Genomic DNA, 53,625 nt, shown 5'->3' with positions numbered 1-53,625 from the left:
AACTATCAGGGAAATGCAAATCAAAACTACAATGAGATATCATCTCACTCAGGTCAGAATGGCTGTAATTAACAAGGCAGGAAACAAGAAGCATTGGAAAGGATGTGGAGAGAAGGGAACCCCCATACACTGCTGGTGGGAGTGCAAACTGGTGCAGCCACTGTGGGAAACAGTATGGAGATTCCTCACAAAGTTAAGAATAGATCTACCATATGATCCAGCTATTCCACTGCTGGGTACTTATCCAAAGAACATGAAAACACGAGTGCATAAAGATATATGCACCCCTATGTTCATTGCAGCATTATTCACAATAGCCAAGATGTGGAAATAACCTAGGTGCCCATCAATGGACAAATGGATAAAGAAAATGTGGTATGTATACACAATGGAATATGACTCAGCCATAAGAAACGATGAAATCCAGCCATTTGTGTCAACATGGATGGACCTTGAGGGCATTATGCTAAGTGAAATAAGGCAGAGGGAGAAGGTCAAATACCGTATGATCTCACTAATAAGTAGAAGATATAAGCAACAACAATGACATAAAGACAGAGATTGGATTGGTGGTTAACAGAGGGGAATGGGGGAGGGAGGAGGTCGAAAAGGGTGTTTAGGCACATGTGTGTGGTGATGGATTGTAATCAGTCTTTGGTGGTGAACATGATGTAATCTACACAGAAATCAAAATATAATGATGTACACCTGAAGCTTATATAATGTTATAAACCAATGTTACTGCAATAATTAAAAAAAAGAATGGAAAATACTGGCCAATGGGGGAGGGCCAAGAATATAGTGTTTCTAGCCTGAAGGTGCAATACTAGTTGGAGCAATGCTATTTTGGGCTGAGGCTGTGTACATGTGCAGCTGAGACCAGAGTTGCCCCAAGCATAACACATTCCTCATCAACCCTGAGGCCACATGCATTTGCACAGGACACTGAAAAAGGCCTGATAAAGATTAAATCTGGGAAGATTTGAAAACAGCCTGAGGTTTGAATGGACTCCCCTACACATACCGACCCATCAGCAAAGGAGAAAGCCTCATTGGCTCAAGGCATTTGACCACGATCTCTGTCCAGTCTTTGACCACTCAGAGTAATACCTCCTGCTTCACTTCGACCTCCCAAATCTCTCTCAAGGTTTTCTGGCCTACAACCATACAGAGAAGGTGATCCTGGGAAGCATAGTTCCTAGCTTAAACTAAGTTGACAATAGCTAACCCTGAAATTGGAAACAACCCAAATGTCCATCAACAAAAGAATGAGGAAACAGATTGTGGCATATTTGTACAGTAAATCCTACAAAACAAACGGGGGGAAAAAAAACCTTGTTACAGGCAATAACACACATGAATCCCACAGATGTAGTGTTGAGTAACAGAAGTCAAACACAGAATATAAATAGTTTTATTCCATTTATGTGAAATTCAAAACAGGCAAAACAAAGCTATGGTGACAGAAGGTAGAAGAGTAACTACCTTGGGGGAGGAGGGTTTGACTGGGAGGCAGAAGGGAAGCGGTGAGTATTACTCTCTGAAGGACTTCCAGCACTGCGGTGCCAGAAACGTGTATACATACTTTTTATCTTATTTGGGTGGTGGTTGTGTGAGTTACGTATATGTAAAAAAAATGGAGTTTTTAAGATTGTGCATTTTAAGTTTAATTTTAAAAGTCCACAAACAAAATCAACAGAAAAAATATTTGCAACATAGAGGATGGCAGAGCATTAATATCAATAATATATAAATAGCTCTTACAAACTTATGAGAAGGTGACAAACAATTCAACAGAAAAATGGGCAAAGGAAATGAACAGGCAGCTCCTCAAATTATAAATACATATACTTTTGTCTCAACAATCTCACTTCTGGAAATTTATCCTACAGATACATGTCACTTATATGCAAGATGATTATTGCAGTATTATTTATAACAGCAAAAGACTCAAAACAACCTGAATATGCATCTTCTTGTTACTGATTTTTGGAGTTATTGATAAAGTCTGGACACAAATCCTTTGACAGATAGCTATAATATGAATATTTTCTCCCACTCTGTGAGTTTTTCCATTCTTTTTTTTTTTTTTTTTTTTGGAAGATTAACCCTGAGCTAACATCTGCCACCAATTCTCCTCTTTTTGCTTAGGAAGACTGGCCCTGAGCTAACATTGTGCCCATCTTCCTTTACTTTATATGTGGGACTCCTGCCACAGCATGGCTTGACAAGCAGTGCCGTGTCCACACCCGGGATCCGAACCAGCGAACCCTGGTCCACCAAAGTGGAACGTGGGAACTTAACCGCGCTGCACCACCAGGCCGGCCCCTCTTTTCATTCTTAATGGTGTCTTTTGGTGAACAAAAGTTATTAATTTTAATATTGTCCAACATATCAATTGTTTTTCTTTTATGGTTACCATATTTTATGTCTCATTTTAGAAATTATGGCTTACTCCACAGTCATAAAGATATTCTATGTTTCCCTCTAAAAGCTTTATTTTTTTTTTAACTTTAACACATCTGCAATCTATGTAGACTTGAATTTTATGTGTGGTGTAAGAAGAGGGCTAAAATAAATTTTTTTCCGTATGGATATCCAGATGGTGTTTATTTATTGAAAATACCATCATTTCCCCCACTGCACTGCAGTGTCACCTTTGTCACAAAAGATGCCTCAGCGTGTGTGGATCTTTTCCTGTACTCTGTTCTGTTCCATTGGTTGTCTTATCTGTCTTTAGGTTGATTCCACTCTGTTATAATTTTTATGGCTTTATAATAGGTCTTACATTGGGTAGTGCAAGTTCTCCACTGTTGTTCTTCAAGACTGCCTTTGTTATGCTTGGCTTTTGGCATTTCCATATGAATTTTAAAAATCAACTTATCATTTTCTACACTGACAAAACCAGCTGGGATTTTGTTTTGAAGCACAGGTTGATTTAGGGAACATTGACACCTTTACATTATGAGCTTTCCAAATCATGATCTTGGTATGTCTCTCTATTTATTTAGATATTCTTTAATTTCTTTTAATAACGTTTATGGTGTTTAGTGTTGAGGTCTTAAACATCTTTCAGTAGACTTATTCCTAGGTATTTTTTATGCAATTATAGTTGGTATCATTTTTAAAATTCCCTTTTCTATTTGTTTTTGCTGATATTTAAATACAATTTATTTCTGTGTGCTGATTTTATGTTTATACACCTTACTAAACACGTTCTCTTTTAATTTCATATTTACCTCTTCTCTCTGATTTTTTTTATCTATTTGTATATATCATTTTAGAACTTCAGTCTCCTTTCTGTATATGACTGTAAAATATCAATTTCTGCTGTCATAATCACTGAAGACACAAATACTTTTTACTCATACACTGATATTTTAGATTCTTCCACTTTTATCATCTATTTTGTCTCTGAAGAGTTTGTGCTCATTTCTATCTAGGAGTTGCTCTTCCATCTTTTCCCTTTCATCTTTTTATCTGATTTCAACTTAGCAAAAATGGTAAAGTATAAGAGGCATCTTTATGTGATAGAAAGGGTTCTAGAATAGGCCTTGGGAGTCCGGGTTCTTGTCCTTGCTCTGTCCCTTCTGAGAGCTTCCGTAATATTCTTCAGACTAGACTAGGAGAGGGATTTCAAACCAGTTTCAAACCCTGTCATAAGAACCACCAGAAGTGCTTGTTAAAAACACAGGTTCTTAGATCCCTACTTAGATCTATTGAATAAGCATTTTCAAGGGAAAGGCCTGTAAATTTATGTGTGTGTGTGAATTGCTCTGGAAATTTATTTATATATATATATATATACACATATGTATATACGTATGTATGTATGTCATCCCAGAGGAAGATTGACACAGATGTTAGCTCAGTGGCAACTTTCCTCAGGCGAAAAGAGGAGGATTGGCAACAGATGTTAGCATAGGGCCAATCTTCCTCACACACAAAAAAAGAAGAAGAGTTTCATCTAAACAAAAGAGTATCAGAGAACCAATGCCAATATGCTAAAGTTCAGTATTTGGGGTGCCTATGAGCACAAATGAACTGGTGCATTGCATGCAGCTGCTATTCCATCTGCTCTGCCAGATCAAATGCTATCCTACAGGTACGAGGCCAGAGTAAGGGTAGCCACTGACAATTAGATCTTCAAGCCAGGGGCTGGCCTGGTGGCACAGTGGTTAAGTTCACAAGTTCCACTTCCCGGCAGCCCAGGGTTTGCCGGTTCAGATTCCAGATGCGGACATGGCACCTCTTGGCAAAAGCCATGCTGTGGTAGGCGTCCCATGTATAACGTAAAGGAAGATGGGCATGGATGTTAGCTGAGAGCCAATCTTCCTCAACAAAAAGAGGAGGATTGGCAGTAGTTAGCTCAGAGCTAATCTTCCTCAAAAAAACCCAAAAACATTTAGATCTTCAAGCCATCTGTGCCTCTAGTGGTTAACTTGACTAGTAACTTTTGACTGTTCATTTGTTTTGCATCCAGAGTCGCTAACCAAACCGGATCAGAAAGGACACTACCTCCTGAAAGAATAACTACTGCTTAATCATTAATGTCACAGCCAGGAATGAAGCTGGACTCTTCTCTGGATAAAGGTTGGTGGGAGAGAGGGGGGCTGAGGAGTGTAACAGAAGCTGAGAAGACATGGTCAAAGTCTGAGGGAGAGTTTAGGGAAGAAAGGGTCGAGTTTATGCTGGCCTTATTTGTCAATAAATTACTCAAATAGGTAATGTAAGAATTTTGTGAGGGATAGAGTCGTACATTCTCTCTCATATTCTCAAATAAAATAATTCGTTCTCCTGTTTTCTGGCTTCCCTGTTTTAGTCCTCATTTTTCTACAGTTCTCTGGCCATCCTTTTCCTGTTTCTTCTGACTGACAACTAGAAGGGCACCATGCTCTTGTGTTCTTCTTTTGCCTCTTTGTCTCAGAGAAAACAGTACTGTATAAAATGCATCTGTCGTCGTCATGCGTATTCTCGTTCCTCCTCTGACAAAGGCTAGGTATACTTCTGGAGTCACTTGGGAGTGTATCCACTGAAAACTAAGGAAATGGATGTTTTCAATAGTACCTAGAAAGTAACTGGCTCATAATTTTTGTTCAAGTTAAATTTTATTTATTAATGAAATGATGGATTCATCTTGAAGTGAGAAAGTGAAAACACAGGGAATGAATTTATCAAAGGAGAAGAATGATTCTCGAATGTACATCACCAACTCTTTCTCTCATTTTCTTTACCCCAACCCCTTAATTGCTTATAACGTATTTCTAGCTGAACTTTATTATGTTGAAAACCAAAATTAACATCTTTTCTATCTCTCCAAATTAAATTTTGTGATGACTTTCCCTCTTCTATGCATTTCAATTCCCCTACATTCCTGCATTTCTCTTGCCATAGCCTCCATACCTGAATAATGACCATAGGCGTTACTGATACTAATCTCTCCCATCTGTTACAGCATAGCAAAAATTCCAGGTCTGCCATTTTCTGGCCATGTGACTTTGGACAATTTACTTAACCGCTTGGGACATTAGTTCCTGTAAAATGGGGATAGTAGGAAGAATTAGAACATATATACACACACACATATATATATACACACACACGTATATCTATACAGAGATATAATATATATGTAATGCATATATATTAACTTGCCCATAATAGGTGTTGAATAATTGGCTACAACTGTTACCCTGAAATTAATTTTTTAATCTATTCTCCAGGCATTATATTCTTAAATGGTCTCTGTTCATTTGCAGTCGTCCAGCATTGTGTGGTCCCATCTTGTGATGTGTCGTTCTCACTTCCCCATGCTCTACCTTTTACATAATCCTTCTTTTGAACTAGTCTCTAAGACCCAACCCTTTCTTTTCCTATAGCTTTCTGCTTTGCTCTGGGCTAGGCAGTTGCTGAAGCCTGACACCCACAGGGTTAAACCTAATTGCTGAAGCCACCCCCTCTTCCCCTCCCAGTCCCCCTTTTCACAGTAGGCTGGCAGCTGTCCCAACTGCCTACCGAAGCCAAATGCTTGAGGAGAGAGAGTAAGGAGCCAGCCATGAATCCCTTCCAGAAAAATGAGTCCAAGGAAACTCTTTTTTCACCTGTCTCCACTGAAGAGGTACCACCTCGACCCCCCAGCCTTCCAAAGAAACCACCTCCGGTGAGTCCTCAGGTTCAGTTCTGCCTCTGACAGTAACAGACTTGCTCTTTGGGTTCCCCTGCTTGGCCTCTGGAGCTTCAAGCTGTTCCGTATAAGGGTGTTAAAAACTATTCTTGCTTGGAGTTAGGATTAACCTGATAACCACATCTGAATAGAAGTTTCCTTTGCTTAGGAGAGGAAGCAACAGGAGGAGGCAGAATTCTTCCACTGGGATCCAGGACTTTGCTGCATTTCATTGTATATTCTGAGATTCTCTGGGGTAAAAGAAAAAGCAATTTGAATGTCCAGGGAAACTTGGCAAGCACTCCTGTCTGGAGAACTGTGTGCGATTGTTCCTTCTTTACCAATCTAAAAACTCAGCCCTTAGTTCTCCCTGTGTGCAGAGTCTTTGCTGGACACCAAGAGAAGTTTTAGAATAGATGCAGTCTCTGCTACTATGTGTCTAGTTTACAGTAGGAGACAGGACAGAGAAACAAAGTAATAATAATGTTTTATATTATATACTTGTTAAAACACTTGCAAATTCCTTATCTCATTCAATCTTCATGTCAAAATCCTGTAAGTGGAGAGGATATAGTAGTAATGGCCAGTCTTTACTGACTTCTTCCTATGGGCAAAGAGGTGGTAATATTCTGGAGAGAGTAGTTTCTTTGGAATAACAGAACTGAAGCATAAAGACAGGTGTAGTGACATGGCTCGGGTCAGTATGTTAACACAGCCAGTGATACTGTTACATAACTAGTCAAAGTGTGTTAACTAAACTCCAGGTTGCATAATTCTCAAGCTGTGAGCTGGGAAGGTAAAAAGCCCAGTTAATTGTGTCTTTCAAGCAAGTTTTTAACACATTAACATATATTAATATTTAGGAAGGTTGTTTATATATATCCATACTGGTAAAAGAATGAATACATTAATTTATTACTCTATTTCTTTGTCTGTCTGTTTATTTATATCTCTTCTGGTCCTGAAGAATTTAAGACAGCTTACAAAGATGTATATACTTCTTTTGAATGAGAGGCAATAAAAATCTCATGATAAGACTTGACTGTCCCAGGACAGACATCTCTCTCTCTCTCTTTCATGTTAGCTGGGCTATCGTAATGGGTAGAGATTTGAAATAAAATATGATATTCCTTATATTCTGACTGATATTGTTCATGAAATAGCATTGTCCTTTTAATGTCCAAGAGAATTAGCATGAAAATGTTATAGAATCTCTTTCATAGGAGCAGTGGACATTTAATTTTACAAGATTTAAGAACTCTCTGCCCAAGGTCAAGGTGATCAATTAGCTTCCCTTTAGGAGTCTGTACCAGGCTCTGTGCCTGGCTCCAGCAGCCTCTGAATGGGAAGCCTTCATATTGCCAGGATTCTTCCCAGCATGGTGAACAGGGCAGATGGGGACAAGAGAGGTTAGTCCCACACGGTGAAGCTAAGCAGGATGCTGGCATCTGAATGTGACTGCTTGGATATCAAATCCTCCAGAGGCCAACTCTTTGTTCTGTTCCCAGAAATAAGTATGCCTATTCTACCCAGAGCCCCAGGCTTTTCATTTAGTAGTTGTAGGAAGATGAGGAGGTCCTGGTGTCTCCAATCAAGGAATGTCTGAGCAGTTCCATGTTAAACAAATGAGGAACAAAGTAATATTAAAAATAGCTTCTATTATTCCTAAATCAGCATTGCAAGCACTTTTAGTGTGATCATAGCTGTTTCATGACAAATAGGTGCCATTGCTTCACATTATTTATCATCGTAATTTAAAGTGAATGGTTTTTTTCTGTTGTGGAGTGATCTACTAGTTTAAATAAGGGAAAAGAGCTCACGCTTGAACATTTTTGTTTCACAGAAAATCTGTGGCTCCAACTATCCCCTGAGCATTGCCTTCATTGTGGTGAATGAATTCTGTGAGCGCTTTTCCTATTATGGCATGAAAGGTAATTTTGTATCCCAGAGTCCTACTCTTCTCCACTCACCCTCATCCTGTGTTTGTAACAACCTGTTTACACTTACTTCCCTTACTCACTCTTTCTGCCTTCATTCAAATTGATCCTTTCCTTTGGCCAAGACTGCCAATAAATGCCTCATGGGATTTCACCTAGTAACTCATACAGGCCAAGAGCAGAAAGGCCTACCAGAAACCAGAACACAGCCTGTGAGAATATAAGTGGGAAAACTCTCATCACTTGAGTTCCATTCTTCATATCTCTTCCTCAGGTCTATGAACTATATTGTTGATGGGAAAGAGAAGGAAGGGATATTGGAAGCACCATGTTATCTTCATGATTGGGCTAAATGATGCTATGGGTACACATAGCCTAAGGGAAGAGTATTGCATTTGTACATTAAGCATAGCCCAATTCACTCCCACAATTCCCATGGGCCCTGCTTCTACTGCCCGGCAGCCACCCCTCAGTCACTTTGCTGATAGGAGAGTTGAAGGTCAAGATCACCTTGAAAGACCAGACATCAAATATACTTCTCCTCCATAAGTCATTTTCATGCATCGTCTTATTTTGTCTCCTTTTTTCTCCTCAGCTGTGCTGACCCTGTATTTCCTGTATTTCCTGCACTGGAATGCAGACACCTCCACATCCGTATACCATGCCTTCAGCAGCCTCTGTTATTTCACTCCTATCCTGGGAGCAACCATTGCTGACTCATGGTTGGGAAGATTCAAGTAAGGAAGATGGGAGGTCATATACGCAGAAGTTTCACAGAGTAATTGTGCAGAGGTTATCACTTCTAGCCTCTTGCTTCCAAGAAAGAACATACTTACTCATCCATGGCAAATAAGAATCTCTCTAAGACTGACAACACAGAAAGGTTATGTCTCTTCATCGTCAATTTTTCCTATATTTTTACATCCTTTTAAGTCAGGAGTTTTGGGGGTTTTTCCCCTTAAATCTAATTTTAATCTTCCATTCTGTAATTTAAGACCAATTCTTGTTCTAATCTCAGGGGCAATATATTGCTACCCACCAGAAGATTATAATTTTAGAGACCTCAGTGTAGTTGTTTGATATATTGTCCATCTCTTCTCCAGACTGAGTCATCCCAACTCCTTAAGTATCTTCTTGAGTTTCCCTTTTCAGCTCTTTTACCATCTCTGTTTCATTTCTCTAACCTCTTTCTCTGGTTTCCTTCTTAAGAATATCATAAATATTTTCATGAGTTAGATTAATGGTCTATCCAGTTCAGTATCTTTTAAGTCTCTGAAAATAACACCAAGAGACATTTATGGGATAATGTTATAGTTGTCCCCTATAACATTATTCTTAGAGGCCAGAGATGGATCTTGGATATTCATCACCCAATTATTTTCTACGGACTTGTCATCTATGAATTTGTCTAAACTAGCATTTCTCAGAGTGCATTCTGTTGAAAATCAGTTATATAGGATATAATGAATGTTATGTAGAAAGATAAAGCTCTCATGGTCAAATAAGTTTGGGAAATGCTCGACTGAACAAAGCTAAAAAGTTTTCTTTACTGCTTGGCTTTTTTTTTAGTTTGAATTTATTTATTGAGGCGACATTGATTTATAATATTGTATAAATTTCAGGAGTACATCATTATATTTCGCCTTCTGTATAGCCTACACCGTGTTCCCCAGCAAAAGCCTAGCTGCCATCTGTCACCATACACATGTGCCCCTTTACCCCTTTTGCTCTCCCCTCATCCTCCTTTCCCCCGGTAACCACCAATCTGTTTTCTGTATCTATGTGTTTGTTTATTTTCCACATATGAATGAAATTACGTAGTATTTGGCTTTCTCTGTATGACTTATTTCCCTTAGCATAATACCCTCAAGGTCCATGCAGGTTGTTGCAAATGGCAAGATTTCATCTTTTTTATGGGTAAATAGTATTCCAGTGTGTGTGTGTGTGTGTGTGTGTGTGTGTGTGTGTGTGTGTGTATTATCTTTATCCATTCATCCATCAATAAGCACTTAGGTTGTTTCCAAGTCTTGGTATGAATAATGCTGCAATGAACATAGGGGTGCATATATCTTTTTGAATTAGTGTTTTTGTGTTCTTTGGATAAATACCCAGAAGTGGAATTGCCAGATCATATGGTACTTCTATTTTTAATTTTTTGAGAAATCTCCTTACTATTTTCCATAGAGGCTGTACCAATTTACATTCCCATGAGCAGTGTACAAGTGTTCCCTTTTATCCACATCCTCTCCAACATTTGTTATTTCTTATCTTTTCAATAATAGCCATTCTGATGGGTGTGAAGTGATACCTCATTGTGGTTTTGATTTGCATTTCCCTAATAATTACTGATATTGAACATCTTTTCATGTACCTATTGACTGTCTGTATATCTTTTTTGGAAAAATGTCTGTTTAGATCCTCTTCCCTGTTTTTAATGGAGTTGTTTGTTTTTTTGTTGTTGAGTTGTATGAGTTCTTTATATATATTAGATATTAACCCCTTATCATATATATGATTTTCAGATATCTTCTCCCAATTGGCAGGTTGTCTTTTTGTTTTGCTGATGATTTCCTTTGCTGTACTATGCTTTTTAGTTTAATGTAATACCATTTGTTTCCCTTGCTTGAGGAGACACATTCAAAAGGATACTGCTAAGACTGATGTCAAAGAGCATACTGCCTGTGTTTTCTTCTAGGGGTTTTATGGTTTCAAGTCCTACATTCAAGTCTTTAATCCATTTTGAGTTAATTTTTGTGAATAGTGTAAGATAACGGTCTACTTTCATTCTTTTGCATTGGCTGTCCAGTTATCCCAGCATCATTTACTGAAGAGACTTTCCTTCCTCTAGTGTATGTTCTTGATTCCTTTGTGAAAAATGAGCTATCCGTAGATGTGTGCATTTATTTCTGGGCTCTCAATTCTGTTCCATTGATCTCTGTGTCTGTTTTTGTGTCAGTACCATGTTGTTTTGATCACTACAGCTTGTAGTATATTTTGAAGTCAGGGATTGTGATGCCTCCAGCTTTGTTCTTTTTTCTCAGGATTGCTTTGGCTATTTGGGGTCTTTTGTTGTTCCACACAAAATTTAGGATTCTTTGTTCTATTTCCATGAAAAATGTCACTGGGATTTCGATAGGGGTTGCATTGAATTTATAAATTGCTTTAGGTAATATGGACATTATAACTATGTTAATTCTTGAAATTGATGAGCATAGAATATATTTCCATTTCTTTGTGACTTCTTCTATTTCTTTCAACAATGTCTTATTGTTTTCAACATACAGATCTTTTACTTCTTTGGTTAAGTTTATTCCTAGGTATTTTACTCTTTTGTTGTGATTGTAAGTGGAGTCATATTCTTGATTTCTCTTTCTGCTATTTCACTATTAGAGTACACAAATGTGACTGATTTTTGCTTGTTGATTTTATACTCTGCAACTTTACTGTATTTTTTTATTATTTCTGATAGTTTTTTTGGTGGATTCTTTAGAGTTTTCTATATATATAAAATCATGTCGTCCATAAATAGTGACAGTTTTACTTCTTCCTTTCCAATTTAGACCCCTTTTATTTCTTTTTCTTGCCTAATTGCTCTGGCAAGGACCGTATATAAAAAGTATAAGCCATGGTCTTTTTCAGTTATAGAATAAAAGACTCACATACATGACAAGTACTTTCATTTATTTTTTAAATGACTTTCTTTAAAATTGAGGATGTGTAGTTCTGGGATTTGGTGAACAATAGCTTCCTGCCTGTTTCAGAGGAAATTTAAAAACTTCCCCTTGTGCCCTCAATCTCAATCCTTTTTGAGGTATTTTTTAATTTATTTTTATTGAGGTGCAACTTACATAAAGCAAAGTATACAAATCCAAAAGTCTTAAGTGTACAGCTTGATGAAGTTTCACCTATGTATCCCCATCACCTGGATCACTCTCCCTAGGGTCTTTATACCCTTAATATTCCCCTCTCTTGCTTTCAAATTCTCCTTGAGAGACAGTCTTTTCCTGTACCTAGAAGCAGGTGCAAATCTCTGATAGCCTTAAACAAACAAACAAAACTATTGTTAACCCTTCTTGTCCTATCTTCTTTGTCTTATTACCAGTATCTCCAAATTTTAAAAAGAATCATCTATAATTGTTGCCTTCCTTTCTCACTCTTCATTATCACTCTTTAGGGCAGAGTAATATAATGCAATGCAATAGAACCCAATTCAATTCAATTTAATCTGATCGAATTTAATTCAATAAATGTTTATCGAGTACTTTCTTTTTGTCCAAAGAAGATGGGAGATAAAGAGATGAATTAAGACATAAATACGTGCTTCACATTGTTCATGTTCAACTAGCTTTAATAAGAGCAGATTGTGCTGAGTACAATAAAATGTAGTATAAGTAGTCTTTTATCCTATTGAAATTCCTCTCTCCCAAGATCACTGATAATGATCTCTTTGTTAACAAATTGCAGTTGTCTTTTCTAAATTCTTGTTCACTTTGAACTTGTTTTAACATTTCAGGCTGTTTATCACTCCTGTACTCTCTAACCTTCCTGGGCTTCTCCGTCACTCCTATCCTCTTGAAACTTACTGGGCTTCTCTAACCAGTATTTTCTCGTTCTTTTTCCCTTGCTTTTTTGGCTTCTTTCTTATTTGGCTTCTCTTTTGTCTTTTGTTTACTTCACTCTACACTCTTTCCTGAATGTAGGCATTTCCCCCAGGGTATATCTTTTACTCTCTTCTCTTTCTCCAGATTCTCCCTTAGCAAGCCCAATGGTGTTAATATTAGCTAGATACAGACAGCTCCTCAAACTCCGTAATCTTAACCTGTCACTCAAGCTCCAATATGCATTATGACTGCATATCGGCTTTCGTCTCCCGGATGTTCCACCTCATCCTCACTCACCAAACCTGTTCTTTCTCCTGGCATCCCTCTCCCACCTCCAATCAGTTAATGAAATTCCACCAGTTCTATTTCTATAATATCTCTCACGTTTATCCCTCTTCAACACTGAATGCTACTGCCATTAATTGCCACTACCCTAGTTTTGGTCTTCATTGCCTCTATGGAAATGGACACCTAAAATATTTTCACTGCTTCTTATATCCTTTTCTTACAATTGAATCTATACCCTACTGCCCAATTAATCTTCTTAAAAGAAATCTCTGTTCACATTACTATTCTGCTCAAAAATTTCTACTGACTAACTCATTGTCTACTAACCTCATCCCAATTTACTGTTCTGCTCTTATTGTCATACTTACTCCCTTTCAAGAATGTCCACTAGAGAAAAACTGAATACTAGTATTTCCCCAACAATAGCCAGTGGCATCTCTTTTCCACGTCTGCTTGCACTGTTTCTACTTCACGGAATCTCCTTCCTCTCCATCCTTCCACGTCCAAACCTTTTAAGGCTCAGTTCAAATGCTACCTACGCTATGGAGTATTCTTTGCCCCTCACTTTTTACTACTCGCCAGAAGTAAACTAATCTTCTCTGAACTCCTTATTTTTTACCCTCTTATGGCATTTACCAAACTCTGTCTTATTATACTTATTTGTGTATAAATCTAATATCTTTTTTCAAATACGGAGAGGAGATAGTCTCATTTATATTTTTATCTACAGCACCTAGAACAGTGCATGGTAAGTGTTTCAATTAATAAATTTATTTACCTTCAGATACACAAATGTAAGCACAAGACTGAGCATAGATGTGGGCAGGCATGAAAACGATTTTGCTTTTGTTGTGGGTATTGTGGTTGCTTCTTAAATAACAAAACTCTTTTGAGGATGTATTGGTATCTCCTTCAGAAAAGAAGTGAGTTGGAGAAAGCATAGATACTCGTTCTCCTATTGTTTGTGTGTGTGTGTCTATGAGTCCACATGTACAAAGAGAATAACAGCATCCTAAGAAAATAGCATTTGAAACTGCCTTCTCACCATATGTCACCCCTGCTTTCCTTAGGTTGGAAAATCAGGAAAAGAGCAGGTTTTTCTCTTCACTCTCTTCTCTTAACAAAGAAAATGAGCACCCAGGATCCCTGGCTCTTGCACCGTGTGAGGAGCTCCCCATGCCAGGAGAGAAGGGAAGCTTCCTTCTGGGCTACACAAGAAAGAGTAGCCAATAGGCACACAATGGAAAACAAAAGTTATTAAGCATGGATATGGGCTTTTCATGATTTCCATAAACGTCTACTGACAGGATGCTAGGATGCTATTTTTGATGTCAAGTTTCTTTTAAGAGAGAAAAACATTTTTAGTTGATTTTTATACCCTGTCACCCAAAGCCTATCAGTCTGGACTCTTGACCTTGGCAATCACTTACAACCACTCTCTTAAATGTGTTTATTGCCAAATATTCTTTTGGATGCCCTCCCTACACTTCTCCTTTCTCTTTCTCTGAGTGAGTCTATAGCGTATCCTTTCCCTCTCCCACCTTTTTTGTCATGTAAGAGCTGACCCTCTTTGTGCTAACTCTCTTCCTCTGCCACCACTGCACGTACTCCTTAGTTCCTAAACTCTAAATAAAAATGGCTCTTGTGGTAAAATAAAATTTAAAACTTCTTCCCCTTCCCTTTCCTTTTTCCACGTTAACTTCTTCATGATAAAACTGAAGGAACACTGGGCTATGAGTCAGAAAGTAGAAATTCTAGACCTAACCCTAATACTAATTAGAATGCCACTTTAGGAATTACCTTTGACCTCCCTGGATTTCACTTTCCTCATCTGTAAATGGAAGATTGGTCAAATCTATCTAACACAATTCTATGTCTTATTGTTGGGATTACAATGACCCCAATGACCCCATTTCAAAGGCAGAATCTCGAAGTCTCTCTTGATTTTTTTTTTCTTTTCTTGAGGAAGATTAGCCCTGAGATAACTTCTACCACCAATCCTCCTCTTTTTGCTGAGGAAGACTGGCCCTGAGCTAACATCAGTGCCCATTTTCCTCTGCTTTGTATGTGGGACACCTGCCACAGCATGATTTAGCATGGCTTGACAAGCAGTGAGTAGGTCTGCACCCAGGATCTGAATGGGGGAACCCTGGGCTGCCGAAGCAGATGTGTAAACTTAACTGCCGTGCCACCAGGCTGGCCTCCTTGATTTCTTTCTCCTTCTGTTGAAGTTTCCTGCCATTAGTGTCCTCTCTCATATTTATTTCCTAGACTAATTCCCTGAGTCTTTTACCTAGAAGATTGCTTATTTTCCTTCTAAGCCACTTACACTCTCTCATTCCTTTAGTCCAACTATATGATATTGCTCTGATCTCTACTCAGTCTCTATTTCTCTAGCTCAGACTTCTTTTGTTTTTTCTCTATGACGATCTAGCGTAGATCATCTCTTTTGGGTTCATGACGGCTGGACTTGTTTCAGTCCTTTTTCATTCTCTTCTTTCTATTTATTCTTTTTATTCCACTGAACAGAACTTTTCTCTAGAAGACACTACAAAGCCTTTTGTGAAAGGCCCCCTCCCCCTGATATTAATTAACCTTTGATTAGTCACCCAAATTCTTATTCCCTACTTGCCATTATAAACCCTCTAATGTCCTTTCCCTGGAGAGCCAGATTAGAAAGATTAGGCATTTAGAATGAGAAATCCACATCCTGAGATTTCTGGCATCTCCAGCCTCTCTCTGATACCTTCATTCATAGTATATATCACTACATATGTTCTTATTGGAATTCTTCACTTTCCTACTACCTATTTGCCATTCAGGTTTTTTGGAAAAAACAACACAAAAGGAAATCCTGAACAACTGCATGATCTCTTTTTAAAATTTTTTTGCTGAGGAAGATTTGCCCTGAGATAACATCTATGCCAAGCTTCCTCTATTTTTTAGTACACGGGCCACCAGCACAGCATGGCTGCTAACAGAGCAGTGTAGGTCCATGCCTGGAAACCAAACCTGGGCCGCTGAAGCAGAGCATGCTGAAATTAACCACTAGGCCACCAGGGCTGACCCCCAACTGCATGATCTTTGTCACTGGACAGTCTATCCAAAGTCCCTGGCTGCTTTCTTACGCTTGGTAACTTATCCATGAAGAAACTGCAGTGGGGATTACAATTAACCCAAGTGTTCAAGTGACCAGGCTGAACCTGGGAGCCCTTTACCTCTGTATATACCCAGTGGTTGGGTTTAGAGAAAGTTTTTTGTGTTAGCCATTCCTTTTTCCTGTTTACTTAGAGTTATTCTTTGACTCCTGTCGATTTCTAGAGCCGAAGACATTCCTTGAGAAGACACCTCAGGTCAAAACATCCTGTTCTTCTTGTTCTCCTAACTTAAAACACCATCACTTGTTACAAATCCATCCCGGTCTTAACTTATCTGTACAAGAGCCGGGATGCTCTGTGTGTGTGTGGGCTGAGTCGGGGGAAAGGAGAGGTCAGGTATAAGAAAGGAGCTTGAAGGGAATGTCCATTACCTCTGACACTACCGGGTAAAGAGTTGCTTTCTCTTTCTTTAATTAGCTCACTTCATTCACCATTATTATTTCTATTTGCATTTCTCAGGTACTTCTTTCCTCCTCCACCCCTTCTTCCTCCTATTCCATTTATCCTGGCACTGAGAACAGTATGAACTCTGTCTGTACTACTCAAGTTTCTGAATTCTATTTATAGACTGACTGAGTTAATTCTCTCAACAGGACCATCGTCTATCTCTCCTTGGTGTATGTGCTTGGCCATGTGATCAAGTCCTTGGGTGCCTTACCAATACTGGGGGGACAAATGGTACACACGTGAGTAAAATCATGGAATAAACTGAACTTTTCTTCCATTAGACAGGTAAATGTCTCATGCATTCATTACAGATGATTTTCTGTTTTCTTACCAAAGATGTCCCTTTATTTTCCAACTTACAGTTTTATTACCAAATTGGTTAAGAGAAACAATTTTTTTATGACCAGTTTAACTCTTTCCTACTTTATCCGAGCTCATTTGTTTTTACTAAACATTTGGGGACTTGTAGAATGCCTGGTTAGTATCCTCTTCGTAAAAACTCTTCATATGTTCGAAGACGATCAATAAAATCTATACGCCCTCCATATTCCCTCACCTGTTCACCCACCCATACATCTGTACTTTACCAGGGTTAAAAAAAGTCTGTAATATTTCCTTATAATACATTGTAGAAATTATATTCAAAGCTTGGATTATTTCCATTTGTGTGTAGTTCCATATATTCCAATTGCTCTATCCCTCTTTACCTAAACTATGATGTTTAAGGGACCAGAGACATTTGATAGATTCTGATATCTGTCTGTTCAGTCAGTAGAGAGGACTACAGTTGTTCAAGAGGCAGGTCATACACATTCATGCTTATAATGTGCCTATACATGTATTTATCCTTTCAGTTAAGAATTTTGTTTGAAATTTAATAAATATAAGATACCTCCTTATTGGTGTACCACCAAAAATCAGTGACACTTCTATTAATTAAGATGAATTTTAACATTTTATTTTGTGTTAGTAAGGATATGTGGTATAAGAATTCATAATGTCTTTCTATTGAAGTGTCCCTTTGACTAAGATAAGATTGAGAACCAGTGTTTACCTTCAGAGTTCCTTCAGTATCTGTTTTTCTCTGTGGCACACAAGGGATAAATGGAGCCATCAGGGATAAAATCTTTCCATGCAATGCATACTTTCTGGCACAGGCTCAAGGGTCATAAAGACCAAAAGTCTTCCTAGGTCTCTCCTAGGAATGAAGGCAAGTGGAAAGTGCCTGCAGGGTAGAAATGTGAGGCGGGTGGTGGTGGTCCTTGTATACATGTTTTTTTCTCCTTTAGCTCTATATTCCATTTCTACAGCTGTGTTTAGTATCAAAATGGTTAGTATCCTCACCTCTCCATTTCAGAGTCTTATCATTGATTGGCCTGAGTCTAATAGCTCTGGGAACAGGAGGTATCAAACCTTGCGTGGCAGCCTTTGGTGGAGACCAGTTTGAAGAAAAACATGTAAGAGTCCTGTTATTTCTGTATATTCAAAAATGTAGAGCAGACATTAAAAGAGACACCTGGCAGGTAGCCATTTTCCAGGATTGAAATAATCCACTGGTCAGACCATATCTGAGGAGTCATGTTCAATGCTTGTTCTTGTCATTAATAGAGAGAAAAACATGTTTAAAGGAAAGTGACCCGGTTGGTGGATGGACAAAAAGATGCATCTTATGAAGAAAGGTTGAAGGAAATGGAGATGTTTAGCCTAGATAAGATAAGAATTAAAGAGAATATTATAGCTTTCTATAGATATTGGGAGGATGTCAGTAATTTAACTGGAGGACAATGAGTGAAAGCTATAGGAAATCAGCTTTCTGCCTGATGGAAAGAAACACTTCAAATAATCAGTTTGACGTAGTGAAACTCTCACTTGAGGTATTTAAGAAGAAATGTGGTAAGCACTTCGGGAATGGGAGGTGATGAAGAGTGGAGAGATGATTTAAGCTTCCCTAGCTTTGAGAGTCTATGAAAGGGGAAAATGACAATTTAGAATAAAACAGGGTGAGTCTCTATAGATGAACTTGTCTGGATAGTCATTCCCTTTTCCACTGTCAATGGGAAAAGCAACAAAAAAACCCCACATGAATAAGGTAAAAATGGGCTCATATAGGGATGCAGTGACAAATAGGCAAGGGAAATAGTCTATTTTTAGGTTAGCCAACATTTCTGGTTTCCCCCTTTTGCTCTCAGTTTTCTTTCTTGGCTGTCTTCATGCATCTATTCCCTCTTCTATAGCTCTTTATCATGTTTCAGGTTTTGCTCTCTCTTCTTACTTTCTGTGTTTCTCTCACCCTTCAGACCTTCTGAGTTATCATTTTCTATTCTTTATCTTTCTGGGAGCCCATAGATCACAATTGCTTGCTGACTTTGGAGAAATAGCCAAATTTGGAAAGTGCAATTCTATACACAATGAACTATACAAATAGATGAGTGGAATAAGGTTTAATTAGATGAGAAGAGGAAGCAAAACACACTGTTCATAGAAAATGGGGAAGGAGAGATTGTGCTAATGTGTCAGGAAAAGATCTGAGGTGCCAGAAAGAAGCACAGTCATTTTCAATGAATAAAGCATCAGCAACTCTACTCAAAAGTTACTTTACTTGATAACTACTCCACAAAGATATTTCAGTAATAGGACAAACCCACTTCCAAGTTTCCACCACTCAGTCTAAGCCCACAGACTTCCTTTTACATTCTGTGGCAGACTTCCCATAAGCACTCGGTGAACTACCCTGCTTGAGCAATAGTTTACTCCCCTGTCCTATGTTCTAGTCCTATTCCTACCACACATTCTACAAAATCTATTATGTAACTCAATCAATCACTTAATTAATTCAGTCAATAAACATTTATTGAGTCTGTAATGTATGTCAGGTGCTATGCTAGGTACTGAGGATTATAGTAATGAATAAGATATGATTTCTTCCCTAAAGGAACTCTCAACCTACTGAAAGAAACGGACATTTAATGCAAAGAAATTAATATTAGAATAGATCTGTATAGGACACAGTAGTGGCATAGTGTACAGGATGATCATCTCGCCCAGGGAAAGGGGTAAAAGAATATTAAAGATGCTTGTACTGGGGTTTGGAAGATGGGTAAATGTTGTCTGGGCCCAGCCAGGTGTGTGTTAAAATATCTGGTATGATACTCAGACACCGTGGAGGCAATAGCTGAATCTGTCTCTGTGTATGTACCTCCAGCTTAGTCTGAATGTAAGGTGGGGATGGAGCTTTGAGGCACATCGCACTGATGATTTGTCGTGTTTGTTTCAGGCAGAAGAACGGAGTAGATACTTCTCAGTCTTCTACCTCGCCATCAATGCAGGGAGCTTGATTTCTACCTTTATCACACCCATGCTTAGAGGTTAGGATCTTTCCTGAGGGGCCCTGTTTAAGGCTTTACTCTGGCCAGCCAAAAATCTGTTCAAGGCTTCCTCTATCCATCCTCTCCTTTTATAAAGCCTTGAAAGTCTGAGAGAATTTCTTATAATCTTGATTTGTCTGGTCCAAAAGAAGGATTGTGAATTAGATGATGGGAGGAAAGAGGGTGGCTATGTCTACGAGCTCAGAAGCTGAGCTTGCAGAATAGAACATCAAAGACTCAAGATTCAGGGTTACTGCTTTTTTTTCTTTAGGAGACGTGCAATGTTTTGGGGAAGACTGCTACGCGCTGGCTTTTGGAGTTCCAGGATTGCTTATGGTGATAGCTCTTGGTAAGTGCAGTGGGGCAGAGGAAACTAAGAACCACTGATGCCTGCCACACGTAAAGCATCATGTAAGCTCTTCACACAAACTATTTCATTCAGTTCTCTCACACTAACCCTATTAGGTAAGTCTTATTGTAAGAATTTTCCCTAGACATTGGAGATAAATTAACTGAATGAAGTCAGAAACTTTAAAAAAAAGGTCATAATACATAACTAATAAGAAGTTTCCTGGAGAGCTTTAAAAAAGACTGATCCCTGGGCCTCATGTAGGACCAGTTAACTCAGGATCTCTGCAGGATAGGCCCTGAGCATCTATAATTTTTTAAATGTCTAGGTGATTCTAATGTGTAATCAAGGCTGAAATCCACTGCTCTACACTGTAATATGTCAGGAAGCACAGAAAATACTCCTTCTCTCAAATTAGCTTATGTCATCTGATAGTTATTTATCTGCTCATTGGAAGACATTTTTAATTCTTTGGGCCTTTTAAAGTAGCTTTGCTCTTGAGAAAAGAGAATAAGAGGAGGTGGAGAAGTAGGTGGAAACTGATGCAACTTCGATCTTGCGGCATTCTCTTTACCACCAAGAACCCAGTAATGGAAGAGGAAGGGTGATGTGTGTGTTAGTTTGTGCAGTCTAAGGGGAAACTTGGACATGATTGTTTCTAATCATTGACCTGGAAACCTGTTCTCACTCTGAGCCTTTGGGCGACACCCCCGTGGAAGATATCCAGTCCAAACACATAAAAAGCTCAATGGAGGAAAAAGAGCCCAGAAACACAATATTCAGTCTGATTTTTTTCTACCGGGGGAGGGGTGGGGCTAATAGTAATATTCAGATTCTAATTCCAATTCCAAGGAAGTTTATGTGTTGTTCCCAGAGAGCTATGATAATACATTCCTTGCTTCCTTCTTCCTTTGAAGCCAAACATTTCCCCAAACATTTCCCTGGTTTCCCACTGATTAGTATTATGGATCATTAGTATCTCTGAATCATTGCACAATAATAATATTTACATAGCAGAGTAATTATGAAGATCAAGAGAGATGCTATAAGTAAAATGTTTTATAAATTACAAAATGCTAAACAAGTGTTAGCTGTCATTATTAGCTGCTTCAATTTTTTGGATACTAATAAATAACTCAATCCCCTTGCCTTTCACTGTAATTTAATTTATTCGTTTATTTTTTTCATTCATTCATTCAACAAAGATTTATTTAATGAGCTTAATATGTGTCAGGTTCTGTGCTAGGTATTGGGGTCACACTGGTGAATTAGACAGCTACAGAATTCATGCTTTCAAAAAACTTATATAGTCCAGACAAGTAAAGACAATTTTACAACATAGCATGATCAGTGTCACAACTGGGAAGTACAGAGAAAGCTATAGGAACACATAGAAGGAATGTCTGACTAAGACTCTGAGGTCAGAAAAGGTTGGCCTAAAGAAATGGTATCCAAAGGATTAACAGCAATTGATCAAAGAAGAGATTAGAAGTGAAACAAAAATAGCACACGGGATCTGTAAGACTAGGAGGTGAAAGAGCATGACATATTCGAGGGCCTTAAAGGCATTCAGATCACCTGGAGCATAAATGAGAAAGATAAACAGAAGAAACTGACAGAAATCAGATAAAGAAGGGCCTTTTAAGTCACCACAGAATTAGAATTTTATCAGGAGGACATTGGGGAGCTACAAAATGATTTCGAACAGAGGAATGATTGTTAGATTTTTATTTTTCGGTGGTGTTTCTGACTGTAATGTGGAGAAAGGATGGGTTAAAAGTGAGGCAAGGATACTATTTATCCTGATTACCGAATTTTTGGCACTCTCTTAAAGTTTGTGCTCAAGGGGAGTGTCTCACTCAGCTCACCCCAGTCCCAGCCCTGGTAGAGCATAGATTTTTGAGTCAGACAGGGCTCAGGTCAAAAATGCAGTTTCTGGCACTTTCTAGCTATGTGATCTTGTACAAATTGCTTAATTTCTTTAATCTTCAGTTTCTTCGTGTGTAAAATGGAGAGAGCAGTACATATTTTGTCAGGTTAAATCCGTTAATGTACATAAAATGCCTAACACTTTACATGTGATAATAAACCTTCGACAGATAATAATAACTACAGGATAATAATGGATTTGGGAAGGCCTTTCATGCCAGGAGTTTGAGCTTATTAGGTAGGTCCTGGAAACAAGGGTTTAATTTGGCATCATATAAAAGAAGAAAGACAGCAGGGACTGAGGAACTGATTGGTGCCCATTTTGATATTCCAGGGTAGAAGCTGTGAGGTTCTAAGCAAGATCCATAGTGGTGGCAATACAAGAGGGGGCAGATGGGAAATACATTGAAGAAAGGATCAATACAGTTGGTAATACATCAGATGTAGAGATGGAGAAAGAAGCGTGAGGATTTAGAGATGACTTACGTTTCTGTGATTACAGGAAGGTCTCAGCGGATATCTATCTATCTTAACAATTGACCATTTCATTCTGCTCTTGGCTCCCATAAGTTTATAACTCCAAAGTCAGGAAGTGAAGTCAGTTTCCTCCTTTTACGAGATTTGCCAGTCACTCCTATGCTTCAGCAGTCTGTCCTTAGCGTGGATGTACTGAATATGCTAAATGAGAAGCTAAGAACCTTGTTTTTGTATCAACTGCAGTTGTGTTTTTAATGGGAAGCAAAATATACAGAAAACCACCTCCTGAAGGAAACATAGCAACTCAAGTTGTCAAATGTATCCGGGTAAGTCCATAAACTGTTTACCTGCCTTTTCAATCAAAGGGAAAGAGAGGCAATGCTGAGATACAGGCCTTCAAACATGGATACACATTTTTCTCAATGACCTCTGTTCTACTTCTGTGCCTTTTGGCAAACTGAGATTGGTCAGTCTTCCTCTGTGCCTCTACATAAACATTAGGTAAAAAAAAATAATATAACCACTTTTCTAAATTGGCAAAAATCTTCTGAAATGTAATTATATATGTTGCCAACAGAAAATAAGGCTAGATAAAATTATATGTGAAATATTCTGAAATTCAGTGTCTCATGAAATCAAAGAGTTGGAGTAAGTGGCTTAAAGTATGTGTGCTTGAGGGAAGGGATAATGAGTTGGAAAAGGCAGGGGATGGTTTCGTCTTGTCTCTTCTCTGATGTCTATGCTCTTTCCTAGTTTGCTATTTCCAACCGTTTCAAGAACCGTTCTGGGGACCTTCCAAAGCAACAGCACTGGCTGGACTGGGCAGCTGAGAAATACCCAGTAAGTTGGAACTGCAAAAACACCTTATGCCTCCATGGCACCTTTCCCAATGTCCAAACTGATCCATCCTGCTGCATTTGACCTCTTCTCTTACTGTTCTGGGGCATTTCTACTCTGAGCAAAAAAAACCACATCTAGCAATTCAGTCTGCTCCTTCTTCCCCTTTGTTGCAGAAGCAGCTTATTATGGATGTGAAGGCACTGACCAGGATACTGTTCCTTTATATCCCATTGCCCATGTTCTGGGCTCTTTTGGATCAGCAGGTAATAATAGTTCTTTTGAAAGCTAGCTCTTCTTCCAGCCCCTTCCTTCTCACAGAAAGGGATTTCTCATAATAGCATCTGTCTGCCCTAGGGCTCACGATGGACCTTGCAAGCCACCAGGATGAATGGGAATTTGGTGAGTAGAAGAGATTTTCCATAGAAGTCTATTTTTTCTTTGTAATCCATATTAAGGAAAAGTTAATTTCTTTGTGTTTTTCCCTGATAACTGACTTAAGATCATGAGAGAGGTGCCTTTAACATGAAGGTACTGAGAAGGCAAAGTAAAGAAAGCTGGTCTAGAAATAAAAAACAGAATCTTATCTTTAGAAATCAAGAACATAAGGAGGGGAAAGGTTTAAAGGTATACAAAGAAGTGTTGAGAGGATGGCTAGGGGATTGTTTTCTTCCATCTGAGCCTGCCTGGGGCACAGCAGGGACAGGTTTGATTGCTGCTACCACATACTTGGCCCCGTCTCTCAGGCAGGGGTCACAGCAGAGGACCTGGAAGTGGGATATTTCGTACATAGATATGGAAAGAATGAGAAAGGTGTAAACATTGTTATGTCTTTTTCCAACCTCCATTCTTTGGCAAACTCAAAGTTGCATCTCTGCTCTCAATTGTTCCACTTCCTAGATTATTGTACTGTTTTTCTACCATCTCAGTTGTGAAGAGGGCAGGGTAGAATGATGCCAGGGTCTTATTAGCCGGTCTATTTGGAGCCTGCCAAATAGAATTTTACCTTTTCCCTTCCTCTGGTTGTCCAGGATTACCATGGTTGTTCTCTTGTTGACCCCTTGGAGAACAACTTTAGAAAGACTGTGCGTCAGTGGGAATGTTCACTCCAACTATGATGTCTTGTACTTCACCTTATAACCACCTATAACTGCAGTTACTGAGATTAATAAAAACACACTGACTCTGTTCTCTCTCAAGATAATGAAAGCATAGTACACAGAAAAGAATCTTCTCCTTAGGCACACCTGCCTTCAGCAAGCATATCCTGACACCATTCTCAGTCTGTTCCCCCACATACTCTTACAAGCATGACAGGGGTCCTGAACCAAAGGCCTGATGGATTTTGTCTTATGCTTCTCACTTGCTAATTAGCAAGATTGTTGATCTTGGCTTTTCTCGTCTTTCGCCACCATCTAAATGTAATTTGTTATAATGTTGCAGGGGTCTTTTGTGCTTCAGCCCGACCAGATGCAGGTAGGAGACCTCTGTAGTCATGGGGGCTTATTCTTTGCTCAGCTATACCCCTACCTGTACTACTGGATTACCAGTCACAATTTTATGTTTTCCATGCTGAGGAGAGAAAAACATAGGGATGGAAATATTCTCCTTAAACCCCACACTTCTCTTTCACATTCTCTGTTAAGTGAGTAACTCCTGCCCAACTCCAGGGAGAGTGTTTTGAGCTCACAGGAAAAGTGTAAGCATTGGATTTTTTTTCCATGTTAAGGTAGTATTTTGGAATTATTGTCGAAGAAAAGTGTGAGACTTTGTTGTGAGGAGTGAAGTCAGAATTTCTGTTTATTGGTTAACTCCTAGTTCTTTTTTTAACCCCTTATTCAACAATCCCCAATGCTTCCTTCTCTCCTTCCTTTCTCCTCGCTATGATATTTTTCCTGGGGCTGTGGAACTGGGGAAGGTAAGTGAAAATGGGAAAGAAGAGCTCCCAACTGATTGACAGAAAAACGGTTCCAGAATGAGACTGGTTCCTTGGGATATTTGGAAGCTAAGGTGCTATGCGAGGGAAACAGAGTCTTGGCGGTGTAAAGGGTTCGAGAGACATGGAATCATTCTGTACTTAGTATGATGAAAGTGAGTCTGGATGTGAGAGAGAGTGCACACGAGCAAATGAGAGCACATGGTCACACTCATGATACAAGAATGCTTGTAACTAATCCTTTTTACCATGGTATTACAGGTACTAAATCCCTTTCTGGTTCTTATCTTCATCCCGTTGTTTGACCTTGTCATTTACCGTCTGATCTCCAAATGTGGAATTAAGTTCTCGTAAGTGCTCACTACGCCTCTGTTGCTCCAAACTGACTCAGGCTTTGCCCAGGTTGATAAAGATTCAGTGTCAGCACTTTTCTATTTAGTGATGATTTGTTTTGATATATCAATTTCTGCTTCTGTTTATCCATATTAGACTAAATGCCTATTGACACTGGCGGATGGAAATTAGATCTAATTAATTCTTATTGCAGAGAGTACAAGCCATTACTGGAGACTTAACTGTGTGATGTTGAAGGGGTAGATCTAAGTTTCATGGAAAGTCAAAACTATGTGAGAATAGGCTCCTAAATCAACTTGTTGCTTTCTTCTTGAAAGTTGCCCCTTCAAAGAAGTCTAAAGCCTTTGACAACAACTAATCCCTTTAAATCTCCTGTTGTTCATATGAAACAAATGGGGGACCTGGAAAGTCTGGGAATAGAACTGTTCTAATTACTACTTTTCCTGCATTCTAAATAGAAGTGTTATTCTTTGTAAATTTAACAGAGGAGGGTTTCAAGCCTCCTCTAATTCCTGATTGAATAGCAATTTCCTTTTGATGATCACTTTACCATATTCAAATGGCCTTTTGTCATTTACTCATTTATTGAGCAGATATTATTGAGTTTAGCATCAAGTACAATACAAATGTAACAGCACAAATCTTGCCCTCAAGGAGTTTACTGTTTAGTTAGGGAGCTAGAACACATACAAGGTGAAATATGTTAAGTGCCCTAAGAAGGGAAACAAACTGCCAAGGAAGTGTAGAGCAAGAAGTGAGTCCTTCCTGCCACCAGGTTCAAGAAAGACTTCTGAAGAAGAGAAAAATGAGGTGATAATGTATAGTGCCTGGCATATGGTAAATGTTCAATGAATCTGGCTGTATTACTATTACTTTGTTATTATGACATAATGGATAGAAAGACCATTATAAACAAAAGTAGAGGTGGGAAAATGTGGTGCATTACAGAGAACAGTTCAACGTGACTTAAGTAAAGAGAGAAAGAAGGCTGTGTGAAGGGGAGTTCTAGGAAATAGTTTGAAAAGTAATTGGGACCAAATTAGGAAAGGTCTTTAATAGTAGGTTTAGGAGTTTTAGCTTTTATCCTTTAGAGTCCAAAGTTGAGATATATTCGTCTTTCCCTTTCCTCTGCAGATCGCTTAGGAAAATGGCTGTTGGAATGATCCTAGCATGCCTGGCATTTGCAGTTGCAGCAGTTGTAGAAATAAAAATTAATGTGAGTTCAATAAATCTTAAGCTCCATCAGGGAAGATTCATATCTATTGTTCACTGTTCTGAGTTGTTTGATCTTGATTCCCTGGTACCTAACACAGTACCTGTTTTAAAGAAGGTGCGTAATTAGTATTTGTGACAAATGAGTAGATACAAGGGCAGAGTGGCAATGTAAAATGAGGCCCACCTCCCACCTGAGTGATTCAGAGTATATTGTCAAGGAATTCCCAAAGAGAGGTATCTAGCCATCTCTTTGGGAACACAGGCTTATATGATACTTTACCAGATACTCAAAAAAATACTTTCTGGCAGATTGCATAGCCACTCTTGGGGAATGATGTATGAGGTCACAGCCAAGTCAAAAAGCATGGAGTTTGTTACGTGGCATCAGTGTTTGCTACACTGAGTTAGTGTTTCACCCTCCAAACTGCCTTCTGAGTTTTCTAAGCCAACTGCTCTTCAGAGGGAGAAAGCTATGTCCTCCCGACTAGACAGGCTAGGCTGTCAGAGATAGGGCTGTGATATGCATTCTCATTCTATCTGAAGGGTTATTTGTTGGTGATTCTGACATATGTTCTCCATCTCAAGGAAATGGCCCCACCCCAGCCAGGTCCCCAAGAGATTTTCCTGCAAGTCTTAAATCTGGCAGATGATGAGGTGAAGGTAACGGTGCTGGGAGATGAAAACAATTCTTTGTTGGTGGAGTCCATCAAATCCTTTCAGGTGAGGTATGGACTGGAATGAATTAGAAATACATTCAGATTATGCACCAAAGCAGCAGCATAATGTAGTGGTTAAGAGCAGGCATGTGTGGAGTCAAATGGCCCTGGTGCAATTCCTGGTTCTGCCACTCCTTTGCTATAAAGACCCTGAACAACTTGTTTTATCTCTAAACTTCAGTTTCAGCATCTGCAAAATGGCGATAATTTTTATGTGATAAGCTGTTGTAAGGTTAAGTATTATATGTAAAGTGTTTAGCATAGTGTCTGGGACATTGTAAGCTCTCAATAGGTTGTAATTTGTATTATTATTTCAAACTGCCTTCTAATCATGCACATCCTCTGGAAGAGTTTGGCTTGTGTATTTTCATTACTGTTACTGTACCTATTCTTAAAAATTTCTTTTAAAATATTATTTTTAAAGAATAAAAGTAATATACATTTACTGTTGAAAGTTGGGGAATATGTAGAAAGACATAAAAATCATCTATAATTGCATCACCCTGAGATAATCACAGTGAGCATTTTTGTATAAATGAATAAATAAACTATTTCTTTGAAAGAGCTCAAACTCTATATTCTGCATTTACCTTGATTTTTTTCTTAACATTAATTGCATTCTAAGCATTTTTCCATGTCCTTAGATAATCTTTAAGAACATGATTTTAATGGACATATAATGTTCCATTCTATGGATATATCATAGTTTATTTGAATATTTCCTTATAGGTATTTAAGGTTTTTTGTTATTATATATAATCCTATAATGAACATCCTTACTCATAATCTTTATGCTGCCTCTGATTACTCCTAGTCTATTCCTAGAAGTGGAATTACTAGGTTAAAGGATAATGCTGAAAGTATCTGATGAGGTCATCTGCCCTGGGGTGCTATGAGATAATGATGTCCAAGATGGGGTGGAAGGTGAGTGTGATAGGTTTTTCATTCTACAGAAAATGCCACACTACTCCAAACTCCACCTGAAGACAAAAAGTCAGGATTTCCACTTCAACCTGAAGTATCACAATTTGTCTGTCTACACGAAGCATTCTGTGGAGGAGAGGAACTGGTACAGTCTGATCATTCGAGAATCTGGGAAAAGTATTTCCAGCATGATGGTAAGTTGAGGAATGGCCTAGGGTCCAAGTTGTTATCTTAGAGTATGATGACTGGCTTAGATCAATATCTTACCAAGGATATGCCTGATGATCAAATTTTCTGATTATCGGTTCTCTGTTGTCAGCTGTAACTGATTTTTACTTTCTTCTGTTGTAGGTGAAGGATGCAGAAAACAAACCACAAACATCCCACAAAGCTGGGACGACAGCTGTGAGGTTTGGATGTCAAGGAGACACAGTTCTCTTGGATTTGGGGTCTCTTCTGATCTGTGGGGCTTCAGATGAAGAGGCCTCATATTCTGCTTGTCTTGTACAAAGATTCTCTCTCCTAGAATGTCAGGGGCATGGGTGTCAGATGGCATTTTCCAGGACTGAGAGGCAGATAGGCTTGCTTTCCCATGTGGTATTCAAAGATGACCTGTATCTGTGTATGCCCCCTTGTGCTCTGATGCCTCGATCCCTTCTGCTGAATTTTATCCATGTATCTTGCTCTCAGGAAAGTAGCTGAGTACTTTCCTCTGTGATCAACAGGGAGAAATTTAGAAGAGAGCAAATAATCTTTCCTTCATTGTTGGTAGTTGAATATTTCTTACTGTTACTGTGCTTTAAAAGTGTAGTTTTTATTTTAAACCTGTAGAGGCATCATGGTGTGGTAAGGGTACACATTTGGAGTCTAAAGACTTGGTTTTGAATCCAGATGAGTCTGAAGGTCTTCTCAGACAGCCTGGAGGTGGAGCACCAAAGAGGCCACCTGTTCTCTGTGGCAGGAATCTGAGATGAAACCGACAGATGCACATGCCTATGACCAACAAGATTACATGGTTGCTGCTGAGAATAGTACTTTAGAGGAGAACTTTTAATGAAAAGCCTGAATCGTGGAACAGTCATAATAATTTGCTTTTGAATATGCTTCAGAGAAAGTAAAGAGCTCAAAATAAGTCAGACAGCAGTGAGGATAGGATTTCCCTGGGTCAGAGAGGCATAAAAACCTCCGGAAGGGCTGAAAGGGGAAATTTCTAGATCCATGCAGGATTATCTAAAGTCCAGGAATCAACATTAAGGATTCTAGAGGGAACTGCCCTTCTTGTCCCATGGGCCAGAGACCAACACAAAAGCTATCCAAATAGAAATGTACCCCAAACCCATATTGAGAGGACAATTAGGGGCCTAGTTTCAGAAGACCAGGAAGATTGTTCTGGAAGGGTCCAAGATTGTCTGAGAACTCCAAAACAATGATAACTCAACCTACCATGGGTTGGGAGTCTGGGTTTTACATAAGTAAAATCAGATTTCATTTATAGGAGGATAAAGTATCAGTTTTATGTAAATACTGGTATATGTTTATATATATGATAATTTTTCTTAATAGAGTCTCAATTGATGAATCCTACCACTATAAGAGGGAAAGAAACTGGGTGCACCTCAGCTAGATTAGTGAGGAAACTCAGACTGCCATGGGTGATCATGATAGCATCCATCCCAGCTAGAGGTCAGGTGAGGGTGTGGTAGATAGAAAGCTAATTCCTCAGGAAGGAGAAAGTTAGGGACAGTTAAGACTACTGATTACTTCTTACATGTGAGTTCATTCATTCATCCAGTTAACACTGTATTATCATGTACCTTTTCTGTGCCAGCCACTGTTCTAGGCACTGAGGATATAGTGGTAAACAAAACAGAAGAGGCCTCTATCCTTTTATCAGGTCTCCCTGTTTGGGACGGTTTGTCTGATCTGTAACACTGTCTCTACCCTTAGGTTCGTTAACACTTTGCATAAAGAGGTCAACATCTCCCTGGGTGCAGATATCTCCCTCAGTGTCGGTGAAGACTATGGTGTGTCTGCTTATAGGACTGTGCAAAGAGGAGAGTAAGAGCATTACCCTTGTGGACATTTTACTTTTATCAACAATTGTTTTTTAAATGTCTTTTTTTGCATAGAGGTAGGGGGATTAAGTATATCTTGGCTCATTTTGAGTATATACAGACTCCTGCTCTTTTCAACCCTTGCCTCCTTCCCTCAGTCTCACCTTTTTCCACACAGGTATATTGAAATCATGATTGCTGTGAAGGCCATGCTGTGTAGTTACCAAAGCCCATCTCTGGGAATTTTGCAAAGTTTATTATTAGCTCCCACTCCTACCCTTTGGTACCTCCTGTTGGCACCTCATCACTTCAAGCTTATCCTTTCAGTTTCACTGTTTTATGCTGTTCTGCTAATTTGTAAGACTTAGATGAAAAAAATTCCTAAGACTTAGATAAGAAGATATAGGGCCTGAAGTCCACAAAAGAAGGTGATTTGTGCCTTCCTTATTCATATTTAAGGTTAAAAGAAAATACCCAACAAGAAATGAAGAGCTCAGATCAGGGGCAGAAAAACCTGGCATGAAAATAATTCACTTCTAGAGACTTCTCTCTTTCAAAAGAAATGGCGGCTTTGCTGCTGAACTCACCATGAGTAGACATGAGATCACTCTTTCCCCTGGAGAGAGGAGTGCTTTACTAAGCTGCGATGTTTATTCTAATCTAAACTCCTCCTATTCCAGATACCCCGCGATGCGTTGTCAAACAAAAGATAAGGACTTTTCACTGAATTTGGGTCTACTAGACTTTGGTGCAGCTTATCTGTTTGTTATCGCTAATGTAAGTAGCTCATGGCCACCTCTACTCTCTCCTTCCATAGATCTGTATCTATATCTGTATCTGTATCTACATCTGTATCTGTATCTATCCTGGGATCCAAAGTAGACTCTGTTGCAAGACAGGATCACATACTTATTTTTAGTGTAACGTGATAGATTCTATAGTGACTTTAGAAGGCCCACTATAGTCTCCATAGGGCACATTAAAAGAGATAACACTGGCAGCAGGCACAGGGTCTTGGGTCATGGGAAACATAATTTATCTTGAGCCATTGTTATAAGATTACGTGGTCTACTCCAGTCTCTTTACGTCCCCAAGAAAGCAAAGATCATTTATGTCTTCTTGACTGACTCCACATGCGAGTCTCATAGCTCCCTGGAAATTGATCTGCCAGCATGTCATAGTCTAAAATACCAAGACTGGTAGCAAATGTCAATCACTACACAAAGTTAGGGGGATCAGTTAACTGTGGTCCCTCAAAAGCAATTGTCTCAGCAATTAGGGCAGGGCAAGGTACCTCTGAATTTTAATTTTGATGTCAATCTTGATTCTAATTTTATCTCATTACTTTTGGCATTGTATTAAATATAAGAAAAAGGTAGTGAATAAGAAATGATGGAACATTTCCAGACCTATGATGAGAATGATCTGTAAAGTTTTACTTATTTTAATTAATTTAATAACCTGGTATCTTTGGTATGCCATTTTTTTATTACAGCTTAATTGAGACATAATTCATATACCAGATAATTCACCCATTTAAAGAGTACAAAGATTTTAAATATACTAACATTCAATACAGAGAGAATTTCTTTTTTTTTTTTTTAAAGATTGGCACCTGGGCTAACAACTGTTGCCAATCTTCCTTTTTTTTTTTTTTTTTTTTAAGGATTGGCACCTAGGCTAAGAACTGTTGCCAATCTTTTTTTTTTCCTGCTTTATCTCCCCAAACCCCACCTGTACACAGTTGTATATCTTAGTTGCATGTCCTTCTAGTTGTGCGATGTGGGATGCCGCCTCAACGTGGCCTGATGAGCGGTGCCATGTCTGCGCCCAGGATCCGAACCCTGGGCCACCACAGTGTAGCGCGCGAACTTAACCACTCGGCCACAGAGCCGGCCCATATATTTTCAATAATACGTATTCAATGGTTTTTATTATATTCACAGAGTTGTGTAATTTAGAACGTTTTCATCCTTCCAAAAAGAAGCTCGATACCCTTTAGCAGTCACTTCTCGTTTTCTTCCAAACCCCCTAAACCTGGACAAGCACTTGTCTACTTCCTGTCTCCATAAATTTGCCTATTCTGGACATTTCATATAAATGGAAAGATACAACGTGTGGCCTTTTGTGTCAAGATTCTTTTATTTAGCATATTTTCAAGGTTCATCCGTGTTATAGCATGTATCAGTACTTCATTTCTTTTTATTGCCAAATAATATTCTATAGTATGGATATAACACATTTTATTTATCTATTCATCAGTGGATGGGCATTTGGTTTTTTCCCACCTTTTGACTATTATAAATAATGTTGTCATGAACATACATATATAAGTTTTTGTGTAGACATGTGTTTTCGCTTCTCTTGGATATCCACCTAGGAGTGGACTTCTTGGGTCACGTGATGAGTCTATGTTCAACCATCTGAGGACCTGCTAGACTTCCCCAAAGTGAATGCGCTATTTTACATTCTCACCAATAGTGTATAAGGGTTGCAATTTCTCCACATCCTCACCAACACTTGTTTTTCTGTCCTTATAATTATAGCTCATCCTTGTAGGTGTTAAATGGTATCTTATTGTGGTTTTGATTTGTATTTTCCTGATGGCTAATTATGCTGAGCATCTTTTCATGTACTTATTGGCTATTTGTATATCTGACTTGGAGAAATGTCTTTTCAGATCCTTTGCCCAGTTTCTAACTGAGTTGTCTCTTTTATTATTGAGTTGTAAGCATTCTTTATATATTTTGGATATAAGTTCACTTGTCAAATATGATTTGCAAATAATCTTTCCCATTCAATAGGTTGTCTTTTTAACTTCCTTGATGGTGTCCACTGAAGCACAAACATTTTTCATTTTTGTGATGTTCAATTTGTCTATTTTTTCTTGGGTTGCTTATGCTTTTGGTATCTAAGAAACCATGGTCTAATCCAAGATCTTAAGCATTTACGCCTATGTTTTCTTCTAAGAGTTTTACAGTTTTAGCTCTTATATTTAGGTCTTTAGTCCAGTTTGAGTTAATTTTTGTGTATGGTTTGAGATGGGGGTTAACTTCATTCTTTTGTTTGTGAATATCTAGTTGTCCCAGCAAAATTTGTAGAAATGATTGTTCTTTCCCCCATTAAATCGTGCTGGCACTCTCGTCAAAAATCAATTGACCATAAATGTGTGGACTGATTTCTGACTTCTCAGTTCTATTCTATTGATCCACATGACTATCCTTGTGCCACTACCACACTGTCTTGATTACTGTTACTTTGTAGTAAATTTCAAAATCCAGAAGTATGAGTCCTTCAATGCTGTTCTTCCTTTTCAAAGTTGGTTTGGCAATTCTGGGTCCCATGAATTTCCAAATAAATTTTCAGATCAGCTTAGGATCAGGAGCTAGCTGGGCGTTTGATAGGGATTGCATTGAATCTGTAGGTGATTTTGAGCAATATTGCTATCTTAACAACGTAAGTCTTCTGATCAGTGAACATGAGATGTCTTTCCATTTATGTAGGTCTTCTTTAAGACCTAAATTTTTTTAAACAATGTTTTACAGTTTTTAGAATATAAGTTTTAAATTTACTTTGTTAAATTTATTCCTAAGCATTTTATCCCTTTGATGCTATTGTTAATGGAATCATTTTCCTAATTTTATTTTCAGATTGTTCATTGCAAGTGTGTAGAAATACAATTGATTTTGTATATTGATCTTGCATCCTGCAATCTTATTGAACTAATTTATTAGTTCTAATAGTTTTTTTAGTGGATCCCTTAGGATTTTCTACATACGAGATCATGTCATCTGCATAGAGATAGCTTTACTAATTCCTTTTCAATATGGATGCCTTTTATTTCTTTTTCTTGACTAATTGTCCTGGCTTAAACTTTCAATACAATGTTGAATAGATGTGGTAAGAGCAGATATCCTCTTACGACTCATAGATGTAATTTATCAGGTTAGGTTCCCTTCTATTCCTAGTTTGTTGAATTGTTTGTTTGTTTTACCATAAAGGGGGATTGTATTTTGTCAAATGCTTTTTCTGTGTCTATTAAGATAGTCATGTGATTTTTGTCCTTTATTCTATTGATACGGCATAAATTCATTTTCACATATTAAAGCAACCTCGCTGTATTGGTTTCTAGGGCTGTTGTAACAAAGTACCACAAGCTGAGTGGCTTAAACAACAGAAATTTACTATCTTATGGTCGTGAAGGCTAGAAGTCCAAGATCAAGGTATTGGTAGGGTTGGTTCCTTCTGAGGGCTGTGAGGAAGAATCCATTCCATGCCTTTCTTCTAGCTTCTAGAAGTTTTCTGGCAATATTTAGTGTCCCTTGGTGTGTAGAAGAATCACCCCAATCTCTGCCTTCATCTTCACATAGAGATCTCCCTGTAGACTTGTCTAAGGCCGCATTTCTCCTTTCTTATGAGGACACTAGTCATATTGGATTATGGTCCCCCCTACTGAACTTATTTTAACTTAAGTAATTATATCTACAACAAACCTATTTCAAAATAAGCTCACATTCTCAGATACTTGGGGTTAGGACTTAACATATGACGTTTAGGGGGACAAAATCCAACCAATAACACTTGCATTCCTGGTGTTATTCCATTTTTCGTTTGTTCTGTCTCTGGTATGTGGCTCAAGATAGAGGTCATATATATTGTTTCTGAATGCCAGACTCTAATAAGCGTCTAGAGTAGAGATGGTAAATTGGAGGCCTGGGGGCCCAGTTCCTTCCATGGCCTTGTTTTGTTTGGCCTGCAAAGTATTGACAAAAATAATAATAATTATTATTAATTGACAATATTTAAAATTCAAGAGATTTCACATAAGAGGCTAGATTCCTAACATTTCTTAAAAACAAAAATCCAAAGATTTTTGTAACAAGTATTACCATGTCAATTGTCTGGTGCTGTGGTGGCTGTACCTTTAGCTGGGGCCTATGCTGTCCAGTTCACCATAGTCTCCATCATTCCCATTCAGCCTGCTTTGTTTACTTAATTACCTGCCTATGGGTATTTGAGTATGTGATCTTGATTTAGAAACTCAGGTCATAGTCTTCTCTTAGGCTGAGAAACCCAAACATATGCCCAGATATTAGTCACAATATCAACTAAAGCAAAATTTACTTCAGTATTTTGAAACTAATGGCCCTTTGACTCAGAGAATCAAGGGCATTTGGACATCAAAGACTTTTGATTTTAAGGATTTTTGACCTTGACATTTTAACTCTGCCATTTTTATCTCATTGCCTATCCAGATATTATACTAGATATTATACTACCACCAAATAATGATTTTACTCCAAGAAATATATGCAATTAAAAAAATTTCATTCCACTCATAATAACAAATATTAGTGGACACGATCTGTATAAAACCAACCATAGCTAAAAACCTGCATATAGTAAAAGTAGTTTTAAACAAACAAAAAAAAAGATTGTAGAATCACATATATTTGGTAACATTAATAACAAGAAATTCTTTTTGACCAGACTTTTAAAGAAAAATGGCATCTTGTTGACAAAATTAGAATGTATAAGATTTAAGTTAAAAAATAATGACCAGTAAAAAGAATTCAAAATAGCAGGTGGTATTTGATATGGATTTAAAAAAATTGATCAACAAGAACTTCAATGTAAGGGTTACCAAGAAAATAATTTATTCCAATAAAAGTAATTTTAGTAAAAAAACAATTTTAATGGAAACTATTAAAAATGGTTTAATTGTACTTACATAGAAAATTGGATGACGAATTAAACTTTTCTCAAGAACATGCTTTCTGAAAATTCATTGTGTTTGTATAACTCAGATGCCATTTTATTTGTAAAATGTTGGCCAGGATCAAAATACACAATAGGTCAAAATGGTGGGAATCCAAACTACATTATCAAAATATTCTGCCCTTTAAGGACACTGTCGGTAATGGTATCTGGTTGACTGAATCCAGGCAAATGGGTGCAATGTTACCAAAAGGAATTTTTTTAAAAACTGAAATTGTGTAGAAATTCCTTAACCTCTTGAGGGTAAAAAAGAGGGGGTGGATATAAGATCACAGAATGCTGTAGGTCAAGAATGTTTACTTGAGACTGCTGACATGCCCTTTTCTTCTTTTCTTCACTAAGCGCACCAATCAAGGTCCTCAGGCCTGGAAGATGGAAGACATTCCAGCTAACAAAATGTCCGTTGCATGGCAGCTACCACAATATGCCCTGGTTACAGCTGGGGAGGTCATGTTCTCTGTCACCGGACTCGAGTTTTCTTATTCTCAGGTAGGTTTTTGCAAATAGAGCATGGAGGTGGAGATATTGCTTAGAAGATGGTAAGTTTTGATCCTGGCACTGCCGTAAAGAGATATGTAACCCTGGGCAAGACCTCCATATTTTTTGGCCTTAGATTTCTTATCTATGACCCTGAACAGAGAGTCATCTTGACTCCCAGGATCATGGCAGAGCAGCATAGTAGCCTATGCTGTTTGGGATCTAGAAAAGGATATTTACAGATTGAGAATAACAGCAATGGAATCAAACTGCCCATGTTCAAATTTTGGCTGCATAACCTATCGTGTAACCTTGAGCAAGTGAATTATCATCTCTCTAATGCTATTTTTCTTTATGTATAAAATAAGAATATTAATAGAACTTATCTCTTAGGGTTGTAATGAAGATTTTATGATATAATGAATTAAAATATTTAGTTAAGAACTCTATCTTATTATTACTGTTAACATTATTACCAAAGTTGAACTTTGTGGGGGAAGTTTGAATCTAGAAGCTTTTGTGAGAGAAGTTTTCTGAATAGATGCACTGGGCATGAGAGTGGCGTAGGGAGTTCACTCACAAACTTTTGTCCCCTCTAGGCTCCCTCCAGCATGAAATCTGTACTCCAGGCAGCCTGGTTGTTGACAGTGGCAGTTGGCAATATCATCGTGCTTGTTGTGGCACAGTTCGGTGGCCTGGTACAGGTATGCATCTAAGGGAAGCAGGAGCTTGTGTCTATCCAAGGTTTCCCCACTCAGTGCTGTCACATGAGGTGGGTTAGATATATACAGATTTTGCCATGAAAATAGACACACAAAGTGGCAAAAATGGCCACCATAGGCCCATGTGAGGAGAGGCCAGTGAACCCAGTCTTATTCTAGAAAACCTCTTCTTAAACTGGTGACCCTGGGTCAATCTGCTCCCCAGTCCTCATCCTACGAAGATCCCTTTAGTTTCAGGTTTCTCCATATTCTTCTATTTCTTCCTGCAGTGGGCCGAATTCATTTTGTTTTCCTGCCTCCTGCTGGTGGTCTGCCTGATCTTCTCCGTCATGGGCTACTACTATGTTCCTCTAAAGCCAGAGGATATTCAGGGACCGGCAGATAAGCAGATTCCCCATACCCAAGGGAACATGATCAACCTGGAGACGAAGAAGACAAGGCTCTAATGGCTTCCCGGACTCTGCCCAGACTCCAATTCTTGGCTTTGATCTTGGCCATCACCCATCATCAACCACTTTTTTCTCCTGCTTGGTTAGGGGAGAGAAGTAGCAGCATGTCTGAGCTGATCTCCTCCACTTTTCTCCCATGACAGAGGCAGTTCTAGGCCTGGGTTTTCCAGTACATTAGAGAGCAAGACCCTGAGACTCTATGTCTTCCCACCTATCAGTGAACTCAGTTGACGTTGTGTAGTGTTGCTGAAGCTGGCCTACTGCCTGCAAATGGCCATGAAAAACAAATGTATAATTGAGATTGGTCTCTGTGGGTAAGCAAAGGTTTGTGAGAATTCTTTTATCTGCTGTTTAGAACTGATGATCCTACTTTTTGAGGTGCTGATTTAGGGACAGAATTGCAGAATAACAGAGAAACAGTATTTGAAGTTTCTTCATAAGCGATGTAATTGTACTATTCACAGGACCTTAAAAATTGGTACATCTGGTGTCATCTGGTCTGGGGACTGGCTTGTCAGCTATCCAGGTTTGATAAGACCTGAGGAAATTTTTCAGTATGGATGGTAGGAGACAGAATGACATTTTATTAATACACAGGAGAAGATATATCTTTCTAATAATTACAGTATTTTATCTACTAACCCAAACACCACTTTCTCAGTACTGATGGATCTTTGGAAATCAAATTAAAGATAGTAAACATTGGTAAACAAACATGGTTCTGGAAAACAGGAACAGGTAGCAATTGCAGAAATCTTGATGAACCATTCCTCTGTGGTGCCTGTTCTTCTTAGGAAACAATGCTTCAGCCTTGGATTTTGCCTTCCTGGGGACAGTTGTATAGAGACTAATTGTAATTTTCCAGCCCTGCCTTTTCAATAGCGTCAGCCCAGTTTTTTCTTATTATTACATCATGTCTTGCTTATTGCAGCAAATATTTAATAATAACAATATTTTTATGAATCCATTTTCCTTTTTTATTATTACTCCCTTCAGCCTCAAAGTAGTTGCTCGTTTTGATAATTTTTCTTGTTTCCCTTCTCCCATAATTTTTAAATTCCATTTCTTCATTAAGGCCTGGGAAGCCCCTGTTTATTCAAAAAAAGTTACATTAATACTCTAGATTTGAGCTTCTAAAATGACAGTGCTCAATGGGGGGGCGTTGTCCCATATGAGAATCCTATCAAAATCTGTGGGGGAGGGGAGGAGTGGTAGAACATGAAGGGTTTTTGTGTTAATGAAAAGGTGAGAAACATTCCCTTGCACACAACGAATGAGTCAATGGACAGACACAGGAATGTCATTATGGTGTATTGCTAAGGAAAAAAGTTCAGGACCACCATACTAGAGAGCCTCATTTCCATTGGTTTTACCCCGTTATTCTCATCTACAACTGTATTGAATCTCACATTGTAAACGTAACAAGTAAGAGAAGTTGCTCCAGTTTCCCAAAAATTATATACTTTAGTTTTAGTGACTAAAGTTTCAGAAGTACTGAAGTGACAGCAGCACCACCCTCACATATCTTGGTAGGAACACGACCTTACTCCTTTAGAAGATATTCTGTTCATTTTTGAGCAGCTTTAACTCAATCTGTTCTATGAAATATTGTTTTAAGAGATGCTAACAGTGTTCCTTGAATAAAAGTTTCTATGGACAAATAAATTTTGGAAATGAAGTATATTATATCTTCTTAACATTTGCATGTTGAAGGTTCTGAGAAATCCTGCAGTAAAGATACAAGACATTTTTGTTTGCCTTGCAGAACACTGGTTTGTGGAAAACCGTGGTAGGCACTTCCTCCTTGAGCTGAACTAAAAGCTTCCCTCTGAAACCTCCTACCACTGGTTCTTTCCTTTAGAGCCAACAAGAATAAGCATAGTCCTCTCTTTCATGTAGCAGACTCTTCACTGTCTGGGGAGAGCTTTCATGTCTCCTCCCCAGTCATCAAGAAAGTATTCATCAAGCAAAAGATTCTCATTTCCTTTCATGTGTCCTCACAGAACATAGCCCAGCCCTTTCACCAGTTTGTTTTTCCTCTTCTGAAAAATAACCTTTGTCTGAAATGCAGCGGTGGATCAGAATCCCTCTTAATATGTGATATCTGGAGCTAAATACAACATTCCAGAAGAGGTCTGACCTGAAGAACTAGAACCTACCCTTCTCAAAACAATACTCTTCTGTTAATGCAGGCTTAGGTAACATTAGATGTTTTTGGCAACTACATCACAATGTAGACTTATATTCTTCCCATATAGTTGACTAAAATCTCCATTTTTTTTAAAGAGAGCTATTGTTTATCCAAATACACCTTTGAGTTCTACTATATACCATTCACTAAGTTAGATGTTGGAAAAACAAAGATGAATAATCTACTATACCTGTATGCAAGGTTACCTCACTTACCTTTACTGATTGCCAAGATCCTAGAGAATGCAAAGGCCTTGAGGAAGTAATGGTATATTGAGGAAGAGCAAGAAGGTCGGTATGACAGAACTGGACTGAGTAAGGTGAAAAGAGGTAGAAGATGCAGTCAGAGGAAGCTAGGGACCAGACTGTGTGGGGCATTGTGACCATGGTAAGACATTTTGGATGTTATTCTAAGTAAGATATGAAACTGTTGCAGGTTTAGAACACGAGAGTGACATAATCTGTTTAAGATCACTCTGGCTGTTGAGTAGAGAGTTGTCTGTAGGGAGAAATGGAAGCATGGAATCCAATTAGGAGACTTTTATAAAAGTCTAGGATGAATGATGGCGCAATTTTCTGGGAGTAGAAAAGACTAGGGTAAGAATAGGATTGGGGTGTAAAGTAACTAAGAGTTTTTTTGTGCATGTTGAGCTTGAGATGACAGGTATCCAACTGGAGATGTCGAGCTGGCAATCTCATGAGTCTGTAGTTCAGTTAAGAGGCTGGGCTGGGGATATAAACTTGAGAGTCATCAGCATATAAATAGTACTTAAAGCCACGAGACTGGGTGAGATATCCAGGAAGTGAATGTATATAGAGAAGTTCAAGGACTAGGCCTTGGATTTTCCAGCATTAGAGGTCCAGAAAAGGAGAAGGATCCAGCAAAGTTGATGAGAATGGATGACTTATGAAGTAAGAGAAAAACAAGGGGAATGTGATTTAATATAGATGATACATTCTTTATTATAATTAGATAAAACTAAAATGAAAAAAATAATCTCTGGCTGACCTAAAGGAAGCACATGTTCCTGATAGGAAACAGGAAGTTATGGAAGTTCATAGAAAGGAGAGATTGCTTCTGGCCATGGGAATTAGGGAAGAAGTCATGTAAGCATGGAGTAGATAGCTTTTTAGTCTTGACCTTGAAGATGACTAGAATTTGGAAACGGAGGCAAGAGGCAAGAGAACATTCCAGGTAGAGAGTCCATCACAAACAAAGGTGAAGAGGCATGAAAATAAAACTTTGGGGAAATGATGAGTAGCCTGATTTGCATGGAATAAAGGGTGTGCGCAGAGTAGTAGTGGGAGATCAGATTGGAGAAGACATACAATATGTTAATGCAACGGATCAGAGTAAAAGGATCTAATTTTGACTCATTCCTAATTTCCTCCCTCCATGGCTTCTCATCCCAATCAGAATAAAATCCCAGCTCCTTTCCCTGATCTATAAGGCCCTACATGGTTTGGCCTTTGCCTAACCTCTCTTTATCATTCTTTACTCCTTTGATTACTGCACTACAACTACTCAAGCTTTCTCTGATTCTCAAACATGTCAAGCTTGTTCCTGCCTTAGGATCTTTGCACTGCCTGGAAAGCTCTTCTCCATGATCTTCTCATCACTCAGTTGTTAAGTTAATATATCTATCACTTCTTCATCGCCTGACCTCTCAATTTGAAATAGTCATCTAGCATAACATGTATAAATATGAATTTCTGAGGACAGAAGGGTAACAGTGTCAGTTCAATCAGCAAATATTTATTGAGTACTTGCTACGTTCCATATGTGCTATATACATGAAAGACATAAAAATGAATGAAACACAGTTCCTGTTATCAATAAACTCATAACTTTTTCAGTTTTCAGATTTTTTTCCCCCAAAAATCTTGTGTCTTCCTAATTGTGGTGTTTCCCTCTCAATCTTATTCTTATCTTTTGCAATCGCTTTTGGAGTCTTTCACATCCATAGATATAAACCATTAATACCCAGGGCTCACAATTTTTTGACCCCTTTTTGATTCCAATGGCCTCCTAGGGTAACTCAGTCATTCTCAGACTAAATTATATCTCAAACTTAAACATACGTTGAAAAACACTACCTCTAAAATCTCTAATTTTGAAATCTTTTCTGAAATAATCTGTCCTTTTACAACTTTTCCTCCCATTGAACTCATTGTTCATCTTCATTGTAACCTCCAATTGACACATCTCCGTTCTCTCAGACTACACGCTAGTCTGGCCTTGAAACTAGCCTAGGTCTCATGGTCAATTATTTTAGCTGTGCATTTTAGTCATGCATTTTCTACAACCTCAGAATTTTTGGTTTTCTTCACCTTCCAACATTTCTATCAGTCTCTACTAGTAGGCAAATCTAACCATAATTTCTATTCCTGTTTCTGGACTGTGTGGCACTGCAGGAGAAAGTCACAAAACTATGATTATAGTGTTCAAAATTCAACACCTTCTACCCATTTTCCAAATTAAGAACTTAGACATTATCCATGACTCTTCCCTCTGCCAGTTCACACATATTCAATCTATCAACAAGACTTGTAGATTCTACTTACTTAATAGGTTTCAAATCTGTCCATTTCTCTCCTTTCCTGCTGCCACTACTCCATTTAAAGGCACCATCATATCTCTAGATTATTACAACAGCCTTGTAAATTCACTCTGTGACTCCATTTTTTCCCCTACATTACTGACAATATGATCTTTCTTACGATGCAATGCATATTGCTTTCTGCTTAAAAACACGTCGTTGCTCCCTATTCACTCTAAAGATAAACTTCTAATTCCCCAACAAGGCCATCTGATCTGGCTCCTATTATAGAGTTTATTATAATAGCAAATGGCTGCTGCTATGATTGCTGATTTGTCTACTTCTGTCAATTATACCTGTCTGGGCTCATCCCTGCCACCAGCCCTTATCAAGTTACACACACCCACACACAAAGAGATCTCTAGACATCTTAATCAGGATTTCATTGCATCTATGGATCAGTTTGGGGAGAGTTGGCATATTTACCATATTGAGTCTTCCAAACCTCGAATCTCTTTTTTTTAATGTCCTTCCTTCTACTTTCTTTCCGTCTTTTTTTGATGAGGAAGATTGGCCCTGAGCTAACATCTGCTGCAATCTTCCTCTTTTCTGCTTGAGGAAGATTGTCCCTGAGTTAACATCTGTGCCAATATTCCTCTATTTTATATGTGGGATGCCGCCACAGCATGATTTGATGAGCAGTGTGTAGGTCTGTGCCTGGGAGTCAAACCCACAAACCCCAGGCCACCGAACCAGAGCAAGCAAACTTAACCACTACACCACTGGGCTGGCCCTTGCTTCTACTTTCTTTAGGTTTAATCTGCTTTTCTGTTTCTAATTTCTTGAGAGGGATATTTAAATAAATTATTTTTCATTTTTATTTTTATAATATATGTATTTAGGAGAGTAATGCTTTTTAACTTTATTAATTTCCTCTAATTACAACTTGAGCTGCAACCCATTAGTTTTGTTTTGCCCCTATCCTACAGCTCTCCATGTTCATCATATTTGTCCTTTAAAATCCCACTCCAATTTGACCACTTTTCTGAGGCTTTTTCTGATCCACCACTGAGATACACATGATTGCTCCAACCTCCCAACCTCAGTAATGGTCTACTTGTTATTCGGTGAAAGACATTCATCATTTTCTATCTTGTAGCACAGGTACGTGATGTTGTTTCATTTCCTTTGCTCCTTGAGGATCCTATTAGTTTGATATGTTGCATTTTCATTATAATCCAGTTCAAAATACTTTCTAATTTCCTTTCTGATTTCTTCTTTGACCTATGGGTTATTCAGAAGTGTGTTGTTCAATTCTCAAACATTTAGAGATAATCTAAATTATCCTTTTGTTATTGATGTCTACCTTAATTCCACTGTGGTAAGAGAATATATTATGAATGAGATAAAATCCTATGAAATTTATTGAAGCTTGTTTTATGAGCTAACATATGATCCAGGTTGATTTTGGCAAATTGTGCACGCACACTTGAAAAAACGTACCTTCTGTCATTGTCAGATGCCATGTTTTATATACGTCAGAACAAATGGTTCCTCCTATGACTGTAGATTTCTTACTTCTGTCTCATTTTGCTTTATATATTTTCAAACTATGTTGTGGGTACATACAGACAAAATTTTTATATCATTTATGGCGAATCGATTCTTTTATCATTGTGTCATGTCCTTCTTTATCTCTACTAAAGCTTCTTGACTTAAAATTTACTATCTAATATTAATATAGCTAAATAAGTTTTCTTTTGGTTAATTTTTTTCCATCCTTTTACTTTCCATCTTTCTTTAGTTTTATATTTAAGATGTGTCTCTTATAAGCACCATATACGTTTTAAAAATATCTAGTGTAAATCTTCCAATCAGAATATTTAGTCTATTTATATTTAATACAATTATTGGTATATTTAAGTTTTATCTACCATATTATTTGTTTTTTATTCAAGTAGCCTGTTTTATATCCCTTATGCTTTCCTTTTCTTCCTTTTTTTGATTGATCAAATATTTTTTGGTTCCATTTTCTCTACTATTAGCTTTTTCTGTTTATATATTCTTTTATTATTTTATTTAGTGATTACCTTTGGGATTATTACATATACCCTGGGCTTCCTATAGTAGATATACTTGATTAATTTGACCAATTCCCTGGCAATACTTGGACGTTAGAGCATTGTCATTCCATTTACTTTCTTCTACTTTTTGGTTATTATTTTTATGCATTTTAATTCTACATATATTTGGGACCCCACAAAACAATATTATTATTGTTTCATACTCTCAATATGCACTTAGATTTATTCATATATTTACTCTTTCTGTTTTCATTCTTTCTTGCATTTCCTTACTTTTATCTGGGATCATTTTCCTTTTCCTGAAGAACTCTCTAGTTGCTCTTTTAGTGCAATTCTTCTGGGGATGTATTCTCAGTTTTTGTTAGTCTGATACAATATTTCCTCTCTACTTTTGAAAGATATTTTTGCTGTGTGTATTTTGAGGGTCCGTATTTCTAGATTAGCAGTTATTTTCTTTTACATCTTATATTCTGGCTTCCATCATTCTGTTAAAAAGTCAGCACCAAATCAATTAAAAATTGAAGATAATATTTTTCCCCTTCTAGCCAATATAAAATTTTTTTCTTTGACCTTGGTTTTTATTAGTGTTACTATGATGTGTCAGGATGTGATTTTCTTTACATTCATCCTGCTTGGGGTTTGCAGGTCATCATGAATTAGTGGCTTGATGTCTTTCATCAGTTTTGGAAAAATTTTAGCTTTCATCTCTTCAAATATTGCCTTTGTGCTATTATCTATTCCTTTCTCTTTGTCTCGTTCCCTCTCTCCCCCTCACTCCCTCTCCTTCCTCTCCTTCTCTCCTTTAAGGACTCCAATTACATGTAAATTAGAATATTTCATGTTATTCTTTATGTTTTTTATGTTATTTTCTATATTTTTCATCCTTCTTCCTGTGTGCCAGCTTTATGGTAAGGTAGTCGTGAGGACCTGCTGCTGCTGGAGGAAACTGACCTGACTTGGAGCACCTCAGAAAACCTCTATGCCTGGATGTTGTTGAAAAGAATAGCAATCAGCAGCAGTATGGTCAAGGTTGGCATTGCAGCTGCCTGGGGCTGCGCTAAAGGTTGAGGCAGCAAGAGAGCAGCCAAATATTTTAAAGGGAGCCCTGGGGAGCAAGAGACCACAGGGAGTTTTGAAAAGCCCATTGCGTTGCTCTTTCTTCTTTGCTGGTCCTAAGCCTTCTTCTGTTATCATTTCCTTTCTGTTTAGAGAACTTTCTTTAGTCATCCTTTACTGGCAGGTCTGCTGGTGACAATGTTATTTAGTTTTCCTTCATCTGAGAATGCCTTTATTTTCCCTTCATTCTTGAAGTATATTTTCCGTGGATATGGAAACAGGGTTGACAGTTCTTTTCTTTCAGCACTTGGAAAATGTTGTGCCACTTCCTTCTGGCCTCCATGGTTTCAGATGAAAAATTTGCTGTCCAGGGCGCCAGGGCTGCCACTGCTGCAGGGTTTGAGCTGCACATCCTGCGCAGAATCACTTTGTAAATCAATAAACTACTTAACACATTAAAAAAATTTGCTGTCATTTGAACAATTTCTCATTTTTCCATTATAGACAATACATCATTTCTCCATAACTACTTTCATGATTTTTTCTTTCTGTTTCTGGTTTTTCAAAGTTTGATTACAATGTGTCATGGCTTAGATTTTTTTTCCTATGGTTTATCCTTTTTGTGGTTTACTAATATTTTTGAACCTATAAATTTGTGCCTGTCATCAAATTGGGAACTTTTTCAGCCTTGGAATATTTCTTTGAATGTTTCTCCAGCCCCACCCTCTTTCTCCTTTGCTCCTGGAACTCTGATGATGTAAATATTAGATCTTTTGTTATTGTCCCACACAGCGCTGAGGCTCTGTTCATTTGTTGTTGGTGTTCAGATTGGATGGCTTCCATTAATCCATTTTTGAGTTTACTGATTCTTTCTTCTGTCATCTCTAATGTATTCTTGAGTGCATTTAGTGAGTTTTATTTCATTTATTATAATTTTCAGTTTTACAATTTCTCTTTGTTTTTTTTTTTATAGCTTTGTTTCTTAGCTGAGACTTTCTCTTTTTTTATTTGTTTCAAGAATGTATTTGCTAGTTGGAACATTTTTATGATTGCTGCTTTACAATCCTCTTCAGATAATTCCATTTCTATCTTGTACATTTTGGGTATTATGTTGTTAGACTCTGGATACTATTAATTTTTTTTTTGGCAAGGTCACCCTGTTTAGATATAGTGCTCAGATAAAGTGGGGGTGCATGTTCAGCTGTCCACTAGGTCTTGTGACACCACACTGGGTCCTGTGACACCAACTGGCACCAACTCATTGCTGTTGGGTTTAGGTGGAAGTTGAGCTCCCTACTGGACCCCACACTAGAGGGGTGATAAGAGTGCCAATTAGCACCACCTCATACTTCCCTCTTTCACCTTGTTGCTACTGGGTGGGTGTGGGCTTTCAACTCTCTGCTGGGCTCCACTCAAACTGGGGATGGGGAAGTGGGGATAGTGGAGAAAGTGGAGGGCCAATCTGCATCACCTCATTTCATCTCATTGCTGCCTGGCAAAGACAGAAATTCAGCTCCCCGCTGGGCCCGGCTGACACAGAGCAGGAAGGAAGAAGAATGCTGACTAGTGCACCCCCTTTTCTCTCCTAGCAACTGGGTCAGCTCCTCGCTTGGTCATGCTGACACTACCTCAACGGGGGAATTGCAGTACTGCCTGTTATCACTGTTTGACCCTGCAGATGCAACCCTGCTGGGGAAATCAGAACGCTATCATTGGTTGAGGGATGAAAGTTCAGCTCCCTGATCAGTCGCACAGACACTATAGTGGAGGAGACAGTTCTTCCACTGGTGTTTGGTTAGAGTAGGATGGATATTGTAAAAACTGTTTTCTGTTCTGCTAAGCTGCTCTTTTTCCAGTTCTTTGGCTAGAGACAGCAGCCATTATGGAGGCCTTTTTTGGCTGCACCTGTTCGTCTTTCCACGTTATAGGCTTCTCCAGCACCCTGTCTGAAATATATAGGAAACAAAAGGAAACTCAAGGAATTTGCCACCATGTCATTCCTCAAATCCTGAGATCCCTAGGTGGTCCACCTTTTTCTTCTCACCTTTCAGAATCTTCCTATGTTTGTTGCGCTATGTGTAAGATTGTTTAGTAGAGAGAGGGAGGACTAGGAAGAAATGAGGCCACTCCCTCTTGGCCAGAACCAGAAATCTTAAGCTGTTCTTAAATGTACATTATAAAGTCTATAAATCTCAGTTTTTCTTGGCCATTCTCCTACTGCAGTACACTTTTTTTTAATAGAGTGATTCCTGTGAGTTTGCTTTCTAAAACCCCAAACATGATGTGATTTTTGTTTTGTCAACCTTTCCTTTCTTCCATAGACTATAGCAGAAGCTTTTGTGAGAGGCAGAATAATGCTTGGTGTGGTGCAGGGAGGGTCTATAAAGGCTTGCGTGGTCCCTGATAAATTAGGAGGCCAGTCTAGTGGCACATAGACTGTGCTGCAATGCATAACTTGAGTAGTGGCATATAGCTTACTTCCTAGGCTGGGCAGTAACATACAAAGCCAGCCCAATCTACTTTTTTTTTTTAATTTAATGGTGACTTTATTTGGTTTATTTCCTCACCAAGACATTGTAGATAAGAAGAGGAGGAGGGAATTGTTCTTTAGTATATAATGTTCCTTGAGTGTTGCCCTGGTATTTCTAAGGTCAGCTGTATTGGAAGTTGTCAGCTTTTCCCTGAAACCAAGCATGAGGTTCAATTTTGATGTCATATTGGAATCCACCTTTAATATGCCTGTTTTCTGCATTGCTCTGATGCTCCCTGAGACACTAGGAGCTCTAGAAGAGGTGGATTTAGTCCTAACTAAAGGTAAGTTCCTTATTGTTCTGGTTATGGAGGCAGCTTTGTATCATTATTAGAACAAATATGGACTCTGGACTGGCAGACTCTAGTTTGAATCTCTATTCTGTTTACTACTATGGGTCCGTTTGCAAGTTTCTTAATCTCTCTGAACCTTGAGTAAAGGATGATAATAACTGTTAACAGAGTTTCAGAGAGAATAAAATAAAATAATATGTACAAAGCATTGGGGATACAGTAAGCACTCCATAAATACTACAATCTACTATGTTAAGTTTAATAAGTGGCGAAGAAAGTTCAGATCTTCAGTAAGTTAGAACTGTATTGTTGTAAACCTATCCTGGGCTAACTCCATCTACAATCTCTAGAATATTCAATTATGGAAACTCAAAAGGAGCCAGAATTCTAATAATGAAGCCTAGCAGTCTCTGAGCTCATGGTAATAAATCCCCCAAAGACAAGAATCATATCTGTATTTCTCTTATATTCTCCACAGGATCCTCCCTACCCAAACCTCTCTGTTAGAGAAACTCTCCAGCCACAACCCAGAAGAGGGGAAGCCCTAGGGACTTTACCATCCTTGCAGATTGGACCAAGGGTGGACATTAGCCCAAGTAGGGCTCATCCGAGTCTCTCAAGAATTTATAATTGAGACAAAGGTACAGAGAGTCAGATGGTGTAGGACATCAAATTCAAGGTGGTATAGGTAGTTGGGGGGCAGGGATGTGGGCCCCATGTCAACTTTTGTGTAAGCAAAAGTTAAACAGGCGTGAAATTGGAATCCTGTGAAAGAAGGTGGTCAGCAGAGAGGACAGATGAGCAAATCCAGAAAGAAAAGCTAAAGTGTGAGGACACAGTTTGAAAGAGAGACAGAAAGAGCCACAGAAGAGACAAAAACAAATAAGGACAGACATTCAGGGAAATGTGAGGAAGATAAGGGGACAGGGTATCAAACGGGACCCACACATTGGAATCGTCACCGAGAGTTCAGACGACGCCAGGTATCTGTTAACTGCACACACCACTGAGCCTCTGTTGCTAGCAGAAGCAGCCTCTTTACCCCTGATTGATGGTGATCCTGCCTTGCTTGAAGACTGTATAATGATCCCACTTAAGGTGATTACCTGGCAAGTGAGTGCCAATTCTCCTCATGCCCTACTTAGTTCTCCTTCACTGCCTCCACATCTACCACTAGAGCCAGATCCTAAAATGCCTGTGGGGCCAGTTACCAAGCCAAATTTGGAAGCAAGAGACCTGCATGGCAAAACAGTTACAAAATTGCACTAATGTTTATCAGCAAAACCCTGGGGGAATATACATGGAACTGAATTGTGAGGGTACCCCACAGGGATGGAGGAAAATAAATTTCAATTAGGCTGAAATTATTATGTAGGTGTACTTACCAGAGCTTCTGGATTCAATGTGCTATCACACACGGTTGGTAGAGTTCTAATTATTTTCTCTTTTTGTTCTGGGTAGACTGAAAATTGGATTCACTTCTGGCCTATGCTGAGTTGAGATGCCATATCTCTTGTAGAGGAAGGAAGAGAAAGATTTAGAGAGATGAGAATGTTAGAGTGGATCTGTTATATATTACCAGCCCCAAGGACATGCCTGTCATAAGAGCATTGAGAAATACATTAAAGGAGATAGTATCAACATATTTGAAAAGCACCACAGTGGCTGTCTTCTGTAGGTCAGAGATGAACATGGAAAATACTGATATTGAAACAGGTTCTATGATTTCAGTAAGGATGGTGACATCCCAGGGTGGCAGGGACTAATAAGTAGCACCAAATTACCAGAGATAACTTGGGCTGGTTATTTTAATACGCAGAAGAGCTGATGGGGTAATCATAATGGTTTGGCCCACAGGAATATTTGGCATTGAATAATTGATCACAGGGTGCCTAGCACTGGAATAGGAGGTTTAACATGTTTATCTAGGTAAAGAAAACTTTCTCTGAAGTAAAAGCCCTTTGGTGAGCATTTACCTAGGACACAAATGTTCTGACGCTCTGAGTTCGTTCTGAGAGATCCCTTCACATACTTCTTTCTCCAGGCCAACTTGTTATCAATCCTCATATCTTACTGCTTTCATATCCTGGATTGTCCTGCCAAATCACTAGCCCCCGTGCATGCATTTCTATAGAGCTGCTCCTCAGGCCAGCTTGCCTACAGGCGAAACAGACAGTGAGGTGTCCTGATGAGAATTCTGCCCACTGGATGGAATTCCCTGTTTTTCTTTACTGCAGGGCCACTCCTTGATGGGGCTGCTGCATTGCAGAAATCAACTCCAGCTGTCACGCAAAACTATCTATAAACTAGGCCCAGATTTTTTATTTTTCAGTCAACTGGCCATAGAGAACACTCCATGTGGCTTAAGCAAAGGACGAGGGTAGGATGGCAGTGCAATGGGAATAGGCATCCCAGGAGTGAAAGTCATCTGCTCATCTAATTTACACTTGCTCAAGCCCAGTCCCCAAGTATACCACATGATGAAGGAGTGTTGCTGGACATGCCTGACCCTATGGCTTGGTAGATCAAACACCTAATTCACGTGGAGCAGCTGGTGTTCCACAATCAAGTGCATGTTCAGTTTCTAACCACAGCCCAATAGCAAGCCAAGAGCTCTCTCTCAAGATGAGGGAATTTCTTTTCAAAACAGGCATGATTTTGCTCCAAAACCCTATGGACCTCTATTCTGACTCTCCTATTAGGGATTCCACAGAGTCCATACAGTATCATGACCAGTCACAGATATTTTACAAACCATTGGACTCACTGGTCATAAATAGAGTGACCATATAACTATCATCCAAACTGTGACGCTGTTGAGAGTGAAAGGAGGCCCTAGTAATAAATATTCTGGGATAACAGGCATAAATTAAAACTACCCTGAGATGTATGGTCATTGAGTCATAAAAGCCAAGTGGCTAGCTTTTTTGCTATGCATCCTTGACAGCCAGAGTACACATTGAAAGATGAGTCCAGGAAATTTTGATAGAGAACTCTCAATTCTAAAATATCCTGGATTAGGTTACTGAGTTTCGAGATAAGAAATCTTCAAGTATTGAGGGAGAAAAAGTAAATATTTAATCAGTTCTCAAATGTAAGTGTGCATGAGAAGCCCCTGGATGGTTTGTTAAAACAGATACTAGATTCTATAGCTGAAGTTCCTAATTCAGTAGCTGTAAAAGGGGGCCTAAGAATTTGCATTTTAACAAATTCCCAGGTGATGGTGCTGCTAATCTGGGGACCACACTTTAAAAAACATTGATCTACAGAGAAGAGGAAAAAGCTCCTCACAGACTGTCCTCAGTCCTTTTCCACGTCAACATTCAATACCAAAAGATAATAGAGCAATTGCTACAATATTCTAAAGAAAAAAATATACCAAGATGTGGTTGAAATTTTAGGGGTACTGACAGCTTTCATAAACAGGAACAAACTCAAGTAAGATTGCCTTGTGAGAACCTCTTGCAAAAGTCATGCAATGATGAAATCCAGGTAAGAAAAGATGAATAAAAATAAAGAACTTGAGGGGCTGGCCCCGTGGCCGAGTGGTTAAGTTCGCGCGCTCCGCTGCAGGCGGCCCAGTGTTTCGTTGGTTCGAATCCTGGGCGCGGACATGGCACTGCTCATCAAACCACGCTGAGGCAGCGTCCCACATGCCACAACTAGGACCCACAACGAAGAATATACAACTATGTACTGGGGGGCTTTGGGGAGAAAAAAGAAAAAATAAAATCTTAAAAAAAAAAAAAAAACTGCTTTATTAAAAAAAAAAAAAAAAAAAAAAAAAAAAAAAATAAAGAACTTGGAATTGGAGAAGCTGCATTAAATATAAAACCAATACTAATTAGGAGAATTATGATTTTAAGATAGATAATAAATATTATAAACTTTGATAAAATATACTTATATATTTGTGTACACAAACAGAATAATATATCTCATCTATAAAGAATAAACTATGTAACCAAAATTTGAGCCTCCCTTAAGGAAGGGCAATGACTTTAACTTAAAAGGAAACTGAACAATATAACAGGTCCTAAAAGCACTTTTTTCATTCAGACAATATGTTGTAAATCACTTTTTTTCTCATAATAGGATCGAGAGGGCACAGTATATTTTTGACCTGAGGGTCGAAACAAAGGTTATACTTACTAATTCAGGTTCAGATGAGATCTCCAGGAATACAAAAGTTGATTAAGCTCTATTTTACCGAGAATTTCTCTGCTGTATTTTCCTGCTATGCCAGGTAAAGAAATTAATACTCTTGTGCGGTCAAACTGTCTAATGACTCATCTGAGATACGAATCTTTGTGTTTGTCAAGAACTGTGAAATATGTTTGAGATCATGAAAAGAAGTCCGAAGGCCTGGCTAGTTCACGTCTTGATGATTCTGAACTTAAAATGAACTTTATGAACTCTGTCCTCCATGAAACTACCCCCCCACCAAAAGCACAGCATTTTATTCTACAGAATTATGAAAGACCAGAACAGTTTCTGATTTTTAAGATGGCCATCAGAAGTTTTTTTATCCCTTCTGTAGAAGCTGGAAAATAACCTTGAATAAAAATGGTCTTTTTCAGGTTTTCTAAAATAAATATAACTGGGAACTTTGCTTTAAAAACAAAACTAAGTTGGGAGGTGAGGAGCAGAGAGATTAGAGGAAATATGAGAGTGGCTAGCATTCTCATTTTTATACCAGGAAGTCCATTTGAAATCTGGGGTTTTAAAGCGCAATGACTCCAACTGCTCAACGTTT

General features: G+C 38.4%; 1 protein-coding gene across 4 annotated transcripts; it reads left to right on the top strand.

The window, feature by feature from the left end:
• Window positions 1-4,031: 4,031 nt before the first annotated feature.
• SLC15A2 (solute carrier family 15 member 2) lies at window positions 4,032-39,841 on the top strand. Of its 4 annotated transcripts, none has more exons than XM_070242735.1 (24): window positions 4,032-4,105; window positions 4,484-4,593; window positions 5,973-6,160; window positions 8,007-8,094; window positions 8,696-8,837; window positions 16,741-16,833; window positions 17,952-18,051; window positions 19,869-19,959; window positions 20,231-20,308; window positions 22,958-23,040; window positions 23,468-23,554; window positions 23,728-23,817; window positions 23,909-23,953; window positions 24,995-25,027; window positions 25,749-25,837; window positions 26,976-27,057; window positions 27,642-27,776; window positions 28,726-28,890; window positions 29,048-29,106; window positions 30,644-30,754; window positions 31,431-31,527; window positions 36,871-37,017; window positions 37,605-37,709; window positions 37,997-39,841. In XM_070242735.1, exons 2-24 carry the CDS (start codon window positions 4,551-4,553, stop codon window positions 38,171-38,173), a joined length of 2,328 nt encoding a protein of 775 aa, XP_070098836.1. In that variant the 5' UTR covers window positions 4,032-4,105; window positions 4,484-4,550; the 3' UTR covers window positions 38,174-39,841. The 4 variants fall into 4 exon arrangements, with proteins under 4 accessions (XP_070098836.1, XP_001500425.3, XP_014588347.2 ...); XM_001500375.6 differs by lacking the exon at window positions 4,032-4,105 and adding an exon at window positions 4,224-4,272; XM_014732861.3 differs by lacking the exons at window positions 4,032-4,105; window positions 24,995-25,027 and adding an exon at window positions 4,233-4,272.
• The last annotated feature ends 13,784 nt before the right edge of the window (window positions 39,842-53,625 follow it).

The sequence above is a fragment of the Equus caballus genome, chromosome 19 (assembly GCF_041296265.1).
Source record: "Equus caballus isolate H_3958 breed thoroughbred chromosome 19, TB-T2T, whole genome shotgun sequence".
NCBI lineage: Eukaryota > Metazoa > Chordata > Mammalia > Perissodactyla > Equidae > Equus > Equus caballus.
This window is presented reverse-complemented; position numbering and strand designations above follow the sequence as displayed.

Coding starts and splice junctions, on each gene's coding strand:
- SLC15A2 (XM_070242735.1), top strand. CDS start 4,551: ATGTCACAGCCAGGAATGAAGCTGGACTCTTCTCTGGATAAAG. Junction 4,594..5,972: donor GGACTCTTCTCTGGATAAAG/GTTGGTGGGAGA, acceptor TTCCCCTCCCAG/TCCCCCTTTTCACAGTAGGC. Junction 27,777..28,725: donor AGTCCATCAAATCCTTTCAG/GTGAGGTATGGA, acceptor TTCATTCTACAG/AAAATGCCACACTACTCCAA.